The sequence below is a fragment of the Pogona vitticeps genome, chromosome 12 (genome assembly GCF_051106095.1).
Source record: "Pogona vitticeps strain Pit_001003342236 chromosome 12, PviZW2.1, whole genome shotgun sequence".
Lineage (NCBI taxonomy): Eukaryota > Metazoa > Chordata > Lepidosauria > Squamata > Agamidae > Pogona > Pogona vitticeps.
Genome location: NC_135794.1, coordinates 14775505 through 14832137, shown reverse-complemented (window position 1 = coordinate 14832137; position 56633 = coordinate 14775505). Strand labels below are relative to the sequence as shown.

The following is a 56633-nucleotide window of genomic DNA, read 5'->3' as shown; positions in this document are numbered from 1 at the left end:
CTCATATGATGCTTACATGGGACTCCACAGCTTGCCCAAGGTAAAGAGGCTAGCTGTTCTCTTTCATGACCTCTGCTTTGGATTCATGTCATCATCTGGTTGTGTAAGAGCCACAGAGTTGGATCCAGATGTTCACACAATGTTGACATCATGATCTGAGGGATCTATGACTTCGGGTTTATGGATTGTGTAGGCAGACAGGCCCCCTAACTGGATGGTGGTTTAGTAGGAATTCCATGTAATATTCATGAAGATTCATGATTATTTTCTCCATGAGCACAGAAGGGAACAGTGACTGAACAGTTGTTTGGGGAGGATCCTATGTAACAATCATGTGGATCCATGAGGGTTCAGGCCCTGGATCCATGTTTTTGTACCATGGCACACCTGTAGTTAGGGAGGTGTGTCCTTTTTATCATTGTGCATAGGTGGAAGAGTACAAGAATACACAGAGGAATTATATCAGAAAGTTTTAGATATCCCGGACAACCCAGACATTATAGTTGCTGACCTAGAGCCAGACATCCTGGAGAGTGAGGTCAAGTGGGCCTTAGAAAGCCTGGCTAACAACAAGGCCAGTGGAGGTGATGGCATTCCAGTTGAACTATTTAAAATCTTAAAGGATGATGCTGTTAAGGTGCTACATTCAATATGCCAACAAGTTTGGAAAACTCAACAGTGGCCAGAGGACTGTAAAAGATCAGTCTACATCCCACTACCAAAGAAGGGCAGTGCCAAAGAATGCTCCAACTACCGGGCAATTGCACTCATCTCACACGTCAGCAAGGTTATGCTCAAAATCATACAAGGTAGGCTTCAGCAGTATGTGGACCGAGAACTCCCAGAAGTACAAGCGGGATTCCGAAGGGGCAGAGGAACTCGAGAGCAAATTGCCAACATGCGCTGGATTATGGAGAAAGCCAGAGAGTTCCAGAAAAACATCTACTTCTGCTTCATTGACTATGCAAAAGCCTTTGACTGTGTGGACCACAGCAAACTATGGCAAGTCCTAAAAGAAATGGGTGTGCCTGACCACCTTATCCATCTCCTGAGAAACCTGTATGTGGGACAGGAAGCAACAGTTAGAACTGGATATGGAACAACGGATTGGTTCAAAATTGGGAAAGGAGTACGACAAGGCTGTATACTGTCACCCTGCTTATTTAACTTATATGCAGAATACATCATGCGAAAGGCTGGACTGGAGGAATCCCAAGCTGGAATTAAGATTGCAGGAAGAAATATCAACAACCTCCGATATGCAGATGATACCACTCTGATGGCGGAAAGTGAGGAGGAACTAAAGAACCTTGTAATGAGGGTGAAAAACGAGAGTGCAAAAAACGGTCTGAAACTCAACATCAAAAAAACGAAGATCATGGCCACTGGTCCCATCACCTCCTGGGAAATAGAAGGGGAAGATATGGAGGCAGTGACAGATTTTACTTTCTTGGGCTCCATGATCACTGCAGATGGAGACAGCAGCCCCGAAATTAAAAGACGCCTGCTTCTTGGGAGGAAAGCAATGACAAACCTTGACAGCATCTTAAAAAGCAGAGACATCACCTTGCCAACAAAAGTCCGAATAGTCAAAGCTATGGTTTTTCCTGTAGTGTTGTATGGAAGTGAGAGCTGGACCATAAAGAAAGCTGACCGCCGAAGAATTGATGCCTTTGAATTGTGGTACTGGAGGAGACTCTTGAGACTTCCCTGGACTGCAAAGAGAACAAACCTATCAATTCTAAAGGAAATCAACCCCGAGTGCTCATTGGAAGGACAGATCCTGAAGCTGAGGCTCCAGTACTTTGGCCATCTCATGAGAAGAGAAGACTCCTTGGAAAAGACTTTGATGTTGGGAAAGTGTGAAGGCAAGAGGAGAAGGGGACGACCGAGGATGAGATGGTTGGACAGTGTCATCGAAGCAACCAACATGAATTTGACACAACTCCGGGAGGCGGTGGAAGATAGGAGGGTCTGGCGTGCTCTGGTCTATGGGGTCACGAAGAGTCGGACACGACTAAACGACTGAACAAACAAACAAACATAGGTGGAAGAGATAGGCAAGTTATGTTGGTTTGGGAAGAATCCCAAGTAAAATAAACATCACCAAACACTTCTGGGCCAATGGACTTAAAAGTAAACATCACATATAGCTCAATTCATAGCATTGGAATAATCCATCAGGATAAATAGGAGAAGGCTAGAGAGCATTTGCAGGCGGGCCCTGAAGGTACTTAAATTAAGAGCTGCAAAATTCACAACCAATGCCTACTTAGCAGCGGCGAAAGATGCTCAAAGATCTTTTTATGCTCTCTGGATTAGCGAGGCGCAAAACCATCATTTCCCCCCAACCATTGAGTTTTTGCACCACTACAGAGTTATGTGCATGCCTTCTGTGTTGTAGTTGTAGTGTGAGGACATAGATGGTTTCTATGATGTGAGATTTGCTTAGAGAGGATTTCATCTAAAAATCATGTGAAATTCTGTGGATCTGGGCCTTGGAACCTTGTTTTTCCGCCACTGAACAGCCGTCTGCCAAAGGATCCATGATTTCTCTGGGTAGTTTGTGGGGTGTATAATTTGATAGTAGTTTTAGAAGGATCCCACATGACAATCCTATGAAATCACGAGGAGCCGTTCTTCATTTCATAGATCCACCTTTTAGTTTCTTCCTTCGTTTGACACATTTGAAATGTGGTGCTGGGAGAGAGCTTTGCGGATACCCTGGACTGCCAGAAAGAGAAACATGAGGTTTCTGGATCAAATCAAGCCTGAGCTATCTCTCTCCAGGCAAAAATGATGAAATTGGGGCTATCCTGCTTTGGGCACTTTATGAGAAGGCAAGATTTTCTGGAAAAGACAAGAATGCTGGAAAATTTGGAAAGCAGCAGGAGAAGAGCAAGACCAAACACGAGATGAACTGACTCCCTTAAGGGACGTCCAATTCTTCCCTCGGTGTCCTCACCATTAGATCGGGTGAGGCAGTTACTTCACAGGGCAGAAGAAGGGCAGTGTGGCAACTCTCCCTTGTCGTCTCCTCCTGGTGGCAGACAGAGTCGTGGGTCCAAAGCATTCTGAACATCTAAGCTAGTGTATTCCTCTCAGGCCCGGTGGAGGTTGTTGGAGAGGATACGGTTCAGTCAAGGTGAGGTAATAATTCAACTACCAGTCTGACAAGCTGCTGTTAAGTGGAACGTGTGTCTGCGTCCGGAGGCACCCTTTTGTCTTTTCCTTTGGTCAATAAAACCTCTTGGGCCAACCTTGCTAGAGTAAGCTGCAGAGAAGAACTCAGTAATGAGAGGTCTCATGTTCAATAATAATAATAATAATAATAAAAAGAAATCTGAGAAGTGTGTCTGCTATGAAGTCTACCTTACCCACCGTCAAGCCAATTTGACTCCATTTAGAAAGAAAGTACCTTGATCCCTCATTTGTCGTCAGCAGTCCTGACAGGAATGAACTTCAAAGTGGAAAAAAAATACCAAAAGCGGACTGAAATCTTGGGTAAAGATTGATGATAGTACAGGTATCTTAATAGTAGGTGGAACTCATTGACTGCTAAGCCGCTCTACCATCACCTTGCTGAAGATCCAAGTGGAACCTCTGGAAGCAGGGCTGTCAAAGGAGGTGAGGAGGGTGGTTCTGATGGTTAACACTTTTTCAGCCCTGGGGGGCCCTTCTCCCATCCCTACCCTTCCCAGGATGGCTTTCTTCTTCCCTTGGGGCATTGCAATCACTCAGTTACTAGAGAGTGGTGTTCCTTTCTAGAATCGGGGATCAAGAGATTTGTGTGGAGGGAACCTCACGGCTCTGGAGGGCACGGGTAGAATGGCCGACGGACAAATGAGGCCTCCTCTGTTGTTGATTTTAATTTCATTTTATTCCAAAAATTTATAAAACAGAAATCATATTCCCAGTCCCCCCCGCCCCACCCCCAATTATATTTTAGTGTTTGGTACATAGCAACTATGAAGTACAGTATATACATTATATAAAGTTCAGAATAAGTACTATGCTGAGGGAGGACATTCAGATGGGGTTATAAGGAAAACATATTGCTTGGCGCTAATCAAGAATCAGGGGTTTCAAAGGCTAGGGTCAACTATCATAAACAGCAACCATTAGACCCAAACGGGTCCAGTGAAAAGAAAAACAAATGTTTTAGAAAAATACAGGTTGGGAGAACAAATGGCAATATAGCAAACACAAATCTATAAGAGCAGGAAAATAAGACAGGTCTTGCTCAGCTGCTTCTGCTTTATCAGTCTTCCCGGCTGAGAATGGTTGGGTGGCATTAATTGTCCCGTTGGTTCGCTGTGCACCTGGGAAGGATGAGGTGGAGACGGGTGGAGCTTCTCAGGAGGAGGGCTACGGGGGACCTGAGGCATTATCGAATCCTCTCTGGATTCAGAAGGCTCCAAGTGGATTTCTCTGTTCTTGCTGAGGGAAAAGAAGATGGAGAAAAGGGGGATGTTAAGAGCAAAGGGAATGGCCTCAAAAAGCTTTGTGCTCGCTGACCCACCTGAGCGAACTACAAGAGGGTTTCACACCACAAATGGTTCTCTGGACAGGGAGATACGCTCTTTCCTATCTATGCTAGGATACCCTTGTCATCTCCTAACCATTTGTTGATGAGGAAGTTCTGTGTAGGCCATTTTCACGGCCTGCTATTTTTAAATTTTGATTCCGCCTCCCTTCACATGCCCATCTTCTCCTAGTTAATGGGGTGGAGGCATACATTTAGTTACCCTGTTTATATGAGACTTCTCATATGTCTATCCCATCTTTCTTGGAAAAAAACACAAAAAAAATCAGAGTACTGTAGTCCAAACACACATCATCACCACGTTACCCTCACAAACTATCCTGGGAGGTATGTTAATCTGAGGACATAATTAGGTGAAGGTCACCCAGGAAGCTTCAGGACAGAGTGGCTGCATTGAACGTGACCTCCAGCCCTCCGGTCAAGAAATGCTTATCACTGGACTTTGTGAGTAATTACAATTCTTTCTTAAAGTTCTTCCAGTAAAAGAGCAGGAGCTGTACTAAAGGAAGCAAACCTGTATCAAACACATGCCGGCTTCTAAGAATGTGGCTAGAAGACTCACTTCTCTTCTTTTCTTTATACAGCACAATCTTTTTGCCTCCTCTATTTATTTATTTATTTATTTATCTATCTATCTATCTATCTATCTATCTATCTATCTATCTATCTATCTATCTATCTATCTATCTATCTATCTATCTATCTATCTATCTATCTATCTATCTATCTATCTATCTATCTATCTATCTATCTATCTATCTATCTATCTATCTATCTATCTATCTATCTATCTATCTATCTATCTCTATTCTGCTGTTTAGGGTCAAGAATCTGTCCCCAAGGTACCGATGTGAAAGAGACAGAAATCTCTTTTTTGAACCTCACCTCCTGATCTTTCAGCCGCATTTTGTGAGCCAACTTATAGATTTTGTGGAGCTTCCTTGCATCCGATTCGGTAAACTTGGACACAAATATCCACAGGTTCCTGGAAGATAAAAAGGTTATTTCCCCCTGTTCTTGCAAATGGTTGAACAGATATTTGAAACCCATTCTTCCATTACTGGCCTGGCTTAGAAGCCCCAAACCTTCACTCCAGAGGAAGGTGGCACAGAAGGAGCTAACCAGAAGGGCGAGAGAGAGAAACGCTTTAGATGGCATCCGTTTCCCTGCCCTCTCCCTCTCGGCAGTAACTTTGGTCATTCCAGGCCTCGGACACAAAGAGCCACCAAACAAAGACACAGCCTGGGAAATTCAGCCTACGGTCTGGCCTGTGCCACCCACCACACTTTTTCCAACACAGAAGAGGTGCTCCAACCTCTGCCTAGATGGACCAATGATCTGACAGCACCTTCCCATCTTCCTAAAGGAAAGGTTCATGATTGTGCACCAGTTCTGACCAAAAACAGGCCAGGTTCCATCCTGGGACCAGTTCTCAAGATATTGGCCGACACAACCATCTCCAGTCAGTCTAGAGGGGTTCTGGGCCACTGGGCCCTCCAAATATTATGGAACTAAAATCCCCATCCTCCTTTCAACTCAACCCTAACCTCTGCTCTGCTGTAATCTAGGCTGCAACTCATCTACGGGGCCCCATGGACAGCCAAGTGAGCCCCTTTTGCGTTGTCTAGTCTGGGGTTCTGTTTCTGTGTCCTGGGAGTAGGTGACTCGGTGATTAGCAGAGAAAGGGGGAAAGATTACGTTCTGCAGAGCTTGATCTCCTCCTGGTCAGAATAAGTTTTCTTCAAGTATTCTGATATGTGGTCTCCAATCTTCAGCAGGGATATCCGTGTGCACTCCACCTCTTCTAGTAGAGAAAGCCCCTTGCCCGGATTCTCCAGCTGCTTCAGGGCCCTTTTGACTGGCCGTATTATCTCTTTGCACTTGGAGAGGAACAGGGAAGAGAGAGAGAGAGAGAGAGAGAGCAAAGGTGCACATCAGTGGCACAACAGAGATAGAAAGAGGCCCTTTCAACCTTCCTGCGTCACTCATCCTCCTTCCCCAACCATTCCAAATCAGAGATAGACTGGAGGGTACAGGGAAGGGAAGGATTCAGCAAGACTCCCAGGCACTTCCCCTCCTGTCTCCCTGTGTCCCAGGAGAAAATCCTTACTGTGCTGAAGGTTTCCTCGTCCAGGTTGTCATCTTCTGTGATGGAGACTAGCTCGCTCCCTGCAGTAATCTGGACAGGGCTGGGACAGCGTTTCCTTTTCCTTCCAGATTCACCTTCGTGGCCCTCGGGCTGGGAAAGGAGAGCATTTTAGACAGGCTGGAGTGAATGTCAAGACAAATATGTGCTGTGGTTTCAAAACCAAGGAGGGGAAGGGGCCAAATGGTGGTGCTAGAGTCCCAGAATTGTGTTCTCTGGGACTCCGGCCTTAAGGTTGCAAAAGGGAGCAAAAGGCTAGCCCTTCTACTTCAGATGCCATGTTTAAAGGTCTACGCCCAATACCTTCCGACTCCTTGGCTACAGTTTTCAGAGAGACTTTGGTGCAATGCCTAATATTGCTCCTTGACTTCCCAAGAGAAAGGGAAAGCCAGAAAAAAACCACACAAAGTGAGAGCAGTCCTACAAACGGGCTTAAAATATAAAAGCAAAACATGAAAAGATGGAAGACATTTATTCATGTACACAGGATACAGAGCAGAGGTTGCCATGGTGCGGAGGCACATGTTCAGAAGGACAGCACTTTTGTGGGTCTGTGCAAGCAGGTATGCACAAGAATCCTAAGCAAAACAAAACAGGAAACAGCAGAACGTGTGAACAGCATCCTTGAAGGTGCCCTGTTTTGGAGATACAGCAAGGAGGAAGGAAAGGTCCACCTGTGGTGTTCTAATGGTGATAGACAGACCACCAACGCATGCGAATACCCAGTTGTTAACCGATATGCAAGTGAATCATGTTAGGGCAGCCCAAAGGGCCTCTACTGGTGTAAGCAGAAAAAAAGGGATAGATCCTGTCTGGTTCTGTGCAAAAGGTATCTTGTACCTTGTCCCTTTTGTCGCTTGTTTTCTTTCTCTCTTTCTTTTCTTCCTTACCCATTTTACGCGCAGTCCCTTTTTCTTTGCCTTCCTCATCCTCTTTGGTCTTCTGCTTCTTTCTCTCAGGGCTTTGATCCACTCCATCCTCCTAGAGAGAAGAGAGGGACATCCAACCCATCAACTCATTTGAATCATTTCTCATCTCTCCCTTTCTCAAAAAGATTCTCAAGGAGGAGAAAACCACTCAACAAAAAGCAGTAAAAGAAAAACAACGATACTATTTTAAAAACTGGAGTTTAAATTAGAAGGCAGCCAGTGAAGGAAAAAGAATGCCGTCTAGCCAAACTTCAACTGCTTTGCCCAAAGTCTTATTTATTATTTATGTATTTATTTATTTATTTATTGAATTTAGATCCCGCCTATTTAGTCAACTGACGACTCTGGGTGGCTAACAACATATAAAATAAACCATTTAAAATATAAAACAAATAATACATCAGTAGACAAGGACTCTAGATGAAAGAACAAAATAAATCAAGAGGTGGTTGGAGGGAAGGCTTGCCAAAATAGGACTTAGTAAGGCTTCTAGCAAGGTTTCTCATGATTTTCTTGTAGCTAAGTTGGTAAAATATGGGCTATATAATGTGATTAGTAGCTGATTGCGAGACCATTCCCAAAGGGTGTTTACTAGTTGGTTCTTTGTCACTCTGGAGATAAGCAGCACAGTGAAGGGTTCCATCTTGGACCCAGACTTATTCAACGTCTTAATAAATTCTTGGATAGGAGGGCTAACAAATACATCAGTCTCTCTCACTCGCTTGCTGGGGGAAGAAGGAAAGGGACAAGATCTCTGCCCTTCGCCAGCTCCTTTAGGGGAGGGTCGTCCCTGCTTTGCCACCTCCCTGTGGACCCTACCTCACGAAGCCCCTGCTGCCCCACGGCAGGCGGCCTCTCAATTTTTAATATGTAGAACTACCCTGCGTTTGCCTTTTTGTGGGTCTGGTTCATGTCGCGGGCTCTGTGCTTGAGAGAGGGTCTCCGTCAAGGACTCCTTTCCACCTTTCTCGGCCGGCTAAGTGGCCTTATGACCGTTCCCACTTCTCGCAGGCAACTCTCTCCCATCTTTCCTAAATTGAGGTTTCCTGAACATCTTCCTCAGACTGCTTGTCTGATTGCCGAGGAGGAGAGACTCCATTCCCATGCTCATCTCTGCCTTTGGGAGACTTCCTTTCCTTTCCTTTTTTTTTTTGCATGGGGCTCCCTCTTTTCCCCCTGGCTGTAGGGTAGAAGAAGCCAGTTAAAAGGAAAATATAATAAAATTCCAACCTGCCCATTTCACTCTTTGGAGTGAGCACCTATCTTCCCTTATCTCATAAATCGGTTGCCCCTTACACTGTGGATACTCCAGTGCTAGACAATAATGTACTTTTTCCTGCAAGAGGAACTCAGAGGATGTGAGTCGACAGGGAAAAAAGAAATAAAATTTGGCACCAAACTACTGTAACTCCAATTCTGCAATCAGAAACCTGAATTCCCTGATTGTGAAGGTTATACAAAAATCTGTTTTATACTGCTTCCTTTTTTCTAATTCAGTTTAGATTTCCCAAGTAGTTTGCAGAAAGATTTTTCTTCTGCACTAAGAACTTGAGAAGAATTAATGAATGCAGCATGCAGAGGGTCAGGCTGCCAGGACGTGCCCTGAGAGAACTATGGTAGGTTCCTAGGGTTTTCCACTGATGACAGCAACACCGATTTCTTGCACAGCATTAAAAGCAAACAGAAATGTATACTGTGCATTCTTCTAAATTGGAAATGTTTGTGTCTTAGTTCCCTTCCTGTGTCATAAACTGCTGTGAACCAATGCAGACCAATTGGGCAACCTGGGGATTACAAGGCCAGGCCAAGCACCCAGTTTCCATGAAGCAATTTCCACAGGCAAATCCCAGAATCTTCAGTTGCAGGACCACAGATGTGTTTACTTTGCCCGGGACGGAGAGCCAGTAGGCTTCAGCGGATGGATGCCTGTGTGTGTGTCATTTCTGCATCTCCAGAACCCTCTGATACAGCCTTCTCAATTTAAAAACAAAGTAAATCACAACAAGTCAAAACCCATCCTCAGCCTCTCCTATTGGAGGTTTATTATGTGTGTGTTTGTGTGTGTGGGGGGGGTGTTTTTCTGAGGAAAGGTGCTCTAATGGCTGCAAAAATAGCTTTGGGGATCCACCTGTGGCTTAAAGATTCCCATCATGATCACATACAATATGGCTTTAGACAGGTCAAAAGGATGAATACCTGGCATGCAGGGTGCAGGGGTGGGCTTCCTGAAGCTGGTCTTTTTCGCTTAGCTGCTTGAGAGGTAAGCATCTGGGGCTTTGAAGCTGAAGGTCTGTCTGACAGAACTGCCAGATTTTCTGACCCTTTGGAATTCCTGGCCTCTTCTAACGGCTTCAAGGATTCACCAATTGCCTTTTCCAGCCTAACCTTCTTTGAGATCGTTTCACACCCCAAAGCCAGTGGTCTGGGGGGTGGATGTGAGGAGGCCAAATCTGCAGGCAGTAGCTCTTTCTCCATCAGGTTGATTCTGAGGTCACCTTTCAAATCCTTCAAGTCAAGCCTAGTGAAAGCGCGACAAAGTTGGCAGATCCAGGGCTGGTGGGCTTCACTCCGACAATATAGGCAGAGGGAATTGCCGTCGCTTAAGGCCATTTTATCCGAACAATCCAAGCATCTTTTAAATGGGGGTTGCTTGGAAGCCATGAGATGGCAATAAAATTTTTCAGGGAAAAGTGAACAAAAAAACAACAACTCTTCTTTTCTCTCTCTATTATTTGCTGGGACTCACAAAAGGATCAGGAAATAATGGGTTGGACTCACAAGGGATTAAGAAAGCAGGGAGGATGGGACTCTGAAGGGTGTGCGAAGGAGAAGGTAGTAGGATGGGCAGGTACAGTTATCAACGGTTGAGTGACCGTTGGGCCCGGTGGTCTACCTGGAGGGAGGGGGAGGGCTGCTCCCTTCTTGCATTCTATGGAAGCTTCAAGATTCCATGGTTCCATGGATGTGGAGAGAAGCCCCATGGGTGTGATTCACAGGGACCACGAAGAAGAAGGGAAAGCTTCAGGCCTACATGGAGTTTACCTGAGGTCTCTCTGTCTCCCTGCTCTTTGAAGAATAACGATTCCCTTTTCCCCGAGGCCATACCTTCTACCGGGAGAGCAGCTCATCCGTTGCACTTGGACGTACTTCCTTCTCTCGGGTTTCTGCCAAGCGTGGGATTACCTCAGTGTCCATCTCCTAATGATGGAGGGCAAGTGGGGAGAGGGTGGAGACACGCAGGGACAAAAATGAAAGAGGAAAGGGAGAAGATGCAGTTACCACACTCCAGGGGAGAGAGCACCTGAGAGGAAGGAAAAGGTTGTTCAATGTTACAAGGGGAGTGGGCTTGGCGGACAGAGGTGACATCTCCTACATTTTACTGCTTTCATAAGTTGAGGTGTGTACATGGCCCTCTCAAACCTCCCTCCCCCAAAAGGTTCACTAGGAAAATCGTTAAGAAAGCAATAATGCTCAGTAATTTCCTCAGTGGCACCTGCTCGGATTTTGCAGCTGGTACTCCCCACATCACAATAATCCACTTTTATGCACCAACCACCAATACTGAAGAGGCTGAAATTGACCAATTCTCTGAAGACTTACAACACCTTCTAGAACTGACACCAAAGAAAGATGTTCTTCTCATTATAGTGGACTGGAATACTAAAGTAGGGAGTCAAAAGATGAAAGGAACAACAGGAAAGTTTGGCCTTGGAATTCAAAATGAAGCAGGGCAAAGTCTAATAGAGTTTTGTCAAGAGAACAAGCTGATCATCACAAACACTCTTTTCCAACAGCACAAGAGGCGACTCTACACATGGACATCACCAAATGGGCAATACTGAAATCAGATTGATTATATTCTCTGCAGCCAGAGATGGAGAAGCTCTATACAGTCAGCAAAAACAAGACCTGGAGCTGATTCTGGCTCTGATCATCAGCTTCTTATAGCAAAATTCAAGCTTAAACGGAAGAAAGTAGGAAAAACCACTGGGCTAGTCAGGTACAATCTAAACCAAATCCCTTTTGAATACACAGTGGAAGTGAAGAGCAGATTTAAAGAACTTAATTTGCTGGACAGAGTACCTGAAGAACTGTGGACAGTGGATCGTAACATTGTACAGGAGGCAGCAACAAAAACCATCCCAAAGAAAAGGAAATACAAGAAAGCAAAGTGGCTGTCCAAGGAGGCCTTACAAATAGCAGAGAAGAGAAGGGAAACAAAATTCAAGGGAGATAGGAAAAGTTCCTCTCTGGATTAGCGAGGTGCAAAACCATCATTTCCCCCCAACCATTGAGTTTTTGCACCACTACAGAGTTATGTGCATGCCTTACGTGTTGTAGTTGTAGTGTGAGGACATAGATGGTTTCTATGATGTGAGATTTGCTTAGAGAGGATTTCATCTAAAAATCATGTGAAATTCTGTGGATCTGGGCCTTGGAACCTTGTTTTTCCGCCACTGAACAGCCGTCTGCCAAAGGATCCATGATTTCTCTGGGTAGTTTGTGGGGTGTATAATTTGATAGTAGTTTTAGAAGGATCCTACATAAAAATCCTATGAAATCACGAGGAGCTGTTCTTCATTTCATAGATCCACCTCTTAGTTTCTTCCTTCGTTTGACACATTTGAAATGTGGTGCTGGGAGAGAGCTTTGCGGATACCCTGGACTGCCAGAAAGAGAAACATGAGGTTTCTGGATCAAATCAAGCCTGAGCTGTCTCTCTCCAGGCAAAAATGATGAAATTGGGGCTGTCCTGCTTTGGGCACTTTATGAGAAGGCAAGATTTTCTGGAAAAGACAAGAATGCTGGAAAATTTGGAAGGCAGCAGGAGAAGAGCAAGACCAAACACGAGATGAACTGACTCCCTTAAGGGATGTCCAATTCTTCCCTCGGTGTCCTCACCATTAGATCGGGTGAGGCAGTTACTTCACAGGGCAGAAGAAGGGCAGTGTGGCAACACTCCCTTGTCGTCTCCTCCTGGTGGCAGACAGAGTCGTGGGTCCAAAGCATTCTGAACATCTAAGCTAGTGTGTTCCTCTCAGGCCCGGTGGAGGTTGTTGGAGAGGATACGGTTCAGTCAAGGTGAGGTAATAATTCAACTACCAGTCTGACCAGCTGCTGTAAGTGGAATGTCTGTCTTCAAGTGGAGGGACCCTTTTGTCTTTTGCTTCAGCCAATAAAACCTCTTGGGCCAACCTTGCTAGAGTAAGCTGCAGAGAAGAACTCAGTAATGAGAGGTCTCATGTTCAATAATAATAATAATAATAATAAAAAGAAATCTGAGAAGTGTGTCTGCTATGAAGTCTACCTTACCCACCGTCAAGCCAATTTGACTCCATTTAGAAAGAAAGTACCTTGATCCCTCATTTGTCATCAGCAGTCCTGACAGGAATGAACTTCAAAGTGGAAAAAAAATACCAAAAGGAGACTGAAATCTTGGGTAAAGATTGATGATAGTACAGGTATCTTAATAGTAGGTGGAACTCATTGACTGCTAAGCCGCTCTACCATCACCTTGCTGAAGATCCAAGTGGAACCTCTGGAAGCAGGGCTGTCAAAGGAGGTGAGGAGGGTGGTTCTGATGGTTAACACTTTTTCAGCCCTGGGGGGCCCTTCTCCCATCCCTACCCTTCCCAGGATGGCTTTCTTCTTCCCTTGGGGCATTGCAATCACTCAGTTGCTAAAGAGTGGTGTTCCTTTCTAGAATTGGGGATCCAGAGAGTTGTGTGGAGGGAACCTCACGGCTCTGGAGGGCACGGGTAGAATGGCCGACGGACAAATGAGGCCTCCTCTGTTGTTGATTTTAATTTCATTTTATTCCAAAAATTTATAAAACAGAAATCATATTCCCAGTCCCCCCCGCCCCACCCCCAATTATATTTTAGTCTTTGGTACATAGCAACTATGAAGTACAGTATATACATTATATAAAGTTCAGAATAAGTACTATGCTGAGGGAGGACATTCAGATGGGGTTATAAGGAAAACATATTGCTTGGCGCTAATCAAGAATCAGGGGTTTCAAAGGCTAGGGTCAACTATCATAAACAGCAACCATTAGACCCAAACGGGTCCAGTGAAAAGAAAAACAAATGTTTTAGAAAAATACAGGTTGGGAGAACATATGGCAATATAGCAAACACAAATCTAGAAGAGCAGGAAAATAAGACAGGTCTTGCTCAGTTGCTTCTGCTTCATCAGGCTTCCCGGCTGAGAATGGTTGGGTGGCATTAATTGTCCCGTTGGTTCGCTGTGCACCTGGGAAGGATGAGGTGGAGACGGGTGGAGCTTCTCAGGAGGAGGGCCACGAGGGACCTGAGGCATTGTAGAATCCTCTCTGGATTCAGAAGGCTCCAAGTGGATTTCTCTGTTCTTGCTGAGGGAAAAGAAGATGGAGAAAAGGGGGATGTTAAGAGCAAAGGGAATGGCCTCAAAAAGCTTTGTGCTCGCTGACCCACCTGAGCGAACCACAAGAGGCCTTCGTACCACAAATGGGTCTCTGGACAGGGAGATACGCTCTTTCCTATCTATGCTAGGATACCATTGTCATTTCCTAACCATTTACTGATGAGGAAGTTCTGTGTAGGCCATTTTCACAGCCTGCCATTTTTGCTTTTCGATTCCATCTCCCCTCACATGCCCAGCTTTCTTATCCTAGTTAATGGGGTGGAGGCATACATTTAGTTACCCTGTTTATATGAGACTTATTATATGTCTATCCCATCTTTCTTGGAAAAAAACCCAAAAACACACAGAAAAATTCAGAGTACGGTAGTCCCAATGCACATCATCACCACGTTACCCTCACAAACTATCCTGGGAGGTACAGTATGTTAATCTTAGGACATAATTAGGTGAAGGTCACCCAGGAAGCTTCAGGACAGAGTGACTGCATTGAACCTGACCTCCAGCCCTCCAGTCAAGAAACGCTTATCACTGGACTTTGTGAGTAATTACATTTCTTTTTTAAAGTTCTTCCAGTAAAAGAGCAGGAGCAGTACTAAATGAAGGAAACCGCTATCAAACACATGCCAGCTTTGAATAATGTGGCTAGAAGACTCACTTCTCTTCTTTTCTTTATAGAGCACAATCTTTTTGCCTCCTCTATTTATTTATTTATCTATCTATCTATCTATCTATCTATCTATCTATCTATCTATCTATCTATCTATCTATCTATCTATCTATCTATCTATCTATCTATCTATCTATCTATCTGTCTGTCTGTCTGTCTGTCTGTCTGTCTGTCTGTCTGTCTGTCTGTCTGTCTGTCTGTCTGTCTGTCTATCTATCTATCTATCTATCTATCTATCTATCTATCTATCTATCTATCTCTATTCTGCTGTTTAGGGTCAAGAATCTGTCCCCAAGGTACCGATGTGAAAGAGACAGAAATCTCTTTTTTGAACCTCACCTCCTAAACCTTCAGCCGCATCTTGTCAGCCATCTTATAGATTTTGTGGAGCTTCCTTGCATCCGATTTGGTAAACTTGGACACAAATATCCACAGGTTCCTGGAGGATAAAAAGGTTATTTCCCCCTGTTCTTGCAAATGGTTGAACAGATATTTGAAACCCACTCTTCCACCACCAGCCTGGCTTAGAAGCCCCAAACCTTCACTCCAGAGGAAGGTGGCGCAGAAGGAGCTAACCAGAAGGGTGAGAGAGAAAAGCGCTTTAGATGGCATCCGTTTCCCTGCCCTCTCCTGCCCGGCAGTAACTTTGGTCATTCCAGGCCTCGGACACAAAGAGCCACCAAACAAAGACACAGCCTGGGAAATTCAGCCGACGGTCTGGCCTGTGCCACCCACCACACTTTTTTCCAACACAGAGGAGGTGCTCCAACCTCTGCCTAGATGGACCAATGATCTGACAGCACCTTCCCATCTTCCTAAAGGAAAGGTTCATGATTGTGCACCAGTTCTGACCAAAAACAGGCCAGGTTCCATCCTGGGACCAGGTCTCAAGACGTTGGCTGACACAATCATCTCCAGTCAGTCTAGAGGGGTTCTGGGCCACTAGGCCCTCCAAATATTATGGAACTAAAATCCCCATCCTCCTATCAACTCAACCCCACCCTCTGCTCTGCTGTAATCTAGGCTGCAACTCATCTACGGGGCCCCATGGACAGCCAAGTGAGCCCCTTTTGCGTTGTCTAATCTGGGGTTCTGTTTCTGTGTCCTGGGAGTAGGTGACTCGGTGATTAGCAGAGAAAGGGGGAAAGATTACATTCTCCACAGGCTGATCTCCTCCTGGTCAGAATAAGTTTTCTTCAAGTATTCTGATATGTGGTCTCCAATCTTCAGCAGGGAGATCCGTGTGCACTCCACCTCTTCCAGTAGAGAAAGCCCCTTGCCCGGATTCTCCAGCTGCTTCAGGGCCCTTTTGACTGGCCGTATTATCTCTTTGCACTTGGAGAGGAACAGCGAAGAGAGAGAGAGAGAGAGAGAGAGCAAAGGTGCACGTCAGTGGCATAACAGAGATGGAAAGAGGCCCTTTCAACCTTCCTGCGTCAGTCATCCTCCTTCCCCAACCTTTCCAAATCAGAGATAGACTGGAGGGTACAGGGAAGGGAAGGATTCAGCAAGACTCCCAGGCACTTCCCCTCCTGTCTCCCTGCGTCCCGGGAGAAAATCCTTACTGTGTTAAAGGTTGTCTCATCCAGGTTGTCATCTTGTACGATGGAGACAGGCTCGCTCCCTGCAGTAATATGGACAGGGATGTGATAGCGTTTCCTTTTCCTTCCAGATTCACCTTCGTGGCCCTCGGGCTGGGAAAGGAGAACATTTTAGCCAGGCTGGAGTGAATGTCAAGCCAGGTATGTGCTGTGGTTTCAAAACAGAGGGGAGGGGAAGGGGCCAAATGGTGGTGCTAGAGTCCCAGAATTGTGCTCTCTGGGACTCCGGCCTTAACGTTGCAAAAGGGAGCAAAAGGCCTTCTACTTCAGATGCCATATTTGAAGGTCTACGCCCAATACCTCCTGACTCCCTGGCTACAGTTTTCAGAGAGACTTTGGTGCAATGTCTAATACCTGTATTGCTCCTTGGCTTCCCCAGAGACAGGCAAAGCAAGAATAAAACCACACAAAGTGAGAGCAGTCACATGTTCATAAGGACAGCACTTTTGTGGGTCTGTGCAAGCAGGTATGCACAAGAATATTAAGCAAAAGAAAACAGGAAACAGCAGAACGTGTGAACAGCATCCTTGAAGGTGCCCTGTTTTGGAGACGCAGAAGGCGGAAGGAAAAGTCCACCTGTGGTGTTCTAATGGTGATAGACAGACCACCAACACATGCGAACACCCAGTTGTTAACCCATATGCAAGTGAATCATGTTAGGGCAGCCCAAAGGGCCTCTGCTGGTGTAAGCAGGAAAAAAGGGATAGATCCTGTCTGGTTCTGTGCAACAGGTATCTTGTACCTTCTCTCTTTTGTCACTTGTTTTCTTTCTCTCTTTCTCTCCTTCCTTTCCTTTTTTACTCACATTCCCCTTTTCTTTGCCCTCCTCATCCTCCTTAGTCTTCTGCTTCTTTCTCTCAGGGCTTTGATCCACTCCATCCTCCTAGAGAGAAGAGAGGGACATCCAACCCATCAATTCATTTGAATCATTTCTCATCTCTCCCTTTCTCAGAAAGATTCTCAAGGAGGAGAAAGCAACTCAACAAAAAGCAATAAAAGGAAAACAACGATAGTATTTTAAAAATTGGAGTTTAAATTAGAAGGCAGCCAGTGAAGCAAAAAGAATGCCGTCTAGCCAAACTTCAACTGCTTTGCCCAAAGTCTTATTTATTATTCATATATTTATTTATTGAATTTAGACCCCGCCCATTTAGTGAACTGACGACTCTGGGTGGCTAACAATATATAAAATAAACCATTTAAAATATAAATCAAATAATACATCAGTAGACAAGGACTCAAGATGAAAGAACAAAATAAATCAAGAGGTGGTTGGAGGGAAGGCTGTGGTAAAAGCGTTCCTTAGAACTGCCTTTACACGAGACAGAGAGGGATTCAGAATGATTAGTCCCTAATGCTAGCAAAACTGGGTCCTGTAATTTTGCCCTAGGCGACTTCTCACTCCTTCACCCAAGTCTGTCTCGATTTTAAATAAACAATCTGGAAGGTCTGCTCTTCCTCTTTTTACTTTAGGACCCTCTTTTGGTAATATGGTAATGTGGCCAGATCAAAACAATCTTAGTCAAAAATATCCAATTTACTACTGTAGCATGGTCTAAACAAGGAGACAGCTTACAGACAATTTGTCTTTTTATATTTTATTACAAAAGATAACATTTCAACAAGCTTAGTTTAACGTCATTTAGTATTTCCAAAATAACCCCCAGCCTTAGCCACCAGTTATTTCCTCTACAAAGTGAAAACAATAAACAGTCTAGCTATATCTTAAATAAGCATTCTTACGCAGTCTTCTGATTAAAGTTCTGCCAGACGCATCTCTCTCCATGTGTCGTCTCTGGCTGTCGTGAAAGCAAACTCTTCCCCCATCTCTCTTCTCCGTCCTTCTCCTCCTCCATCTTCCTTAAATTAAGAAGTTATGTCCTTGTCCATCGAGGAGTTGAGATAAGATAAGGTCAGCTTGCTCTTCTTAACTTTTTTTTTCTTTAGCTGGAGAAGAACTGACCTTGTACATTTTCTCTCTAATTAGCACCTGGGCATAAGCAGATTTCTAGTTTTTTCGTTGCAGCTCTGAACTAAATCCTATGAAATACAACACTATTCTATGTTCATAATCAAATTCATGACACGCCCCCCCTTAAAGATACAAAATACAGGACTATTAGAGTTCTTATTTTGTTACTAACTTAACATTTGATTATGAAAAGTTAACAAGACTACATGTGAACTTACAATTATCTTAACAAAGTATTAAATTCATAACAGTAATATATCTTTTCTTATGGCCAAATACATCTCTATGAAAAATACAGAAAAAGAAAACAAGTTAATTAATTTTAAACAGAAATTCAAGGTAACCATATTACATCAGGATACCATTTTTCAACGATCTGTTACATTATGTTCGATTTTTCTCCCCACATTGTTACAATTAGAATTATTAGGAACAATCTTTTGACTTTTACCCCATTTAGTTACCATGTCAGTAGGTTCATTATCTGGTTTAAAACACGCCACATGACACTGATACACTATTGCCGATCTGTCTCTATACATTTTTAAACTATTTACATGATACATAACTGGTTTCTTGGATGAATTTAACATTTTCACAAGATAATTCACATTTCCCACTTTTTGTATGATTTCCCCTGGACCTTCCCAAACTACTTCCAATTTTGAAGGTCTGAGCGGGTTTAGTACCAATACCATATCACCCACTTCAAACTCTCGGTGATGGGCCTTCTTGTCATGATAGTATTTTTGTTTTGTACAATCAGTCCGTTTCCCTGTTCTTTGACAGTAATCACAGGTACTAACGTAGTCCTTAACGGTTTTATAAATTCCGGGCCAATAAAAATGTTGTGAAATCCTGCTTAACGTTTTTTGAATTCCAAGATGTCCGCTACTTGGACTATCATGGGCAAGTTGCAGAATTCTTTCTCTGTACCTCTGTGGAATCACTAGTTGTTGTACTGGTTCCGCCTGTTCATTTGATTTGGGAAAATATTCTCGGTACAATAGCCCATTTTGTCCCCACAAAAAGGTTACTTTTTGTTGTACCGGTTGTACCGTATAACTGTCGGCTTGAGACCTCAAAGAATCCAATGTAGGGTCTTCCATCTGTTTTCGTTTGAATTCCTCTGATCCCATTGGTACTAGTAGATCCTCTGGTTCAGTTTTTATCTCAGTTATACTATCCGTTTCATGTGCAAGGGGTTGATGTTGCGTTACATGTCCCTCTGGTTTCTCCTCAGAGTTATCTTCAGTTGGGACTTGCTGTATTGCTTTGCTTCGCGCACGTGTCACTGCTTGTATGGAAGCTGATTTTAAAGTGTGTTGGTGGTTAAGAAATGCTAGATCATTTCCCAATAAAAAATCAGGTTTGCCTTCATGCACTAATAGATATTTTGCGCCTTTCCAATTTTTGTAGCTAATTTGCACGTAGACTAATGGTACGAATCGCTCGATTATTTCTCCTGATCCATATGTTTTCACTGGACATCTCAGGTTATTCAAGATTAGTTCTGGATCCACAAACTGTTTGTTAATTGATGAAATATCTGCTGCGGTATCCCTAGAGGCATTTATGGTCAAATCTCCCGTAGAAAAATGTAGGGTTACAGGTTCCGAAAAACTTTTCAGTGACCAAGATAACTGTTCTTCCGGTAGGATGCTACTGGGCTCTATAACTGAAAATTTCTCCCCTGAGGATGTCTGTTGGTTTACTGTTGTAGAGACTTGAGCTACTTGTAAGCCCATTATCCTTGGCACAACCCTTGGCTCCGTTGCTTGCATTTCACTGGTTTCAGAAAAATTTGGCTTGACTCCTCCTTGTCTCTGGGGTAGCACATTCCTTAGTTGATTAACTTCATGTGGTTCTGCTGGTAACTCTTCTGGTATTTCTAGTGGTGTTGCACTGAGATAATCCACTTTAAGGATCGTTGGCTTGAATTTCCGTGGAGTGGGTATGGGTGCCTTCTTGAATTTTCTTGGTGTGGGTAAAGGTGTCTGTCGGAATGTTCGTGGGACAGGTAAGGGTGGTTTACCAACTTGCTTCCCGTCTTGGTTATCTGATATGGACAGTCTTGGACAATCTTTCTTTAAATGGGCTCCTCCACAATGGAAACAAGCCAAGGGTAAACTAATCTGGCTAGGGCCCATGCTTCTTCGCTCTCCAGCAAAAGACTGTCTTGGTTCAGGAACCACTGTTTTCTTAGCTTCATATAGGCTCTGCCTCCTAGGCACTTCTGGAATAGGCCTAACTCTGGGAGTAGGTTCCCTTTGCTTGAAGGAAATAAATCCATCATCTTCCTGTTCACAAGTCAGGTTTCCACTATCCATGTTCCCTAAGGAACCTCTGGCCTGCTCTCTCTCAGCAGTTTTGCTCTGTAGAATCTGTAGTTTCAATTCATGGTATCTTCTTGCTTGAAGTTCACTAGCTATGTGTGCATTCACCCATTGTTTCTGGCTCTCCATGAAGTCTGCCATCATCAGGGTAAGCTGTTCTTGTAACCTGAAACTTATATCCTTTGCATCTACCGGACTGCTGCTGGCCTCTGCTCCAGCTGTTCCCCTCTGCATGGTTATTTCTCCTGTTAGCAGGTCCTGCTGAGTTGGAACTTGTTCCGCCCCAGTGTACTGCTGTGTCCTTCTTGGCTTCACTTTTGGTTTAACAACTTCAGGATTTGCTTCTATTAATCTTTGGGCATATTCTTCATCTTCTGGGTTATCTACTTCCCAGTGTTCCACTGCTTCCAAAACCTCCTTATCCACTGATACCTCAGGCAGTGAAAACTGACTGCTAAAAGCCATTTTTCCTTTTTTTTTCTTTCTCTCCCTCCCTGCAGCCTTGGCCGAAGCACGGGAGGAGCAATAAAACAATTAAACTGTCAGCCTTGACTGATCCTACTTTCCCTCCAGGAAATCCTTTTGGCTCTGGCTTGGGGTAGGAAATTTTCCTTTTTTAACTTTATTTAATTACTTTTAAATTACTTTTATTATCCTGGCTGCTCCTTATAGACTCCTGCTACACTCAAAACAATTTTGCCACTCTGTCACCTGAGTGAAACGAGCTGGCACTTTTTAAACAGCACAATGCTTGTTCCTTAGAACACTTAAGCCACTGGCAGAATCTCTCCTTGCATCACTTTAGCCTGAGCTTTCTGCATAGGAGTCTTCTCCAGTCACAATAATTTACAACCTTCCCTGCTTTGCTCTGAAGCTCACGTCAGAGAAGTTTCTCTTGTCCTTTATTTAGCAGTGTGTATCTGCTTACTCACACATCTGCCTTCATAAAACAATTACAAGCGCTAATTCAGCCCTTGAGCAAAGCGCAAACCAAATCCCATCTGCCATTATACTGTAAACACAGCACGTAAGGCTCAGATCCCACCGCTGCCACCATGTGGTAAAAGCGTTCCTTAGAACTGCCTTTACACGAGACAGAGAGGGATTCAGAATGATTAGTCCCTAATGCTAGCAAAACTGGGTCCTGTAATTTTGCCCTAGGCGACTTCTCACTCCTTCACCCAAGTCTGTCTCGATTTTAAATAAACAATCTGGAAGGTCTGCTCTTCCTCTTTTTACTTTAGGACCCTCTTTTGGTAATATGGTAATGTGGCCAGATCAAAACAATCTTAGTCAAAAATATCCAATTTACTACTGTAGCATGGTCTAAACAAGGAGACAGCTTACAGACAATTTGTCTTTTTATATTTTATTACAAAAGATAACATTTCAACAAGCTTAGTTTAACGTCATTTAGTATTTCCAAAATAACCCCCAGCCTTAGCCACCAGTTATTTCCTCTACAAAGTGAAAACAATAAACAGTCTAGCTATATCTTAAATAAGCATTCTTACGCAGTCTTCTGATTAAAGTTCTGCCAGACGCATCTCTCTCCATGTGTCGTCTCTGGCTGTCGTGAAAGCAAACTCTTCCCCCATCTCTCTTCTCCGTCCTTCTCCTCCTCCATCTTCCTTAAATTAAGAAGTTATGTCCTTGTCCATCGAGGAGTTGAGATAAGATAAGGTCAGCTTGCTCTTCTTAACTTTTTTTTTCTTTAGCTGGAGAAGAACTGACCTTGTACATTTTCTCTCTAATTAGCACCTGGGCATAAGCAGATTTCTAGTTTTTTCGTTGCAGCTCTGAACTAAATCCTATGAAATACAACACTATTCTATGTTCATAATCAAATTCATGACAAAGGCTTGCCCAAATAGGACTTAGTAAGGCTTCTAGCAAGGTTTCTCATGATTTTCTTGTAGCTAAGTTGGTAAAATATGGGCTCTATAATGTGATTAGTAGCTGACTGCGAGACCATTCCCAAAGGGTGTTTACCAGTTGGTTCTTTGTCACTCTGGAGATAAGCAGCACAGTGAAGGGTTCCATCTTGGACCCAGAATTATTCAACATCTTAATAAATTCTTGGATAGGAGGGCTAACAAATACATCAGTCTCTCTCACTCGCTCGCTGGGGGAAGAAGGAAAGGGACAAGATCTCTGCCCTCCGCCAGCTCCTTTAGGAGAGGGTCATCCCTACTTTGCCACCTCCCTGTGGACCCTAGCTCACGAAGCCCTTGCTGCCCCACGGCGGGCGGCCTGTCAATTTTTAATATGTAGAAGTACCCTGCCTTCGCTTTTTTGTGGGTCTGGTTCATGTCGCGGGCCCTGTGCTTGAGAGAGGGTCTCCGTCAAGGACTCCTTTCCACCTCTCTCGGCCGGCTAAGTGGCCTTATGACCGTTCCCGCTTCTCGCAGGCAACTCTCTCCCATCTTTCCTAAACTGAGTTTTCCTGAACATCTTCCTCAGACTGCTTGTCTGATTGCTGAGGGGGAGAGACCAAACTTCTGTACATCAGGTCACTCAGAGGATGTAAGTCGACAGGGAAAAAAGAAATAAAATTTGGCACCAAACTACTTTAACTCCAATTCTGCAATCAGAAACCTGAATTCCCTGATTTGTGAAGGTTATACAAAAATCTGTTTTATACTGCTTCCTTTGCCTAATTCAGTTTAGATTTCCCAAGTATTTTGCAGAAAGATTTTTTATTTTGCACTAAGAACTTGAGAAGTGTTAGTGAATGCAGCACGCAGAGGGTCTGGCTGCCAGCACGTGCCCTGAGAGAACTATGGTAGGTTCCTAGGGTTTTCCACTGATGAAAGCAACGCAGATTTCTTGCAGGGCATTAAAAGCAAACAGAAATGTATACTGTGCATTCTTCTAAATTGGAAACGTGTGTGTCTTAGTTCCCTTCCTGTGTCATAAACTGCTGTGAACCAATGCAGACCAATCGGGCAACCTCGGGATTACAAGGCCAGGCCAAGCACCCAGTTTCCATGAAGCAAGTTCCACAGGCAAATCCCAGAATCTTCAGTTGCAGGACCACAGATGTGTTTACTTTGCCTGGGACGGAGAGCCAGTAGGCTTCAGTGGGTGGATGCCTGTGTGTGTGTCATTTCTGCATCTCCAGAACCCTCTGATACAGCCTTCTCAATATAAAAACAAAGTAAATCACAACAAGTCAAAACCCGTCCTCAGCCTCTCCTTTTGGGGGTTTATTTTGTGTGTGTGTGTGGGGGGGTGTTTTTCTGAGGAAAGGTGTTCTAATGGCTGCAAAAATAGCCTTTGGGATCCACCTGTGGCTTAAAGATTCCCATCATGATCACAGACAATATTTATTTATTTATTTATTTATTTATTTATTTATTTATTTATTTATTTATTTATTTATTTATTTATTTATTTATTTATTTATTTATTTATACCCCGCCTATCTAGTCATTTCGACCACTCTAGACGGCTTACAACATAACGAATAACAAGTTCAAGAAAAATTTGTAATAATTAATTAATTAAATGATTCTGATTAATTAATTAAATGATTCCCATCATGATCACATACAATATGGTTCTAGACAGATCAGAAGGATGAATACCTGGCACGCAGGGTGCAGGGGTGGGCTTCCTGAAGCCGGTCTTTTTCGCTTAGCTGCTTAAGGGTTAGGCATCTGGGGCTTTGAAGCTGAAGGTCTGCCTGACTGAACTGCCCGATTTTCTGACCCTTTCGGACTCCTGGCCTCTTCTAACGGCTTCAAGGATTCAGCAACTGCCTTTTCCAGCCTAACCTTCTTTGAGATCTTTTCACACCCCAAAGCCAGTGGTCTGGGGGGTGGATGTGAGGAGGCCAAATCCTCAGGCTGTAGCACTCTGTCCATCAGGTCACATTTCCGGTCCTTCAATTCGAGCTTACTGAAAGCACGACAAAGTTGGCAGATCCAGGGCTGGTGGGCTTCACTCCGACAATATAGGCAGAGGGAATGGCCGTCGCTTATGGCCATTTTATCTGCACAATCCAAGCATCTTTTAAATGGGGGTTGCTTGGAAGCCATGAGATGGCAATAAAATTTTTCAGGGAAAAGTGAACAAAACAACAACTCTCCTTTCTCTCTCTCTTATTTGCTGGGACTCACCAAAGGATCAGGAAATAATGGGTTGGACTCGCAAGGGATTAAGAAAACAGGGAGGATGGGACTCTGAAGGGTGTGGGAAGGAGAAGGTAGTAGGATGGGCAGGTACAGTTATCAACGGTTGAGTGACCGTTGGGCCCGGTGGTCTACCTGGAGGGAGGGGGAGGGCTGCTCCCTTCTTGCGTTCTATGGAAGCTTCAAGATTCCAAGGTTCCATGGATGTGGAGAGAAGCCCCATGGGTGTGATTCACAGGGTCCACGAAGAAGAAGGGAAAGCTTCAGGCCTACATGGAGTTTACTTGAGGTCTCTCTGTCTCCCTGCTCTTTGAAGAATAACGATTCCCTTTTTCCCCGAGGCCATTCCTTCTACTGGGAGAGCAGCTCATCCGTTACACTTGGATGTACTTCCTTCTCTCAGAGAAGAGCACTTGAGAGGAAGGAAAAGGTTGTTCAAGGTTACAAGGGGAGTGGGCTGAGTGGACAGAGGTGGCATCTCCTATATTTTACTCCTTTTATAAGTTGAGGTGTGTACATGGCCCTCTCAAACCTCCCCTCCCCCAAAAGGTTCACTAGGAAAATCGTTAAGAAAGCAATAATGCTCAGTAATTTCCTCAGTGGCACCTGGTGGGTTTTTGCAGCTGGTACTCCCAGTTGCATCACCCACATGGAAGAAAAGTTGAGCAGCAGAATCAGGCAGAGACTTTGCAGACTAGCCAGCCATTCTTAGAATATCTAAGTAACACATTACTTGTACAACACCGGTAGGAGAAGTGAAGTATAGCGTCATAGAAACACACAGGGAAAAATAAAAGGTCAGGCAGTTCCTACGTATCCCACACAGTACTGGACCCAAGCATACTGGACAAGGAAGAATGGGCTGAAATTGAATCCAGAATAGCTGGAGATCAGGTTGCGGAGGTGGGGGCTGTCTCCCTACCTGTCGAAGGATTATTTCCCTAAATGTGGGGGGGATTTACCCTCCCTGTTAAAGATCAGGTGTACACTCAATGTGATTTTAGACCCAGTGCTGACCGTAGAAAAACAGGTCTCCATTGTGATCCGCTCTGCGTTCTACAGTTGTGTCCCTACCAAGATGACAGTTTCCTATCAACACCAATAGTGTCAAAAGTTGACCACAGCGTTGTATTCTATGTGGGGCTCCCTTTGAAACTGATATGGAAACTTCAAGAGATCCAGAATGAGGTGCCCAGATTGGTGACTGATGTGAAGAGGTTTGACCACATCGCCCAATTCTGTCTCACGTGCACTGGCTGCTGATCTGCTTCCATACCATATTCAGGATCCTGGTTGTGACATAGAAAGCCCTAAACAGATTGGGAACCTCGCTCTTTGTCTGAACATCTTCTGCCAAGTTTGACTGCCCATCTGACCTCTTCCTCACACCTAGGGATGTTAACTTCCAGATAAGCCCATAAAATGGTAACCAGAAAATGGGCTTTCTCTGCCTTCTGGTAATCTCTATGGAACTCTGTCCTGCAGGAAATGCAGCGTATGTAAACAACTGAAAACAGAACTATTCAGCGATGCCTTTGGGGAGGATCACCCCAAATAGCTGGACATTGGAGGAAGGAGAAGAAAAAATGTAGCTTTGCAATCTTTCCGAAAATTGTTTTGCCACCTGTTTTGCGTTATGAGTGACGTCTGGGATAGTCTATTGCTTATATTATTATATAATGTACATTTAATTTGTCGTACACCGTCCAGAGTATTGAATGAATGGCTGAATGAATGAGTGAGTGAATGAATTAACAATGAATGAATGCATAAGTTTCCCAAGACCCATAAATGTACGCTCATGTATTCTACACAAACATTAATTTAAATAAAACCATTGAATTGGTTTATTCTGCTCAGTGCAGTTCACTATGCCAGAGTGTCAAATTATGCAGATTCATTTGAAATTATATCCAGCAATCAATTCCAGCATCAGCAGATCCACTGAATGACCACAAATGTAAGTCCCGCTACTTTAATTGATCTACTCTAACTGGAACTTCTAATTGGATTCGGCCACACCGAGTCCAGAACTGAACAAATTGATTTAAGAGGTTATCCCTCCTTCCATCTCTTCTCGATCTAGTTTGTTATTCCAGGGATTCTACTCCCAGTGAATGCAAGTCTTCTACTAAATGCTATGCCTCTCCACAGCTCCGCTTAACGTCACTTCCAGTTGTGTTAAGGGGTGTGTATGGCTGCAGTCCCTGGTCGCTCCCCAGTTGTCCACCTGCTGTTTGGTGTTTGCAACCCCCAGTGCACCTTGAATGCCATCTTCTTACACCTCAGTGCCTTACTTGGTTCTGCCAGAGCTGTTGTCCAGAACAGCCCAGCCAGTGGTGTGTCACAAGATTGTCCAGCACCATGTTCTTGGCTCTTTCGATGACCTCCTCTTCCACTGAGGCCTTTGTAACCAAATGGTAGATGTTCACCTGCAGGGAAAAGAAAGGATCAGGTCATTTGCACTTACGCAATGGTCAGGTCACTGATCCTGCCATTCATTCACTGTTCCAAAGCTTACAAGAAAAAAAAATGTGTTTTTCTTTCCAGCCCGGTGATCTCTGATCATTTGAAATGGAGATGTCAGAGGCGAAACATCAGACTCCTGCTTCCTATATCTGTACTCTGTCCCCACTTGCCAAAAGCCATGGGGACTTCGGGAAGGGTCACACTGAGAGTGTGGAAAGTACCAGCCATTTCTCGTTCCCTGGCAAGGCCTCTTGTCCAGAATTCTCCCGGTCCTGCAAAAGGCGTAGCTGATCACCTTAGACCACTAAAACAAATTACAAAAATCAAAACTGAACTTCTGTGCATCAGGTCCACTTCTTCAGGCTGTGCATCAATATCTTCTGGATAGTGCAGAAAAATTATAAATGAGAGTCCCAGAAAATACCACCTACTCCTGCATTTGTATTGTGTAAGGTGTACCCAGCTTTTCTTTCCTCTACTAAGGGCAGCATCCTGAAGGCCACCAGGAGATAAATTTGCTTAAGAGTAATTCGTTGTCATTACTCACTACACTGTTCGAAAGGTAACAGCTTTTCAACCTGGGTTGCTCACTGCTTTTCTGTTACTTTTCTGTTACCTTTTTTGAAGCTCTAAGAGTGATAAGAAAACGGCACAGAACCTGGAAAATTCCGGTTAAACTGCCTTTAAAACTTCCTTTAAAAAGAACTTTTTTGAAATAACTAGGAAAGATTATTGGGTGGGGAAAGTGTAGCCATTTTGCTTCTCACAGGCTCAAATACCAACCCCAAGTACCCACCCCACTCTCCCCAAATTTAAAAATGTTTTTAAAACTGGCCCCAAAAGTCCCCTCGGCTCATCTAGCAGGCTTGGCCCTTTTTTAGAGACCTCCCAGCACCTGGTTTAGAAAACCTCCGAAAGTTCTTTTGCCTTTTTGCGAAAACACTACTTTGAGAGGAGTTGAAGAGCTTTTAAGTGGTTTTTTAAAAAAAGTTTTTAAAATAACCGTATTTGGGTAGCGAGTGCAAGACATCGTCCAGATTTTGAAGGAGGGTCTTTGTGGCTCAGGGACCCCTGGAGGCTGCCCACCTCATGGCCTCTTTAGCTGCAATCTCCTACAGGCGGCTATGTTATATGTTGCTTGCCACTTCTGGGTGAAGCACCGTTAAACAGGTAACGTACCTCAGAAAAAAACATTTGTTTTGATGCCTGGAGTCAAAACATGGTGAGTTTTAACAGATGATATTTTCTGCTAGGCCCATTTGAGTTTGAGGGAGTAGGGACTAGGAAGGCCACAGACATGTCCTGTACGCTTAAGCGCAGCCATGTCAGATCACAGGACAGGACCGTCCAGCCAGTGGTCTGCTCATGTCATTGCCAACCAGTTGCCTCTCAGACAAAAACTGTGACGGGAGGAGATACCTTACTACCTGTTGTTGTAGTCCAAGTTGGCAGCTATCATAACTTCTCCTGGCAGGGGATTCCACAGGCGTATTAGGCACTATGTGATGAAGTACTTCCTGTTATCGGTCCTGAATCTCCCATTATTCACAGCATGACCCCGCATTCTAGTATGAGAAAGGAAGAAAATTCTGCTCCCTATCTCATATGATGCTTACATGGGACTCCACAGCTTGCCCAAGGTAAAGAGGCTAGCTGTTCTCTTTCGTGACCTCTGCTTTGGATTCATGTCACCATCTGGTTGTGTAAGAGCCACAGAGTTGGATCCAGATGTTCACACAATGTTGACATCATGATCTGAGGGAATCTATGATTTCGGGTTTATGCACTATGTAGGCAGACAGGCCCCCTAACTGGATGGTGGTTTAGTAGGAATTCCATGTAAGATTGATGAAGATTCATGATTATTTTCTCCATGAGCACCGATGGGAACAGTGACTGAACAGTTGTTTGGGGAGGATCCTATGTAACAATCATGTGGATCCATGAGGGTTCAGGCCCTGGATCCATGTTTTTGTACCATGGCACACCTGTAGTTAGGGAGGTGTGTCTTTTTTATCATTGTGCATAGGTTGAAGAGATAGGCAAGTTGTGTTTGTTTGGGAAGAATCCCAAGTAAAATAAACATCACCAAACACTTCTGGGCCAATGGACTTAAAAGTAAACATCACATATAGCTCAATTCATAGCATTGGAATAATCCATCAGGATAAATAGGAGAAGGCTAGAGAGCATTTGCAGGCGGGCCCTGAAGGTATTTAAGAGCTGCAAAAATCACAACCAATGCCTACTTAGCAGCGGTGAAAGATGCTCAAAGATCTTTTTATGCTCTCTGGATTAGCGAGGCGCAAAACCATCATTTCCGCCCAACCATTGAGTTTTTGCACCACTACAGAGTTATGTGCATGACTTATGTGTTGTAGTTGTAGTGTGAGGACATAGATGGTTTCTATGATGCGAGCTTTGCTTAGAGAGGATTTCATCTAAAAATCATATGAAATTCTGTGGATCTGGGCCTTGGAACCTTGTTTTTCCGCCACTGAACATCCGTCTGCCAAAGGATCCATGATTTCTCTGGGTAGTTTGTGGGGTGTATAATTTGATAGTAGTTTTAGAAGGATCCCACATAAAAATCCTATGAAATAACGAGGAGCCGTTCTTCATTTCATAGATCCACCTTTTAGTTTCTTCCTTCGTTTGACACATTTGAAATGCGGTGCTGGGAGAGAGCTTTGCGGATACCCTGGACTGCCAGAAAGAGAAACATGAGGTTTCTGGATGAAATCAAGCCTGAGCTATCTCTCTCCAGGCAAAAATGATGAAATTGGGGCTATCCTGCTTTGGGCACTTTATGAGAAGGCAAGATTTTCTGGAAAAGACAATAAGGTGGAAGGCAGCAGGAGAAGAGCAAGACGAAACACGAGATGAACTGACTCCCTTAAGGGACTTCCAATTCTTCCCTCGGTGGCCTCACCATCAGATAGGGTGAGGCAGTTACTTCACAGGGCAGAAGAAGGGCAGTGTGGCAGCACTCCCTTCTCATCTCCTCCTGGTGGCAGACAGAGTCGTGGGTCCAAAGCGTTCTGAACATCTAAGCTAGTGTATTCCTCTCAGGCCTGGTGGAGGTTGTTGGAGAGGATACGGTTCAGGTAATAATTCAACTACCAGTCTGACCAGCTGCTGTTAAGTGGAATGTGTGTCTGCGTCCGGAGGCACCCTTTTGTCTTTTGCTTCGGCCAATAAAACCTCTTGGGCCAACCTTGCTAGAGTAAGCTGCAGAGGGGAACCCATCAATGAGAGCTCTCACATTCAAAATAAGAATAATTAAAAAAACAAATCCGAGAAGGGTGTCTGCTATGAAGTCTACCTTACCCACCGTCAAGCTAATTTGACTCCATTTGGAAAGAAAGTACTTTGACCCCTCATTTGTTGTCGGCAGTCCTGACAGGAATGAACTTCAAAGTGGAAAAAAATACCAAAAGTAGAGTGAAATCTTGGGTAAAGATTGATGATAGTACAGGTATAGGTATCTTAACAGTAGGTGGAACTCATTGACCGCTAAGCCGCTCTACCATCACCCTGCTGAAGATGCCAGTCGAACCTCTGAAGGCACAGAGGTGAGGAGGGTGGTTCTTATGGTTAACACTTCTTCAGCCCTGGGGGGGGGGGCTTCTTCCATTCCTACCCTTCCCAGGATGGCCTTCTTCGTCTCTTGCGGCAATGCAATCACTCAGTTGCTAAAGAGTGGTGTTCCTTTCTAGAATTGGGGATCAAGAGATTTGTGTGGAGGGAACCTCAGGGCTCTGAAGGGCATGGGCCAAATGGCCGAGGGATAAACGAGGCATCCTCTGTTGTTGATTTTAATTTCATTTTATTCCAAAAATTTATAAAACAGAAATCAGATTCCCACTCCCCCTCCCGCCCCACCCCCAAATATATTTTAGTGTTTGGTACATAGCAACTACAAAGTACAAAACAGAATAAGTACTATGCTGAGGGAGGACATTCAGATGGGGTTATAAGGAAAACATATTACTTGGCACTAATCAAGAATCAGGGATTTCAAAGGCTAGGGTCAACTATCGTAAACAGCAACCATTGGACCCAAACGAGTCCAGTGAAAAGAAAAACAAAAGTTTTATAAAAATACAGGTTGGGAGCACAAACGGCAACATAGCAAACACAAATCTAGAAGAGCAGGAAAATTAGACAGGTCTTGCTCAGCTGCTTCTGCTTCACCAAACTTCAGGGCTGAGAATGGTTGGGTGGCATTAATTGTCCCGTTGGTTCGCTGTGCACCTGGGGAGGATGAGGTGGAGACGGGTGGAGCTTCTCAGGAGGAGGGTCACGAGGGACCTGAGGCGTTGTAGAATCCTCTCTGGATTCAGAAGGCTCCAAGTGGTTTTCATGCCCCGTGGTCTCCTTTTTCCTCTGTTCTTGCTGAGGGAAAAGAAGATGGAGAAAAGGGGGATATTAAGAGCAAAGGGAATAGCCTCAAAAAGCTTTGTGCTCGCTGACCCACCTGAGCGAACTACAAGAGGGCTTCACACCACAAATGGGTCTCTGGGTCTCTGGAGATACGCTCTTTCCTATCTATGCTAGGATACCCTTGTCATGTCCTAACCATTTGTTGATGAGGAAGTTCTGTGTAGGCCATTTTCACGGCCTGCCATTTTTAAATTTCAATTCCGTCTCCCCTCATATGCCCATCTTTCTTCTCCTATTTAATGGGTTGGAGGCATACATTTGGTTACCCTGTTTATATGAGACTTACCATATGTGTATCCCATATTTCTTGGGGAAAAAAACCACCAAAAAAATCGGAATAACGTAGTTCAAATGCACATCATCACCAAGTTACCCTCACAAACTATCCTGGGAGGTATGTTAATCTGAGGACATAATTAGGTGAAGGTCACCCAGGAAGCTTCAGGACAGAGTGACTGCATTGAACCTGACCTCCAGCTCTCCAGTCAAGAAACGTTTATCATTGGACTTTGTGAGTAATTACATTTCTTTTTTAAAGTTCTTCCAGTAAAAGAGCAGGAGCAGTACTAAAGGAAGCAAACCTCTATCAAACACATGCCAGCTTTGAATAATGTGGCTAGAAGACTCACTTCTCTTCTTTTCTTTATAGAGCACAACCTTTTTGCCTCGTCTATTTATTTATTTATTTATTTATTTATTTATTTATTTATTTATTTATTTATTTATTTATTTATTTATTTATTTATTTATTTATTTATATCTCTATTCTGCTGTTTAGGGTCAAGAATCTGTCCCTAAGGTACTGATGTGAAAGAGACAAACGTCTCTTTTTTGAACCTCACCTCCTAAACCTTCAGCCGCATCTTGTCAGCCATCTTATAGATTATGTGGAGCTTCCTTGCATCCGATTTGGTAAACTTGGACACAAATATCCACAGGTTCCTGGAAGATAAAAAGGTTATTTCCCCCTGTTCTTGCAAATGGTTGAACAGATATTTGAAACCCACTCTTCCACCACCAGCCTGGCTTAGAAGCCCCAAACCTTCACTCCAGAGGAAGGTGGCGCAGAAGGAGCTAACCAGAAGGGCGAGAGAGAAAAGCGCTTTAGATGGCATCCGTTTCCCTGCGCTCTCCCTCTCGGCAGTAACTTTGGTCATTCCAGGCCCCAGACAGAAAGAGCCACCAAAGAAAGACACAGCCTGGGAAATTCAGCCTACGGTCTGGCCTGTGCCACCCACCACACTTTTTCCAACACAGAGGAGGTGCTCCAACCTCTGCCTAGATGGACCAATGATCTGACAGCACCTTCCCATCTTCTTAAAGGAAAGGGTCTTGGTTGTGCACCAGTTCTGACCAAAAACAGGCCAGGTTCCATCCTGGGACCAGTTCTCAAGATGTTGGCCAACACAACCATCTCCAGTCAATCTAGAGGGGTTCTGGGCCACTGGGCCCTCCAAATATTATGGAACTAAAATCCCCATCCTCCTTTCAACTCAACCCCACCCTCTGCTCCCCTGTAATCTAGGCTGCAACTCATCTACGGGGCCCCATGGACAGCCAAGTGAGCCCCTTTTGCGTTGTCTAATCTGGGGTTCTGTTTCTGTGTCCTGGGAGTAGGTGACTCGGTGATTAGCAGAGAAAGGGGGAAAGATTACGTTCTCCAGAGCCTGATCTCCTCCTGGTCAGAATAAGTTTTCTTCAAGTATTCTGATATGTGGTCTCCAATCTTCAGCAGGGAGATCCGTGTGCACTCCACCTCTTCCAGTAGAGAAAGCCCCTTGCCCGGATTCTCCAGCTGCTTCAGGGCCCTTTTGACTGGCCGTATTATCTCTTTGCACTTGGAGAGGAACAGGGAAGAGAGAGAGAGAGCAAAAGTACACGTCAGTGGCACAACAGAGATAGAAAGAGGACTTTTCAACCTTCCTTTCTCACTCATCCTCCTTCCCCAACCATTCCAAATCAGAGATACACTGGAGGGTACAGGGAAGGGAAGGATCCAGCAAGACTCCCAGGCACTTCCCCTCCTGTCTCCCTGCGTCCCAGGAGAAAATCCTTACTGTGCTGAAGGTTTCCTCGTCCAGGTTGTCATCTTGTACGATGGAGACAGGCTCGCTCCCTGCAGTAATCTGGACAGGGCTGTCACAGCGTTTCCTTTTCCTTCCAGATTCCCCTTCGTGGCCCTCGGGCTGGGAAAGGAGAACATTTTAGCCAGGCTGGAGTGAATGTCAAGCCAAATATGTGCTGTGGTTTCAAAACAGAGGAGGGGAAGGGGCCAAATGGTGGTGCTAGAGTCCCAGAATTGTGTTCTCTGGGACTCCAGCCTTAAGGTTGCAAAAGGGAGCAAAAGGCTGGCCCTTCTACTTCAGATGCCATGTTTAAAGGTCTACGCCCAGTACCTCCCGACTCCCTGGCTACAGTTTTCAGAGAGACTTTGGTGCAATGTCTAATACCTGTATTGCTCCTTGGCTTCCCCAGAGACAAGCAAAGCCAGAATAAAACCACACAAAGTGAGAGCAGTCATGCACATGTTCATAAGGACACCACTTTTGTGGGTCTGTGCAAACAGGTATGCACAAGAATATTAAGCAAAGCAAAACAGGAAACAGCAGAAGGTGTGAACAGCATCCTTGAAGGTGCCCTGTTTTGGAGATACAGCAAGGAGGAATGAAAGGTCCACCTGTGGTGTTCTAATGATGATAGACAGACCACCAACACATGTGAACACCCAGTTGTTAACCCATATGCAAGTGAATCATGTTAGGGCAGCCCAAAGGGCCTCTGCTAGTGTAAGCAGGAACAAATGGATAGATCCTGTCCAGTTCTGTGCAAAAGGTATCTTGTACCTTCTCTCGTTTGTCGCTTGTTTTCTTTCTCTCTTTCTTTTCTTCCTTCCCCATTTTATGTGCAGTCCCTTTTTCGTTGGTTTCCTCATCCTCCTCTGTCTTCTGCTTCTTTCTCTCAGGGCTTTGATCCACTCCATCCACCTAGAGAGAGAGAGGTCATCCAACCCATCAATTCATTTGAATCATTTCTCATCTCTCCCTTTCTCAAAAAGATTCTCAAGGAGGAGAAAGCCACTCAACAAAAAGCAATAAAAGGAAAACAACGATACTATTTTAAAAATTGGAGTTTAAATTAGAAGGCAGCCAGTGAAGGAAAAAGAATGCCGTCTAGCCAAACTTCAACTGCTTTGCCCAAAGTCTTATTTATTATTCATTTATTTGTTTATTGAATTTAGACCCCTCCCATTTAGTCAACTGACGACTCTGGGTGGCTAACAACATATAAAAAGCGCCTCTCTCACTCGCTCCCTGGGGGAAGAAGGAAAGGGACAAGATCTCTGCCCTCCGCCAGCTCCTTTAGGGGAGGGTCGTCCCTGCTTTGCCACCTCCCTGTGGATCCTACCTCACGAAGCCCCTGCTGCCCCACAGCGGGTGGCCTGTCAATTTATAATATTTAGAACTACCCTGTGTTTGCTTTTTTGTGGGTCTGGTTAAAGTCACGGGCCCTGTGCTTGAGAGAGGGTCTCCGTCAAGGACTCCTTTCCACCTCTCTCGGCCGGCTAAGTGGCCTTATGACCGTTCCCGCTTCTCGCAGGCAACTCTCTCCCATCTTTCCTAAATTGAGTTTTCCTGAACATCTTCCTCAGACTGCTTGCCTGATTGCCGAGGAGGAGAGACTCCATTCCCATGCTCATCTCTGCCTTTGGGAGACTTCCTTTCCTTTTTTTTTTTTTTTTTTTTTTTTTTGCATGGGGCTCCCTCTTTTCCACTTGGCTGTACAGTAGAAGAAGCCTGTTAAAAGGAAAATATAATAAAATTCCAACCTGCCCATTTCACTCTTTGGAGTGAGCACCTATCTTCCCTTATCTCATAAAATCGGTTGCCCCTTACACTGTGGATCCTCCAATGCTAGACAATTATGCACTTTTTCCTGCAAGAGGCACTCAGAGGATGTGAGTCGACAGGGAAAAAAGAAATAAAAGTTGGCACCAAACTACTGTAACCCCAATTCTGCAATCAGAAACCTGAATTCCCTGATTTGTGAAGGTTATACAAAAATCTGTTTTATACTGCTTCCTTTGCCTAATTCAGTTTAGATTTCCCAAGTATTTTGCAGAAAGATTTTTCTTCTGCACTAAGAACTTGAGAAGTGTTAGTGAATGCAGCATGCAGAGGGTTTGGCTGCCATCACGTGCCCTGAGAGAACTATGGTAGGTTCCTAGGGTTTTCCACTGATGACAGCAACGCAGATTTCTTGCACAGCATTAAAAGCAAGCAGAAATGTATACTGTGCATTCTTCTAAACTGGAAATGTGTGTGTTTACTTTGCCTGGGACGGAGAGCCAGTAGGCTTCAGCGGATGGATGCCTGTGTGTGTGTCATGTCTGCATCTCCAGAACCCTCTGATACAGCCTTCTCAATTTAAAAACAAAGTAAATCACAACAAGTCAAAACCCGTCCTCAGCTTCTCCTTTTGGGGGTTTAATTTGTGTGGGGGGGGTGTTTTTCTGAGGAAAGGTGCTCTAATGGCTGCAAAAATAGCCTTGGGGATCCACCTGTGGCTTAAAGATTCCGATCATGATCACAGACAATATTTATTTATTTATTTATTTATTTATTTATTTATTTATTTATTTATTTATTTATTTATTTATTTATTTATTTATTTATTTATTTATTTATTTATACCCCACCTATCTAGTCATTTCGACCACTCTAGACGGCTTACAACATAAAGAATAACAAGTTCAAGAAAAATTAATAATAATTAATTAATTAAATGATTCTGATTAATTAATTAAATGATTCCCATCATGATCACAGACAATATGGTTCTAGACAGATCAGAAGGATGAATACCTGGCACGCAGGGTGCAGGGGTGGGCTTCCTGAAGCCGGTCTTTTTCGCTTAGGTGCTTGAGGGTTAGGCATCTGGGACTTTGCAGTTGAAGGTCTGCCTGACTGAACTGCCCGATTTTCTGACCCTTTCGAACTCCTGGCCTCTTCTAACAGCTTCAAGGATTCAGCAACTGCCTTTTCCAGCCTAACCTTCTTTGAGATCGTTTCACACCCCAAAGCCAGTGGTCTGGGGGGTGGATGTGAGGGGGCCAAATCCACAGGCTGTAGCGCTCTGTCCTTCAGGTCACATTTCCGGTCCTTCAATTCGAGCTTACTGAAAGCACGACAAAGTTGGCAGATCCAGGGCTGGTGGGCTTCACTCCGACAATATAGGCAGAGGGAATGGCCGTCGCTTATGGCCATTTTATCTGCACAATCCAAGCATCTTTTAAATGGGGGTTGCTTGGAAGCCATGAGATGGCAATAAAATTTTTCAGGGAAAAGTGAACAAAAAAACAACAACTCTCCTTTCTCTCTCTCTTATTTGCTGGGACTCACCAAAGGATCAGGAAATAATGGGTTGGACTCACAAGGGATTAAGAAAACAGGGAGGATGGGACTCTGAAGGGTGTGGGAAGGAGAAGGTAGTAGGATGGGCAGGTACAGTTATCAACGGTTGAGTGACCGTTGGGCCCGGTGGTCTACCTGGAGGGAGGGGGAGGGCTGCTCCCTTCTTGCGTTCTATGGAAGCTTCAAGATTCCAAGGTTCCATGGATGTGCAGGAAAGCCCCATGGGTGTGATTCACAGGGACCAGGAAGAAGAAGGGAAAGCTTCAGGCCTACATGGAGTTTACCTGAGGTCTCTCTGTCTCCCTGCTCTTCGAAGAATAACTATTCCCTTTTCCCCGAGGCCATACCTTCTACTGGGAGAGCAGCTCATCCGTTGCACTTGGACGTACTTCCTTCTCTCGGATTTCTGCCGAGTGTGGGATTTCCTCAGTGTCCATATCACAATGATGGGGGCAAGTGGGGAGAGGGTGGAGACACGCAGGGACAAAAATGAAAGAGGAAAGGGAGAAGATGCAGTTACCACACTCCAGGGGAGAGAGCACCTGAGAGGAAGAAAAAGGTTGTTCAAGGTTACAAGGGGAGTGGGCTGAGTGGACAGAGGTGGCATCTCCTACATTTTACTGCTTTTATAAGTTGAGGTGTGTATATGGCCCTCTCAAACCTCCCTCCCCCAAAAGGTTCACTAGGAAAATCGTTAAGAAAGCAATAATGCTCAGTAATTTCCTCAGTGGCACCTGCCGGGTTTTTGCAGCTGGTACTCCCAGTTGCTTCACCCACATGGAAGAAAAGTTGAGCAGCAGAATCAGGCAGAGACTTTGCAGACTAGCCCGCCATTCTTAGAATATTTAATTAACACATTACTTGTACAACACCGGTAGGAGAAGTGAAGTATAGCGTCATAGAAACACACGGGGAAAAATAAAAGATCAGGCAGTTCCTACATATCCCACACAGCACTGGACCCAAGCATACTGGACAAGGAAGAATGGGCTGAAATTCAATCCAGACAAGCTGGGGATCAGGTTGCAGAGGTGGGGGCTGTCTCCCTACCTGTCGGAGGGTTATTTCCCTAAATGTGGAGTGGATTTACCCTCCCTGTTAAAGATCAGGTGTACAGTCAATGTGATTTTAGACCTAGTGCTTAAAGTGGAAAAACAGGTCTCCATTGTGATCCGCTCTGCATTTACAGTTGTGTCCCTACCGAGATGACAGTTTCCTATCAACACCAATAGTGTCAAAAGTTGACCACTGGAATGCATTCTATCTGCAGCTCCCTTTCAAACTGGTGTAGGAACTTCAGGAGGTCCAGAATGCGGTGCCCAGATTGGTGACTGATCTGAAGAGGTTTGACCACATCGCCCAATTCTGTCTCACGTGCACTGGCTGCTGATCTGCTTCCATACCATATTCAGGATCCTGGTTGTGACATATAAAGCCCTAAACAGATTGGGAACCTCACTCTTTGTCTGAACATCTTCTGCCAAGTTTGACTGCCCATCTGACCTCATCCTCACACCTAGGAATGTTAATATCCAGATAAGCCCATAAAATGGTAACCAGAAAATGGGCTTTCTCTGCATTCTGGTAATCTGTATGGAACTCTGTCCTGCAGGAAATGCAGCGTATGTAAACAACTGAAAACAGAACTATCCAGAGATGCCTTTGGGGAGGATCACCCCAAATAGCTGGACACTGGAGGAAGGAGAAGAAAAAAATGTAGCTTTGCAATGTTTCCAAAAATGGTTTTGCCACCTGTTTTGTGTTATGAGTGACGTCTTGGAGAGTCTATTGCTTATATTATTATATAATGTACATTTAATTTGTCGTACACCGCCCAGAGTAGCAGTTTGATAGATGAAAGGTATATAAATTGAATGAATGGCTGAATGAATGAGTGAGTGAATGAATTAACAAACAAATGAATGAATGCATAAGTTTCCCAAGACCCATAAAGGTACGCTCATGTATTCTATACAAACATTAATTTAAATAATTTGTGAATTTCGTTGTATGTGTATATACTTACAATGACAATAAATTATTATTATTATTAAATAAAACCATTGAATTGGTTTATTCTGTTCAGTGCAGTTCACTATGCCAGAGTGTCAGATGACGCAGATTCATTTGAAATTACATCCAACAATCAATTCCAGCATCAGCAGATCCACTGAGTGACCAGAAATGTAAGTCCTGCTACTTTAATTGATCTACTCTAACTGGAACTTGTAATTGGATTCGGCCATACCGAGTCCAGAACTGAACAAATTGATTTAAGAGGTTATCCCTCCTTTCACCTCTTCTCGATCTAGTTTGTTATTCCAGGGATTCTACTCCCAGATAATGCAAATCTTCTACTAAATGCGCTTTCTCTCCACAGCTCCCCTTAACGTCACTTCCAGTCGTGTTAAGGGGTGTGTATGGCTGCAGTCCCTGGACTCTCCCCAGTTGTCCACCTGCTGTTTGGTGTTTGCAACCCCCAGTCCACCTTGAATGCCATCTTCTTACACCTCAGTGCCTTCCTTATCCAGAACAGTCCAGCCAGTGGTGTGTCACAAGATGGTCCAGCACCGTCTTCTTGGCTCTTTCGATGACTTCCAGAAAATACCACCAGCTCCTGCATTTGTATTGTGTAAGGTCTACCCAGCTTTTCTTTCCTCTACGAAGGGCAGCCTCCTGAAGGCCACCAGGTGATAAATTTGCTTAAGAGTAATTCGTTGTCATTACTCACTACACTGTTTGAAAGGTAACAGCTTTTCAAGCTGGGTTGCTCACTGCTTTTCTGTTACTTTTCTGTTACCTTTTTGAAGCTCTAAAAGTGATAAGAACCTGGAAAATTCCGGTTAAACTGCCTTTAAAACTCCCTTTAAAAAGAATTTTTTTGAAATAACTAGGAAAGATTATTGGGTGGGGAAAGTTTAGCCCATGAGTCCAATTTGCTTTTCACGGGCTCAAATACCAACCCCAAGTACCCACCCGACTCTCCACAAATTTAAAAAATGTTTTTAAAACAGGCTCCCAAAGTCCCCTCGGCTCATCTAGCAGGCTTGGCGCTTTTTAGAGCCTTCCCAGCACCTGGTTTAAAAAAGCTCCGAAAGTTCTTTTGCCTTTTTTGCAAAAGCACTACTTTGAAAGGAGTTGAAGAGCTTTTAAGTGGTTTTTGAAAAACATTTTTTAAAATAACAGTATTTGGGTAGTGAGTGTAATCGAGGAACAGGTGAGACGTCCTCCAGAGTCTGAAGGAGGGTCTTTATGGCTCTGGAACCACTGGAGGTTGACCACCTCAAGGCCTCTTTAGCTGCAATCTCCTACTATGTTATATGTAGCTTGTCACTTCTGGGTGAAGCGCCGTTAAAAAGGTAACGTGGTACCTCAGAAAATAACAAGAACAACAACAATCATCATCATCATCATCATCATCATCATCATCATCATCATCATCATCATCATAGTTGCTGTTGCTGTTGCTGTTGCTGTTGTTGTTCTTTGGAGTCAAAACATGCTCAGTTCTAACAGGTGATATTTTCTGCTAGGACCGTCATTCACAGCCCCACAGGGAATGTTCAAGGTGTGCACTGCTCCTGGGGCTTCTGGACGTGTGACCCGGCTGTGGGGAAAGTCTTTGTCCCCTCTCTCTCACATGAATAATATAAGTAACAAGAAAAGATCGGGAAAAGACCTTGGTGGTTCTTAGGATTACAGAAATCCAAGAAGAGAGTGATACCTTTACATCTGCATATGTACCCAGAAGGTTCACAAGCTGCAATGTCAGGGCTCCATCTTCTGCCTTGTTCCAAATGGCACCATGAGCCCTAGGGCATCATGCATCCCCTGGGTAAGCACAATGCATATAAATATATATTCATGTTGACTCTGCGATTTGTAGTGATTATAACGAGAACATCTTTCTTTGGAGTCAGTTCTAGAAGGTGTTGTTAGTCTTCATAGAAATGGTCAATTTCAGCCTCTTCAGCATGGGTGGTTGGTGCATAAACTTGGATGATTGTGATGTTAAAAGTTCTGCCTTGGATTCGTATTGAAATCATTCTGTCATTTTTGAGATTGTATCCTAGTACAGCTTTTCCCACTTTTTTGTTGACTATGAGGGCTACTCCATTTATTCTACAGGATTCTTGCCCCCAAAAGTAGATTTGGTGATCGATTGATTTGAATTCTCCCATTCCCGTCCATTTTAGTTCACTGACGCCCAGGATGTCAATGTTTATTCTTGCCATCTAATTTTTGACCACATTCAGCTTACCAAGGTTCATAGATCTTACATTCCAGGTTCCTATGCAATATTTTTCTTTGCAGCATCGGACTTTCCTTTCACTTCCAGGCATGTCCGCAGCTGAGCGTCCTTTCGGCTTTGGCCCAATCACTTCATTAGCTCTGGAGCTACTTGTACTTGTCCTCCACTCTTCTCCAGTAGCATGTTGGACGCCTTCCAACCTGAGGGGCCCATCTTCCAGCGTCATATCTTTTAGCCTTTTGTTTCTGATCATGGGGTGTTCTTGGCAACGATACTGGAGTGGTTTGCCAGTTCCTGCTCCAGGTGGATTGCGTTTAGTCAGAACTCTCCACTATGACCTGCCCGTCTTGGGTGTCCCTGCACGGCATAGTCCATAGCTTCTCAAGCCCCTTTGACATGAAAAGGCAGCAATCTGTGAAGGGGGCTTATTTGGCTAGGCCCATTTAAATCTCATTTGAGCCCATTTGAGTCTGAGGAGTAAGGAGTAGGAAGAGCACAGACGTGTCCTGTACGCTTAAGCGCAGCCATGTCAGATCACAGGACAGGACCATCCAGCCAGTGGCCTGCTCCTGCCATTGCCAACCAGCTGCTTCTCAGACAAAAACTGTGACGGGAGGAGACACGTAGCCATTCTGACTACCTGTTTTTGATTGTCCTGATCTTGAGGCATCTTATGCGTTTTTCAAACAGTCCAGGTTCGCTGCTATCATAACTTCTCCTGGCAGGGGATTCCACAGGCTTATTAGGCACTATGTGATGAAGTACTTCCTGTTATCGGTCCTGAATCTCCCATTATTCACAGCATGACCCCGCATTCTAGTATGAGAAAGGAAGAAAATCTGCTCCCTATCTCATATGATGCTTACATGGGACTCCACAGCTTGCCCAAGGTAAAGAGGCTAGCTTTTCTCTTTCATGACCTCTGCTTTGGATTCATGTCGTCATCTGGTTGTGTAAGAGCCACAGAGTTGGATCCAGATGTTCGCACAATGATGATGTCATGATGTGAGATATCTATGATTTCAAATTTTTGGACTGTGTGATTTTTGAACTGGATGGTGATTTAGTAGGAATTCCATGTAAGATTCATGAAGTTTCATGATTATCTTCTCCATGAGCACAGATGGGAACAGTGATTGAACAGTTGTTTGGGGAGGATCCTATGTAACAATCATGTGGATCCATGAGAATTCAGGCCCTGGATCCATGTTTTTGTACCATGGCACACCTGTAGTTAGGGAGGTGTGTCCTTTTTATCATTGTGCATAAGTGGAAGAGATATGCAAGTTGTCTTGGCTTGGCAAGAAACCCAAGTAAAATAAAGATCACCAAACACTTCTGTGCCAATGGACCTAAAAGTAAACATTGCATATAGCTCAATTCATAGCATCGGAATAATCCATTGGGATAAATAGGAGAAGGCTAGAGAGCATTTGGAGGTTGGCCCTGAAGGTACTTAAATTAAGAGCTGCAAAACTCACGACCAACACCTACTTAGCAGCAGTGAAAGATGCTCAAAGATCTTTTCATGCTCTCCGTGTAAGCGAGGCACAAAACCATCATTCTTCCCCAACCATTGAGTTTTTGCGCCACTACAGAGTTATGCGCATGACTTCGGTGTTGTAGTGTGTGGACATAGATAGTTTCTATGATGTGAGGTTTGCTTAGAGAGGATTCCATCTAAAAATCATGTGAAATTCTGTGGATCTGGGCCTTGGAACCCTTTTTTTCCGCCATGGAACATCCGTCTGCCAAAGGATCCATGATTTCTCTGGGTAGTTTGTGGGGTGTATAATTTGATAGTAGTTTCAGAAGGATCCCACATAAAAATCCTATGAAATCATGAGGATCCATTCTTCATTTCATAGATCCACCCTTTAGTTTCTTCCGTTGTTTGATAGATTTGAAATGTGGTGCTGGGAGAGAGCTTTGCGGATACCCTGGACTGCCAGAAAGAAAAAAAATGGGGGTTCTGGATCAAATCAAGCCTGAGCTATCTCTCTCCAGGCAAAAATGATGAAATTGGGGCTGTCCTGCTTTGGGCACTTTATGAGAAGGCAAGATGTTCTGGAAAAGACAATAAGGTGGAAGGCAGCAGGAGAAGAGCAAGACCAAACACAAGATGGACTGACTCCCTTAAGGGACTTCCAATTCTTCCCTTGATGGCCTCACCATTAGATAGGGTGAGGCAGTTACTTCATAGGGCAGAAGAAGGGCAGTGTGGCAAAACTCCCTTGTCCTCTCCTCCTGGTGGCAGACAGAGTCGTGGGTCCAAAGTGGCCTGTTCTGAACATCTAAGCTAGTGTGTTCCTCTCAGGCGTGGTGGTGGATGTTGGAGAGGATACGGTTCAGCCAAGCTCAGGTAATAATTCAAGTACCAGTCTGACCAGCTGCTGTAAGTGGACTGTCTGTCTGCGTGCAGAGGCACCCTTTTTTCTTTTGCTTCGGCCAATAAGACTTCTTGGGCTAACCTTGCTAGAGTAAGCTGCAGAGAAGAACTCAGTAATGACAGCTCTCACATTCAAAATAATAATAATAATAATAATAATAATAATAATAATAATAATAATAATAATAATAATAATAATAATAATAATAATAATAATAATAATAATAATAATAATAATAAAAAAAAAAAAAACAAATCTGAGACGTGTGTCTGTTATGAAGTCTACCTTACCCACCGTCAGGCCAATTTGACTCCATTTGGAAAGAAAGTACCTTGACCCCTCATTTGTTGTCGGCAGTCCTGACAGGAATGAACTTCAAAGTGGAAAAAACATACCACAAGTGGACTGAAATCTTGGGTAAAGATTGACGATAGTACAGGTCTCTTAACAGTAGGTGGAACTCATTGACTGCTAAGCTGCTCTACCATCACCCTGCTGAAGATCCCAGTCGAACCTCTGGAGGCAGGGCTGTCAAAAGAGGTGAGGAGGGTGGTTCTTATGGTAAACACTTTTTCAGCCCTGGGGGGCCCTTCCCCCATTCCTACCGGTCCCAGGATGGCCTTCTTCTTCCCTTGGGACATTGCAATCACTCAGTTGTTAAAGAGTGGTGTTCCTTTCTAGAATCGGGGATCAAGACAGTTGTGTGGAGGAAACCTCACGGCTCTGGAGGGCACGGGTAGAATGGCTGAGGGACAAACGAGGCCTCCTCTGTTGTTGATTTTAATTTCATTTTATTCCAAAGATTTAAAGAACAGAAAGCAATTTCCCACTCCCCCCACCCCATCCCCAATTATATTTTAGTATTTCATACATAGCAACTATAAAGTATATACATTATATAAAGTTTAGGTTAAGTACTATGCTGAGGGAGGACATTCAGATGGGGTTATCAGGATAACATGTTATTTGGCGCTAATCAAGAGTCAGGGATTTCAAAGGCTAGGGTCAACTATCATAAACAGCAACCATTAGACCCAAACGAGTCCAGTGAAAAGAAAAACAAATGTTTTAGAAAAATACAGGTTGGGAAAACAAATGGCAATATAGCAAACACAAATCTAGAAGAGCAGGAAAATTAGACAGGTCTTGCTCAGCAGCTTCTGCTTCATCAGGCTTCACGGCTGAGAATGGTTGGGTGGCATTAATTGTCCTGTTGGTTCCTGTGCACCTGGGAAGGATGAGGTGGAGACGGGTGGAGCTTCTCAGGAGGAGGGCCACGGGGGACCTGAGGCGTTGTAGAATCCTCTCTGGATTCAGAAGGCTCCAAGTGGTTTTCTCTGTTCTTGCTGAGGGAAAAGAAGATGGAGAAAAGGGGATGTTAAGAGCAAAGGGAATGGCCTCAAAAAGCTTTGTGCTCACTGACCCACCTGAGCGAACTACAAGAGGGCTTCACACCACAAATGGTTCTCTGGACAGGGAGATACACTCTTTCCTATCTATGCTAGGATACCCTTGTCATCTACTAACCATTTGTTGATGAGGAAGTTCTGTGTAGGCCATTTCTGATGTGAAAGAGACAAACGTCTCTTTTTTGAACCTCACCTCCTGAACCTTCAGCCGCATCTTGTCAGCCATCTTATAGATTATGTGGAGCTTCCTTGCATCCGATTTGGTAAACTTTGACACAAATATCCACAGGTTCCTGGAAGATAAAAAGGTCATTTCCCCCTGTTCTTGCAAATGGTTGAACAGATATTTGAAACCCACTCTTCCATTACCGGCCTGGCTTAGAAGCCCCAAACCTTCACTCCAGAGGAAGGTGGCGCAGAAGGAGCTAACCAGAAGGGCGAGAGAGAAAAGCGCTTTAGATGGCATCCGTTTCCCTTCCCTCTCCCTCTTGGCAGTAACTTTGGCCATTCCAGGCCTCGGACACAAAGAGCCACCAAACAAAGACACAGCCTGGGAAATGCAGCCGACGGTCTGGCCTGTGCCACCCACCACACTTTTTCCAACACAGAGGAGGTGCTCCAAACTCTGCCTAGATGGACCAATGATCTGACAGCACCTTCCCATCTTCCTAAAGGAAAGGTTCATGGTTGTGCACCAGTTCTGACCAAAAACAGGCCAGGTTCCATCCTGGGACCAGTTCTCAAGATGTTGTCCGACACAACCATCTCCAGTCAGTCTCAAGGGGTTCTGGGCCACTGGGCCCTCCAAATATTATGGAACTAAAATCCCCATCCTCCTTTCAACTCAACCCCACCCTCTGCTCCCCTGTAATCTAGGCTGCAACTCATCTACGGGGCCCCATGGACAGCCAAGTGAGCCCCTTTTCCATTGTCTAATCTGGGGTTCTGTTTCTGTGTCCTGGGAGTAGGTGACTCGGTGATTAGCAGAGAAAGGGGGAAAGATTACGTTCTGCAGAGCTTGATCTCCTCCTGGTCAGAATAAGCTTTCTTCAAATATTCTGATATGTGGTCTCCAATCTTCAGCAGGGAGATCCGTGTGCACTCCACCTCTTCTAGTAGAGAAAGCCCCTTGCCCGGATTCTCCAGCTGTTTCAGGGCCCTTTTGACTGGCCGTATTATCTCTTTGCACTTGGAGAAGAACAGGGGAGAGAGAGAAAGAGCAAAGGTGCACGTCAGTGGCACAAGAGAAATGCAAAGAGGACCTTTCAACCTTCCTTCCTCACTCATCCTCCTACCCCAACTATTCCAAATCAGAGATACACTGGAGGGTACAGGGAAGGGAAGGATTCAGCAAGACTCCCAGGCACTTCCCCTCCTGTCTCCCCATGTCCCAGGAGAAAATCCTTACTATGTTGAAGGTTGCCTCATCCAGGTTGTCATCTTCTACGAGAGAGACAGGCTCGCTCCCTGCAGTAATCTGGACAGGGCTGTCACAGCGTTTCCTTTTCCTTCCAGATTCCCCTTCGTGGCCCTCGGGCTGGGAAAGGAGAACATTTTAACCAGGCTGGAGTGAATGTCAAGCCAAATATGTGCTGTGATTTCAAAACCGAGGAGGGGAAGGGGCCAAATGGTGGTGCTAGAGTCCCAGAATTGTGTTCTCTGGGACTCCGGCCTTAAGGTTGCAAAAGGGAGCAAAAGGCCTTCTACTTCAGATGCCATGTTTGAAGGTCTACGCCCAATACCTCCCGACTCCCTGGCTACAGTTTTCAGAGAGACTTTGGTGCAATGTCTAATATTGCTCCTTGGCTTCCCAAGAGAAAGGGAAAGCCAGAAAAAAACCACACAAAGTGAGAGCAGTCATGCAAACGGGCTTAAAATATAAAAGCAAAACATGAAAAGATAGAAGACATTTATTGATGTACACAGGATACAGAGCAGAGGTTGCCATGGTGCGGAGGCACATGTTCATAAGGACAGCACTTTTGTGGATCTGTGCAAGCAGGTATGGACAAGAATCTTAAGCAAAACAAAACAGGAAACAGCAGGACGTGTGAACAGCATCCTTGAAGGTGCCCTATTTTGGAGATGCAGCAAGGAGGAAGGAAAGGTCCACCTGTGGTGTTCTAATGGTGATAGATAGAGCACCAAGGCATGCAAAGGCCCCGTTGTTAACCCATATGCAAGTGAGTCATGTTAGGGCAGCCCCAAGGGCCTCTGCTAGTGTAAGCAGGAACAAATGGATAGATCCTGTCCAGTTCTGTGCAACAGGTATCTTGTACCTTCTCTCTTTTGTCCTTTGTTTTCTTTCTCTCTTTCTCTCCTTCCTTCCCTTTTTTACTCACATTCCCCTTTCCTTTGCCTTCCTCATCCTCCTCTGTCTTCTGCTTCTTTCTCTCAGGGCTTTGATCCACTCCATCCACCTAGAGAGAAGAGAGGGACATCCAACCCATCGATTCATTTGAATCATTTCTCATCTCTCCTTTCCTCAGAAAGATTCTCAAGGAGGAGAAAGCCACTCAACAAAAAGCAATAAAAGAAAAACAAAGATACTATTTTAAAAATTGGAGTTTAAATTAGAAGGCAGCCAGTGAAGGAAAAAGAATGCCGTCTAGCCAAACTTCAACTGCTTTGCCCAAAGTCTTATTTATTATTTATGTATTTATTTATTTATTTATTTATTGAATTTAGATCCCGCCTATTTAGTCAACTGACGACTCTGGGTGGCTAACAACATTTAAAATAAACCATTTAGAATATAAAACAAATAATGCATCAGTAGACAAGGACTCTAGATGAAAGAACAAAATAAATCAAGAGGTGGCTGGAGGGAAGGCTTGCCGAAATAGGACTTAGTAAGGCTTCTAGCAAGGTTTCTCATGATTTTCTTGTAGCTAAGTTGGTAAAATATGGGCTCTATAATGTGATTAGTAGCTGACTGCGAGACCATTCCCAAAGGGTGCTTGCCAGTTGGTTCTTTGTCACCCTGGAGATAAGCAGCACAGTGCAGGGTCCCATCCTGAACCCAGACTTATTCAACGTCTTAATAAATACTTGGGCAAGAGGACTAACAAATACATCAGCGAGGCGCCTCTCTCACTCGCTCGCTGGGGGAAGAAGGAAAGGGACAAGATCTCTGCCCTCCGCCAGCTCCTTTAGGGGAGGGTCGTCCCTGCTTTGCCACCTCCCTGTGGACCCTACCTCACGAAGCCCCTGCTGCCCCACAGCGGGTGGCCTGTCAATTTATAATATTTAGAACTACCCTGCGTTCGCCTTTTTGTGTGTCTGGTTAATGTCGCGGGCCCTGTGCTTGAGAGAGGGTCTCCGTCAAGGACTCCTTTCCACCTCTCTCGGCCGGCTAAGTGGCCTTATGACCGTTCCCGCTTCTCGCAGGCAACTCTCTCCCATCTTTCCTAAATTGAGTTTTCCTGAACATCTTCCTCAGACTGCTTGTCTGATTGCTGAGGGGGAGAGACTCCATTCCCATGCTCATCTCTGCCTTTGGGAGACTTCCTTTCCTTTTTTGCATGGGGCTCCCTCTTTTCCCCCTGGCTCTAGGGGGAATAAAATTCCAAACTGCCCATTTCACTCTTTGGAGTGAGCACCTATCTTCCCTGATCTCATAAAATCGGTTGCCCCTTACACTGTGGATACTCCAGTGCTAGACAATAATGTACTTTTTTCTGCAAGAGGAACTCAGAGGATGTGAGTCGACAGGGAAAAAAGAAATAAAAGTTGGCACCAAACTACTGTAACTCCAATTCTGCAATCAAAAACCTGAATTCCCTGATTTGTGAAGGTTATACAAAAATCTGTTTTATACTGCTTCCTTTGCCTAATTCAGTTTAGATTTCCCAAGTATTTTGGAGAAAGATTTTTCTTCTGCACTAAGAATATGAGAAGTGTTAGTGAATGCAGCATGCAGATGGTCTGGCTGCCATCACGTGCCCTGAGAGAACTATGGTAGGTTCCTAGGGTTTTCCACTGATGACAGCAACGCAGATTTCTTGCACAGCTTTAAAAGCAAGCAGAAATGTATACTGTGCATTCTTCTAAACTGGAAATGTGTGTGTTTACTTTGCCTGGGACGGAGAGCCAGTAGGCTTCAGCGGATGGATGCCTGTGTGTGTGTCATTTCTGCATCTCCAGAACCCTCTGATACAGCCTTCTCAATTTAAAAACAAAGTAAATCACAACAAGTCAAAACCCATCCTCAGCCTCTCCTTTTGGGGGTTTAATTTGTGTGTGTGGGGTGTTTTTCTGAGGAAAGGTGCTCTAATGGCTGCAAAAATAGCCTTGGGGATCCACCTGTGGCTTAAAGATTCTGATCATGATCACAGACAATATTTATTTATTTATTTATTTATTTATTTATTTATTTATTTATTTATTTATTTATTTATTTATTTATTTATTTATTTATTTATTTATTTATTTATTTATTTATTTATTTATTTATTTATACCCCGCCTATCTAGTCATTTCGACCACTCTAGACGGCTTACAACATAAAGAATAACAAGTTCAAGAAAAATTAATAATAATTAATTGATTAAATGATTCTGATTAATTAATTAAATGATTCCCATCATGATCACATACAATATGGTTCTAGACAGATCAGAAGGATGAATACCTGGCACACAGGTTGCAGGGGTGGGCTTCCTGAAGCTGGTCTTTTTCGCTTAGCCGGTTGAGGGTTAGGCCTCTGGTGCTTCGAAGCTGAAGGTCTGTCTGACAGAACTGCCAGATTTTCTGACCCTTTCAAACTCCTGGCCTCTTCTAACGGCTTCGAGGCTTCAGCAACTGCCTTTTCCCTCCTAACCTTCTTCGAGATCGTTTTATACCCCAAAGCCAGTGGTCTGCGGGGTGGATGTGAGAAGGGCAAATCCGCAGGCTGTAGTGCTCTGTCCATCCGGTCAATTATGAGGTCACCTTTCCGATCCTTCAATTCGAGCTTACTGAAAGCGCGACAAAGTTGGCAGATCCAGCGCTGGTGGACTTCACTCCGACAATATAGGCAGAGGGAATGGCCGTCGCTTATGGCCATTTTATCTGCACAATCCAAGCATCTTTTGAATGGGGGTTGCTTGGAAGCCATGAGATGGCAATAAAATTTTTCAGGGAAAAGTGAACAAAAAAACAACAACTCTCCTTTCTCTCTCTCTTATTTGCTGGGACTCACCAAAGGATCAGGAAATAATGGGTTGGACTAACAAGGGATCAAGAAAACAGGGAGGATGGGACTCTGAAGGGTGTGGGAAGGAGAAGGTAGTAGGATGGGCAGGTACCGTTATCAACGGTTGAGTGACCGTTGGGCCCGGTGGTCTACCTGGAGGGAGGGGGAGGGCTGCTCCCTTCTTGCGTTCTATGGAAGCTTCAAGATTCCAAGGTTCCATGGATGTGCAGGAAAGCCCCATGGGTGTGATTCACAGGGACCACGAAGAAGAAGGAAAAGCTTCAGGCCTACATGGAGTTTACCTGAAGTCTCTCTGTCTCCCTGCTCTTTGAAGAATAACCATTCCCTTTTTCCCCGAGGCCATACCTTCTACTGGGAGAGCAGCTCATCCGTTGCACTTGGACGTACTTCCTTCTCTCGGGTTTCTGCCAAGCGTGGGATTACCTCAGTGTCCATCCCCGATGATGGGGGCAAGTGGGGAGAGGGTGGAGACACGCAGGGACAAAAATGAAAGAGGAAAGGGAGACGACGCAGTTACCACACTCCAGGGGAGAGAGCACCTGAGAGGAAGGAAAAGGTTGTTCAATGTTACAAGGGGAGTGGGCTGAGCGGACAGAGGTGGCATCTCCTATATTTTACTGCTTTTATAAGTTGAGGTGTTTACATGGCCCTCTCAAACCTCCCTCCCCCAAAAGGTTCACTAGGAAAATCGTTAAGAAAGCAATAATGCTCAGTAATTTCCTCAGTGGCACCTGGTGGGTTTTTGCAGCTGGTACTCCCAGTTGCTTCACCCACATGGAAGAAAAGTTGAGCAGCAGAATCAGGCAGAGACTTTGCAGACTAGCCCACCATTCTTAGAATATTTAATTAACACATTACTTGTACAACACCGGTAGGAGAAGTGAAGTATAGCGTCATAGAAACACACAGGGGAAAATAAAAGATCGGGCAGTTCCTACATATCCCACACAGTACTGGACCCAAGCATACTGGAAAGGGAAGAATGGGCTGAAATTCAATCCAGACAAGCTGGAGATCAGGTTGCGGAGGTGGGGCTGTCTCCCTACCTGTCGAAGGGTTATTTCCCTAAATGTGGGGGGATTTACCCTCCCTGTTAAAGATGAGGTGTACAGTCAATGTGATTTTAGACCTAGTACTGACCGTGGAAAAGGGGTGTGTATGGCTGCAGTCCCTGGTCTCTCCCCAGTTGTCCACCTGCTGTTTGGTGTTTGCAACCCCCAGTCCACCTTGAATGCCATCTTCTTACACCTCAGTGCCTTCCTTGGTTCTGCCAGAGCTGTTGTCCAGTGGTGTGTCACAAGATGGTCCAGCACCATCCTCTTGGCTCTTTCGATGACCTCCTCTTCCACTGAGCCCTTCGTAACCAAATGGTAGATGTTCACCTGCAGGGAAAAGAGAGGATCAGGTCATTTGCACTTATGCATGCGTCAGGTCACTGATCCTGCCATTCATTCACTGTTCCAAAGCTTACAAGAAAAAAAATGTGTTTGTTTTTCTTTTCAGCCCGGTGATCTCTGATCATTTGAAATGGAGATGTCAGAGGCGAAACATCAGACTCCTGCTTCCTATATCTGTACTCTGTCCCCACCTGCCAGAAGCCATGGGGACTTCAGGAAGGGTCACACTGAGAGTGTGGGAAGTACCAGCCATTTCTCGTTCCCTGGCAAGGCCTCTTGCCCAGAATTCTCCAGGTCCTGCAAAAGGAGTAGCTGACCACCTTTATTAGACCACTAAAAAAAATTACAAAAATCAAAACTGAACTTCTGTGCATCAGGTCCACTTCTTCAGGCTGTGCATCAATATCTTCTGGATAGTGCAGAAAAATTATAAATGAGAGTCCCAGAAAATACCACCTACTCCTGCATTTGTATTGTGTAAGGTCTACCCAGCTTTTCTTTCCTCTACTAAGGGCAGCCTCCTGAAGGCCACCAGGAGATAAATTTACTTAAGAGTAATTTGTTGTCATTACTCACTACACTGTTTGAAAGGTAACAGCTTTTCAAGCTGGATTGCTCACTGCTTTTCTGTTACTTTTCTGTTACCTTTTTGAAGCTCTAAGAGTGATAAGAAAACGGCACAGAACCTGAAAAATTCCGGTTAAACTGCCTTTAAAACTCCCTTTAAAAAGAACTTTTTTGAAATAACTAGGAAAGATTATTGGGTGGGGAAAGTGTAGCCATTTTGCTTCTCACAGTTTCAAATACCAACCCCAAGTACCCACCCCACTCTCCACAAATTTAAAAAATATTTTTAAAACGGGCTCCAAAAGTCCCCTCGGCTCATCTAGCAGGCTTGGCCCTTTTTTAGAGCCCTCCCAGCACCTGGTTTAAAAAACCTCCGAAAGTTCTTTTGCCTTTTTGCAAAAGCACTACTTTGAGAGGAGTTGAAGAGCTTTTAAGTGTTTTTTTTAAAAAATCCTTTTTAAAATAACCATATTTGGGTAGCGAGTGTAATTGAGGAACAGGTGAAACGTCCTCCAGAGTCTGAAGGAGGGTCTTTGTGGTTCAGGGACCACTGGAGGCTGCCCACCTCATGGCCTCTTTATCTGTAATCTCCTACAGGTGGCTATGTTATACAGTGGTGCCCCGCACAGCGACGATAATGTGTTCTGGAAAATTTGTTGTTATATGGATTCGTTGCTATGCGGAATAAAAAAGCCCATAGGAATGCATTAAAACCCATTTAATGCATTCCTATGGGCAAAAAACTCACCATTATGTGAAAATCCTCCATACGGCCGCCATTTTTGCTGCCCGGTAAGCGAGGAATGGGCGTAAAAACACGGCGGGTGGCCATTTTTTTACCCGCCGGCTATTTTGGAACCGCCGATCAGCTGTTCTAAAAACATCGCTATGTGAAAATCGGTAAGCGAAACAGCTTACTGATCATCGCAAAGTGATGTTTTACCATTAAAAACATCGCAATGCAATCGCTTTTGCGATCACAAAAAAACATTGCTATGCGGATTCATTGTTAAACGAAGCGCTTGTTAAGCGAGGCACCACTGTATGTAGCTTGTCACTTCTGGGTGAAGCACAGTTAAACAGGTAATGTGGTACCTCAGAAAAACATTATTTATTATTATTATTATTATTATTATTATTATTATTATTATTATTATTATTATTATTATTATTATTATTATTATTATTATTATTATTATTATTATTATTATTATTATTACTACTACTACTACTACTACTACTACTACTACTACTATTACTATTATTACTATTATTACTGTTGTTGTTGTTGTTGTTGTTGTTTGGAGTCAAAACAAGCTCAGTTCTAACAGATGATATTTTCTGCTAGGACCGTCATTCACAGCCCCACAGGGAATGTTCAAGGTGTGCACTGCTCCTGGGGCTTCTGGACGTGTGACCCGGCTGAGGGGAAAGTCTTTGTCTCCCCTCTCTCTCACGTGAATAATATAAGTAACAAGAACGGATCAGGAAAAGTCCTTAGTGGTTCTTAGGATTACAGAAATCCAAGAAGAGAGTGATACCTTTACATCTGCATATGTACCCAGAAGGTTCACAAGCTGCAATGTCAGGGCTCCATCTTCTGCCTTGTTCCAAATGGCGCCCTGAGCCCTGGGCATCATGCATCCACTGGGTAAGCACAAAGCATATAAATATATATTCATGTTGACTCTATGATCTGTAGTGACTGTTGGGAATACTTAGAGATGGATGCTCAGGCTCTAAATGGCTGCTTCTTTCTCTCCTTGTGCCCATTCTTTTGGCCACCAATCTCAGCACTTCCTGTCACACCCAAAATCCTGCAGGTGACTTGTCTGCAGAAAACCTCCACAGCCATTCAACTTCTTCTGCAAATTTGTGATGCCAAGGATGCTAGCCGTTCCCTTGGGAAAATTCCTTGACACCCAACTCACAGGAAGTTGAGGGCTTTGTTGGGCCAGATGGGGCTGTGAACCCTTCCATCCACAAGATGGCAGCATTGGAATAACAGTTTCATTCTTATTCCCCATGAGCTGTGCAAACTCTGAACATTTTCCTTTTGTGAAATGCAGGGGAAAACCAAGGTTTTAAATAGTGTCAGATTAAACAGGTGTGGTCAGAGGTGATTAGCTGGCACCTTTTGATTACAACCCTTCCTAGCCAGGACTGGATCAAGATGTTTTGCTGCTTCAAATGAAGGAGAAGATCCCTCAGCCACTCTCTCTGCCTTCTGTGTATGAGAAACCAGATAGCAGATTCTTACTTGCAACACTGGCAGTGATTTTTTTAAAATTAAACAAAACAAACAACCCACTGGCAATGAGTGCCTGTTGGGGCAGGGCCAGATGAAGGGACAAGCTCTGCGTTGGAGATGGTTTATCTTGAGATGAGGAAATTCCTTTACCTGTTTGTCAACATAGAAGCTTTTGTCAACATAGAAGCTTTTCACACAATCCAGTGTTTGTAAATTAGCTTGCTTTGTTTTGTGATTGGTCACCAGCGGGTAAGCACAGACATATTTGCCAGTATGATTACTCATTCACAAAGATCTGCCTGCCTGAATCAATATCTCCAGGACACTGACAAAGTTCAGCTTCTAAAGAGGGCTAAGGACAATCTATGCTCTGGCCGTAGGAGACACTGAGACTTAAGCTACATCAAGAGGCTGCAGGCCATTAGCAGGAAATGTGTATGATTCAAATACAATAATTCTTGACAACTCTCTCTTAATATGAGGCCCTAAGCTGTAGTTTGCTTAGCTCATGCATAAATCTGTCATTCTGCAAAGGAGTCTGGATCATGGGCCTTCTCGGCAGTAGCCCCTCGACTATGGAACACCTTGCCACCGGAAATCACCCTGGCACCCTCGCTGGGTGTTTTTAAGAGTCATTTAAAGACTTGGCTCTTTAGGCAGGCCTTCCCTCCAGTCAACACCTGATTTTCTTTTCTCTTTAGTTCTTGTTTTCCTCCATCTTGAACTTTTACATTTATTGATTTAATCTTGTGATTGTTTTACGATATATTTTGATAGTTATAATGATGATTGTATATGATTATATTTTATGAGGTTTTATAATTGTTTGTAAGCTGCCCCTAGTAGACTTTGTCTAGAGGGGCGGGGTAGAAGTCAAACAAACAAACAAACAAACAAACAAACAAACAAACAAACAAATAAATGTAGGGCAGTGGTTCCCAGCCTTCGGTTACCCAGGTGTTCTTGATCTGCAGTTCCCAGAAGCCTTCACCATCAGCGGTGCTGGCTGGGATTTCTGGGAATTGCAGTCCAAAAACACTTGGGTTACCACTGGTGTCGGGGATATTGGGCACTCCAACACCTTGCTAAATGGTGCTCCCTCCCAATTCTTGCTGCTTGAGCATCTCCATTACTTTGCCTAATAGCAGAGACAGCCTTGTTGCAACTTTTTGAGTATTCCGATGAGTCCCTCCCATGTTCATAAACTCCGGAAAAGGGAGTGGCGGATTGAAGTAGTAGCAAAGCATGGAAGAGGCCTTACAAACAGTGACATTTTAACATGGATTTTGACCTGAGTAGCAGGGAAAGGTAAGGGAGGGAGAAGGGAGAGCAAAATGGGGAAGAGACATTAAACAACGTGTAAGTTCTGGCAGTGGAAGTGAAAGGAAGACCCCCAGTGGGTTGCCAGCTCCAATTAACCAGAGCTGTATATTTACTCTGTAATCAAGCTATTAATTGGTTAATCACACTCAGCAATCAACTAATGCTTTCAGGCTTAGTTGGTATTGCTCTGACATCTTCAAAGTGCCCCAGGCAACAATTTGACAACAACAACCCAACCGCTCTCTCATCTCATGTAAACTAGACTTTAAAACATGGGCAGAACACTGCAGCTGAAGCAACATTTCGCAACATAGCACGCTTCCCAAAGACCTTGATTTTGGTGTGCACATATCAGAAGCAGAGAGGTCTAATAATATAAAGCATCAATAAAAAATATTTTAGGGAGCCCTACATAACTTTTTTGCAATAATCTTTACAACAGCCATGAAGAACACGACACTGTTATTAACACCTCAATGAACTGAGGGGAACAGATTTTATCCCTTTGCAAGCTAAACGGGCAACATATCAAGTCTGGATCACGGGATCCATTTTTCTGTCTGCTGCTGAAGGCTATAATCTCCTTTCTCCCCCAAACAAGAAAGGAATACTTTCTTTATTTGCAGATATATGAGAAGAGGAGTGGCAAATTTTCATAGGTTTAGAGCCGTTTTGTCGCCTGAAACTTGTTGGTGGGGGAACAATGATAATTGCTCATTTGCCACCAATGCTGAGTTGTTAATGAAATTTAGTATTGCAGCAGCAAGAAATGCATCACGT

At 44.2% G+C, this 56633-nt stretch overlaps 1 protein-coding gene and 2 long non-coding RNA genes across 6 annotated transcripts; all 3 read right to left on the bottom strand.

The window, feature by feature from the left end:
- Positions 1–3051: 3051 nt before the first annotated feature.
- On the bottom strand, positions 3052–10806 carry LOC140702416 (uncharacterized). The gene is made up of 4 exons (XM_078380878.1): positions 9818–10806; positions 7533–7673; positions 6657–6785; positions 3052–6426 (listed from the first exon to the last, which is right to left on the bottom strand). Exons 1-4 carry the CDS (start codon positions 10280–10282, stop codon positions 6241–6243), a joined length of 921 nt encoding a protein of 306 aa, XP_078237004.1. The 5' UTR covers positions 10283–10806; the 3' UTR covers positions 3052–6240.
- A 109-nt stretch (positions 10807–10915) lies between these two features.
- LOC144584560 (uncharacterized) lies at positions 10916–17577 on the bottom strand. Its single transcript, XR_013538890.1, has 3 exons — positions 16262–17577; positions 15850–16031; positions 10916–13997 (listed from the first exon to the last, which is right to left on the bottom strand). It is a non-coding gene; the product is annotated as an uncharacterized LOC144584560 (long non-coding RNA).
- Positions 17578–28200: 10623 nt separating this feature from the next.
- On the bottom strand, positions 28201–49651 carry LOC144584559 (uncharacterized). 4 transcript variants are annotated; one of them, XR_013538888.1, is made up of 4 exons: positions 46527–49651; positions 33312–33493; positions 32499–32598; positions 28201–31608 (listed from the first exon to the last, which is right to left on the bottom strand). It is a non-coding gene; the product is annotated as an uncharacterized LOC144584559 (long non-coding RNA). The 4 variants fall into 4 exon arrangements; XR_013538889.1 differs by lacking the exons at positions 32499–32598; positions 33312–33493 and adding an exon at positions 45312–46306; XR_013538887.1 differs by having other exon boundaries at positions 28201–32598.
- Between the last annotated feature and the right edge of the window lie 6982 nt (positions 49652–56633).

Coding starts and splice junctions, on each gene's coding strand:
- LOC140702416 (XM_078380878.1), bottom strand. CDS start 10,282: ATGGCTTCCAAGCAACCCCCATTTAAAAGATGCTTGGATTGTTCGGAT. Junction 7,674..9,817: donor CCCTGCACCCTGCATGCCAG/GTATTCATCCTT, acceptor TCTTCTCTCTAG/GAGGATGGAGTGGATCAAAG. Junction 6,427..6,656: donor ACGAGGAAACCTTCAGCACA/GTAAGGATTTTC, acceptor TTCCTCTCCAAG/TGCAAAGAGATAATACGGCC.